Source organism: Gastrolobium bilobum, unplaced genomic scaffold (genome assembly GCF_033153095.1).
Source record: "Gastrolobium bilobum isolate Gb01-03AN ecotype WA unplaced genomic scaffold, APGP_CSIRO_Gbil_v1 utg19336, whole genome shotgun sequence".
Lineage (NCBI taxonomy): Eukaryota > Viridiplantae > Streptophyta > Magnoliopsida > Fabales > Fabaceae > Gastrolobium > Gastrolobium bilobum.
In genome coordinates this window covers 95731-167819 of record NW_026896246.1, presented here as the reverse complement: position 1 = coordinate 167819, position 72089 = coordinate 95731, and the positions used below count along the sequence as shown (strand labels likewise).

Below are 72089 nucleotides of genomic sequence, written 5' to 3'. Positions count from 1 at the left end.
AAGAAAAAGGAACTAGAGTGGGTTCATAATTTACTTTTTGCAAGCAGAGATTTCTGCATCGGATTCTAGCATTGAGTCTCTTTGTTCTCTGAGCTTTGGTTTCATACTTATAGTGACTGCAAACCACATGACATACATAAAAGTGCAAGAAAGTGTTCCCCACCTCATAGTTCTTTGCAAGTCATGTGGTTTCTAGTCACTACAAGCATTTAACCTAAGCTCGAAGAAGAAAGAGACTCAATGCTAGAATCCCTCACAGAAATCTTTGCTTGCAAAATATAAATAATGAACTCACTATAGTTCCTATTCCTTTTGAATTTGCAGGAAACAACTTTAGAGTAAAGTTTGGTAAGGTCAATATTAAAGCTGAGGCTGACCATCAGGGCCATGATCATGTTCCTCCTCCTGCAAAGAAAGTAGCTGATGGCAATGGTTTCACTCGTGTCAACATCAAGTTCGAGCCTGATGCATAACATATCAAATATATTGTTTTATTAGGGCCAATTCACCGGGTTTTCTTATCCATGGTTTTGTTATATACATGTATGCTACATCAAGAAAATCAAGCAGTAAAACATCTAATCTTGTGTTATAAAGTTTTCCATCTCGAATCATGGGCACAGATACTAACATTTTCCTAGGAATAGATTCATTCGCAGCCACCAGAATGTAGTGTCTTGATCCATTATAGTATTCTTCTTTTGAAGTCCTTGATATACCTAGTTAGAGCGAGAGTTCACATGTTTATTTTCTTTTGTTATGCTTTCATGCACATCTTAATAATGTTATAAGAAGCATAAGGAATACGTGTTCACATACCACCAATACCTTTGCTAGACTGCCTGCCATGGCATATTGATTTAGAGTATCCACTTTGAGAGCTAAACATGATATGGTGCCTATAAAATAATCAGCATCACTTGTCCAATATTAGACTTTGTAACCTGTATCAATTGCAAAAGAAACAATCAAGTGTTATGTTGAGGTTGGACTTTCTTGAAAAGAAATTAACTAATATATAATGTGTGCTTCCCAAAGAAACGATGGTTTAATAAAATAATCTGCATCACTTGTCCAATATTAGGTTTCGTAGCCTGCATAAATTGCAAAAGAAACATTTTAAAGTGTTATGTTAAGGTTGGACTTTCTTGAAAAGAAATTAACTAATATATAATGTGTGCTTCCAAAAGGAACTATGGTTTAATAATGACATTATGTATCATAAAGTTAATGCATGTAATAATGAGTACACAACTGATATATATATATATATATATATATATATATATATATATATATATATATATAGTGCATTCGATAAAAAGGCATATCATGAACCAAAAGAAACAAATTATAATTATAAAAGGGTCAGAATTGGCGTTATACATCACTAACCAAGTTGGTAAGTTGGAAAATTTTCTCCTTGTACACAATGGATGATGTTTTGTGACTCATGCAGGTTTACTCGTTGAAAGATCATAGAATTGAAAATTCATACATAGAATTTTTTTGGTTCAAGTTTGAAAATTACATGTTCTTGGGAGTTGCCACAAAAGCAATTGCATAATTGTTGCTTGCTAATGATTATGCAAGACTTTCTCAAGGATACACATCAACAAGTAGTATAAGGCATATTTTAAGACCCAAATATCTTCCCAAAGAGACCGTGGCGTTTGTTTTGAGTTGTTTTAACTTTATAATTGCTAAATAGATTAAAGAAAATAAAATTGAAAACTGCAACAAAATTACCTATACTACTAAAGTCAAACAAGTTTTGTTTTTGAATTTTTGGAATTAAAAATATTGATAATGAGAATAGTGTGGGTAATGGATAAATAAGAAACTCATACCACAATATAATCCACAAACCTCAAATTTCTCATTGAACCTTAAGTCATAGAGATTTCCAACAAACTCTTAAGAAACTCAAAAGAGATCATGAATTCTCACCTTAACCACCCTAAAAGTTTGAAGCTAGGAAGACTCCAAGTCCCAATGGAGGAAAGATCTTCCTCCCCCTTCTACAAAAGTAGCACCCCAAGCACAAGGAACGAGAGGGTGGTTTTTCTTTTGGTTTTTCCTTAGTTTCTAGAGGATGCAATAGGGAGGGAAAGTGGAAAGGATGAAGGTGATGACCCTCCTTCAATCACTCTTGGTCGTCCAAATGTAAAAGGAAAGGAGGAGAAAACTTTGCCTTTGGAGAAGGAGAGGGAGAGACAACCGTGGAATGAGGGAATGAGAGGAAGAAAGAGAAACCTTGGTATTAAAAAATATCATCAATGAGAAAGGACTATTTTTCCCCTTTCATTTCATTTTGTCCTATTTCATGATCTAAACCACATACTTTTAGTTTCTTGGGCTATTTAGGTCTAATTAAAGTGTATCATACTTAATTTATTTTAGGTGTCACCCACTTTGCATAATTGCACTTTAACCCCCAACACTTTTATTATTTGCATTTTTACCCCAAAAAGTGACTGAGATCTAAATTAGACTTTTCAGGCCTGTTTAGAGCACCTAATAAAGAAGATAGGATAGGATAACTTATCATATCCTACTTTTATCTCTTATTTGGTGGGTCAATAGGATATGATTAGCTTATCCTATTGTCTCATTTTATCCTATCCAATACATGATTTCTTATCCTATGGGGGGAGCTGGGTTAGGATTCAACAGGATAGGATACCAATATTGGATACCCAATATATCCCTACGCTACCCAATATATTCTCACGCTACTCAATATATTTATATTTATTGCATTATATTTTGTTTTTTCTTTCTCCTTTCTCCTTCTACATAATCTTATCAGATTGCTAATCAGGTGTTCATCAAACACAGAACATGATATCGGCTTATCAACCCCATATCATATCCTACCCTTATCAGCCCCATATCATATCCTACATTTATCCTATCCTATCCACCAAACGAGCCCTTCATCTAATTAACTCCTAATTACACACTAATCTCATATTAATGTAATTAATTATTCGGGCTATTATAGATTATATGCACTTATTATCTAATTACATAAACTTATCAAGAGGATATTTCATACAAATTTCATTTTGTTTATTTCACATATACCAGTAATCGTATAATTTCACTCCTAAAATATCAAGTTATTGATTGTCAATATATTGGACCTTACTCGTTAGTAAATCAAATAATGAAAACTATTCAATTAATTATTTATAATAAACTCGAGATTGAGAGCAATAAAATAACTATTGTCAACTGGAGCTTCGGTACCTTATAACAAAATTCAACCTTAATTAAATCTCTATTTGATCATTTGAATGCAAATATTAATTCAAATCAATATTTTAAAATTTACCAGACAAATCATTTCTTAAAATATTGCATACTAAACAAAGCGTGCAACTTTATTAAACCATCGCAAACATATTCACTAATAAAGAGATCTTACTATCATGTCCTCCATGAATAAATCAAAATGAATATTTAGTCCATAATTATTCTGGACCTTTGTATTTGCAAATAGTTTGCATATTAGCAACGAATAATACCTCATTAATATATATTAGTCATAAAAATAATACATTATCATAATGTCTTGCTCAAAAATCACAAAATAATAAAAAGCTCCAACTTGCTTAAAGATAAAGTAAGTATGGGATCCTTATAAGAACCAAAAATATAACATACCTCTCGAACACCCATTTAGGAAATTTTTGGCTGAAATGGTTTGCAAGGTTTTCTTCCAATGCTATCTTAGTTACCATTGTGTCTCTTCTCTTTATGATATGACAGAACAAGTGATACTTCCTCTCTAGGTGTTTTTACTTTTTGCGACACCTGGGTTTCTTGGATTGTTCTTTAGTTCCACTATTAAAGTACAGAGTAATGAGTTGATCAGTACCTAGTATCACCTGAAGATCCTTATGGAACTTCTTAAGCTATGTGACTTTCTTTACAGCTTCAAATACATCTATAGATTCAGCAATTTGGTAGAATCAGCCACCTATGATTGTTTGACACTCCTAAAACAAATGGCCCCGCCATTAAGAGTAAACACATAGCTTGATGTTGATTTTCCTGAGTCAATATCCCCTTGAAAATATTTACCTAATGTTTCAAGACTCCCGCTAGAATAAACTAGCATATAATCTCTCATTTTTCGAAGAATCTCGAGTATATGCTTAACAAATATCCAATGTTCTTCTCTAGGGTCGGATTGGTAACAACTCACCACTCTCACTACATAAAAGATATTTGTCTTTAGCGTTAAATGGCATTCATAAGACTACTTACGACCGAAGCATAAGATATTCTATTCATATGTTCTCTCTGCTCATTAGTCTTTGGAGATTGCTCTTAAGAGAGATGAATTTCATATCTGAAAGGCATGGTTCCCCTCTTAGAATTTTCCATGCTAAATTCGGCAAAGATTTTGTCCATATAAAAAACTTGAGATAATCTCAATAACTTTTTATTATTAACTAGTTTTTAGTGTTGCTCGTTAAGTTTCTAAGAGGGGTGAAAAATTCCAACGCATTTCCCTTGAAGTTCATAAATATGGTCGGGAAGGAAATTAATGAAACATGTAATGATTTATACTCTAATGGTCAAAAAGCCTATAGGAATGTCTTATCAAAGTCATTTTGAAATAGGTATGGCCTACTAACAAAAAGGAAGTAAAGGTCTCCATGCCCGATTGAAATTCGACTAGATAATTGGTATGTAATTAGGGTGTTCGGCCATGAACCTTTTGTTGGATCGAGCGCTTACCACTAGAAAAAAAGTTATAGTTGTTAGTTAGGGCGCAACTTTTTATACTTATGCTTATCAGTCCAAGCGCCATAGTTTGATCTGATCCCAACCCACACAATGGCGGACCCAAGATTTTTTCCTGGGTGGGGTGAAAAATCAAGTTGAATGACATCAAGTCACATAAAATATCCAACAATACATACAACATAAGCTCTAAAAACAAATTGAATAATCTCTTCATAATTTCATATACTTTGTTGATATTTAACTGGGCAAAAAAGAGTAAAGCAATATCTAACAGATGCACGAAATTATATATCATTTGAAAGAACAAATTATATTAATGATCGATTACTTTTTTACTTAACATCTAACATATGCACCAAAAATCGTCGCACAATTAGTCCTTTTTTAATATATAGAAACAGTCGTTGCTTATTGCTTAGAGTATGTTTGGTACCTCTTTAAGCTAAAAACCGATTTTAAGCTAAGGTTAAAAAAAACTGAGAAAATAAAACTACAAGTTGTTTGATAATTATACAAAAATTTTAGCTTAAAAGTTGTTTATTTAAAAAAAAAAAACACATTTCAAAAAAAACTGATACAACTTAAAAAAAACTCTTTCTATGAGCTTTTGGCTTCTGGCTTTATTTATTATTATAAAAAATACTTTTTTTTAATACAAAAAAATACTCTTTTTATTATAAGAGTTTTTGTAAAAACCTAATTGGCTTAGCTCAAAAAAAGACCTTCCAAAGAGACACTTAATAAATAATTCTAAGTTTCATTTTCTAGTAATGAAGATACACATAAAGTACTATGCAGGTAGGATGACAAAAACTCTAGAAAGAAAAAATGCAGGAAAATAATAATGCTCATTGTTTATTGCTCACTACATTATTATTATCCGATCCCATTTTATGTACTGAAGAAAAATCATTTATTTGTGTTGACAATGATAATGAGTAACCGCAGTTCTCTAGTTTTGGCCAATGATAGTATCCTGCATAGACATCAAAAGCCAGGGGCACATTTTATCAAGAGGTACTTCATTCAAGTTTCTATAACTTCGGTCTCAAGTTCATATAAACGACACATTTGAGGCTCACAAGTCGTAAAGCAGCACGTAGTAAATCTGCTCTCGACCTTAAGTTTAGTTTAGTGGCAATTCGTGACAATGAGAAGACACAGTGTTAATCAAATTGATCACGTATATACTTATTAACTCAGTCACAAGGAACATTTGGCCTTCAAGTGCCAGCTGAACCAAATTTAAGTTAACGATCAAATTTTAACCATTGATGTTGTGTACATTACCTTAATATATCTGCTCATCGTACCAGAATTCATGAAACAAATCACACAAAACATACACATCAAATGCACATTGGATCATCATTCTAATCACAGAAATGAATTTTACAACCTATGTTTTTCTGGTTAACTCCCATCAGCATCCCAAATTCCCCTCCATTAAAGAATAACTGTACAAATAAATAATTTTATCGTGTAAAATGGGAGACAAAGAACCATTGCTAAAACTTTTCCTTAAGGATACCTTGACTATCATCACATTTCAGACGAGCCATTCGCTGTGACCTTGAAAAACCTTGCCTGTTATTAAGCCTATCAATGTAATCCCGAAGCCTATAACGGTCTGAGTTTGTCAGTGAAAATGGAGGATTCAGAATCAAGGATGGTCCTTCCACTAGAAGGAAAAGTAACAGATGGACAGCTTTTGAATATAATGCAGTTGCACTTTCCATGTCACCCATGAGCTCTTCTACCTGCCAAAAACATAATACCAGAACACAACCTCAGCTTGGATTACCAATTAAATCTTCATGTGTGTTCAATTTTAACATACATAAAATGTCTTAAGACATCCCTCGTTTTGTATAATCTTAATTGTGGCATCCTTTCACCTACTTTTAGGCACATAGAAGCATAAGAGGAGGGGAGTTTGCCCCATTTTAAGGTTACAGCATCCCACAAGCCTCAACAATCGCTTACAGTGGTACTTGCATATAACCCTAGCAAAGAAAGTGCACTAGCAGGAATCAACCCCAGATGCTGATCGATCCTGTTAATCAAGCCACCCTCATTGGCAAATGACATGCTTTCAATGTGCAATGCCCGTGATATGCATACAGATATTGGCTTGACAAAAACTAAATTATCCCATAGGATCAGGATGGAGTTATTTTCTCTCAATCTTTACTTATAGCTAAATCACAGCGGCAAGGTAAGCACGGTGCAGATTGAAATGTTGGAGCTATTTTCTCCAATCCTCATTCACACGGATTATCGTTAGATTCTAATATTAGATACCAAACTCATGTAAGAAGTCAACCAAGTCCCAACTATTTATAACTACGACAAAATTAGTGCACAGAAGAAAATCAAACATTACCAATAATTCAGTGAATCTAAAATTGTAATTTTAAGATGGACTTTAAAACCCTGTCCAAAATGGAAGAAATGAAATGCGGAAAAAAATACTCACACCCCCATGTCTCCCAAAAGCAAGGGCAGATTGAAATATTGTCTCCATTGCATCTGGCATCTCTGTATTTCCTGCAGTCAGGACAAATAAATGCTTGTTATAAATCTAGTATATTATGAAACCTAACTACAAGAATCACCTCTCTCTCTCTCTCTCTCTCTCTCTCTCTCTCACACACACACACACACACATACACATACAGTTGGGAGACACTTTACATGTTGGAGATATATTGTATTATTGAATAAGACTATAAACTCCAAATATTGGCTGGCATATTTCAACATATCATTATCCATAGCTACCAATGACCTTCTTTCTCGGCCATATAAAAATGACTCTTGACAAAAGCATTACATCCAATGTAGTGAATGGCTGAATGCTACATCAGCGCATAAAATCTAAAAGTTTAAACATAGAGAATAATAAACTCTTTTTTACAAAGTAAGCATAGAAAAGCAAATACATTTCATATGAGAACTGAAACTTTTAACTCACTAAACATAAGTACATTGATGTTAAAGATGGATTATCTTAAGAAAGGAAGGCAAGTCAACTAGCCATTCTGCTTATAAATCAAAATAAAAAAGTCATACCAGGCTCAATGGTCTTGGCAAGTTCTTCAGCATACTCAAATTCCCTCAAAAATTCACTTTCAATTTGGGATAATATATCCTTTGGCCTTTGGATTTTTCCATCAAGGCATTCTTCTGAATCAAGACTACCTAGCTTCTTGCTGGTGCTCCTCCTATATCTTGAAGTTTCTAGATTTGGACTTCCTTCCATGGCTGAAGCAGCCTGTGTATGGCATATGTGCAGTGCTTGCTTACAAATTGCGAGAATTACAAGCTGAATAGAAAATGCTTCTAGCTGCTTCCCTGCTGCCATCTTTTAATTTTTTTAGGAGTGGACGAGAGAGATGGAGCCATCAGAAGGATGAGTATCATGAATTTTATGACACAAATAAAAACATCAAGATTTATAAAGTAAAACCAGAACATAACATGAAGTGCATTAAGGGAAATGTAAAAGGGAGACAGGGTTTCAATTATTCCCACCAAATGAAAAATTCCTCATAGGCATGTAGATAGTGCATAATGCATACTGAAGACACAACTCAACAGCTTCAGTCTAATGACAAAAATAATAACATCATGTTTCTAGATATTGGAGTATGACAGTTGTCGTGGTGTATATTAGCTTAATTGTAATTTTATCCTGTACAGCTGATGGTGCCAGGTATCCCATTAGTCTAGTCAGTTCCATTTGTTAGTGCGGTTACAGATTAATGTTATTGAACCAGTTGTAGAAGTCTTGTAATCATTTCCTATATATTCAGATCTGAGTATGATCAATAATATTCTTTAGTGCATCCTCTTTCTCTGATTCTTTCTCTCGTTTATCTTTCTGTTTCTGATTCTTTTACTAGAGGCTGTTTATTCATTTTATTAGACATAGAAGCCCAATAAAAATACCTAGGCTAACCTATAGTATTATTAGAACGTTGGTATCCATTATACGAACATGATGTATTACCCATAATACTGGACCACACAATGTCCCGACTAGTTTAAAAGGCAATGTAACTAATAAACTTCTAAAGGCCCCAGCAGAGACACAGTGAACAACTAGTATATGATTTTCCCATAAATGCACATTCCTGAACTTCAGTGCAAAAGTTTTACAGATAAAATTACAGTCACTGTATAAGATCACAGTAGTTAGCATATTTTCAAACATTTACCTTTTCATTAACTAATTCCGTGATGGTAGACGCACACTGTTGCAATGATTTTACCCTTGTCATGCAGTGAGCTGATGGTTGTTCATCACCTGTATCCATTGATCCATGTGAAGTCCCAGGAGCAGAGTCCTGACTTCCTGAACTTCCAATTTGGCATATGCTATTGGTAGGTACACCACCGATTGGCATTGGAGCACTTACTGTAGTGATTGTATTAGAAGACTCTTGGGGGAAACTACCTGACCTATATGGGGAATGGCTTGGCTTTGAAGCACTCACAGAAGAAGATGAAACATCCATAGGGGGCCCCGACACAAGAACATAATCTTGATCAATATTCTCTAGTGAATCCATAACTACCAAATTCATACAACAAATATAAGCAGCATCACACATAATTTCGCAAGATGTGTCATAAATCCAACCACATAAAACAGAAATGGGAAAAAAAAAATAGTTTGGTAATTGGTACCTTTTGGATGGTTTGTAAATATCTGTTCTGGAGATTCTAGAGGATCAATGAGATTTCTTCCCGAAATTCTATGGTTTTCCAATCTTTTAGTAGTGTTTTCAGGTCGCTGTATTACACTACCATATCGGGAAGTACAATTAATGTTATTAGCAATACGAGATGCTGACTCTGTTTTATCTAATTTTGTATTTAGATCAAATCCATAGGTAGACTTCATTGAGGACTTCTTCCTTGAAAAGGATGGACTCCCCTCAGGACCACTAGAATCATCATCTAGAATAAAAGGTAAACAATCCTCTTGATAATTTTCCTCAGTTCTTAAAGGGTCAGACACTGTTGAACAACACCGACCTACTAGCCTTGAAGAATTTCTACTCCTGCAAACCAAAAAATATTTGTCAGCAAACTGAAAAATCATAATAACCATACATTCATAGAGCCTTCATATTTACCTCAATGGTTCATCCTGTTCTGGTTGCTTATGGGAAAGGAATGGGTGGTTAAAGAATTCTTCAAAAGTTAGACGTTCCACTGAAAATTAAAAAAAGATTCGGAACAATGTATCAGAAAAAGATTTTACCGAAGCATATGAAGTATATAGAAAATCAAGAACATACTATGAACTTCTTATGCTATCGCCTTTTACTTGATTCTCTTGCACAAAATAACAGTTGAAAAAGTAGACCAGGAAGGGCTGTAGGTTGGAGCACAACGTGTAAATTTCCCTCAATTTACTAACTCAGGATTGTACAAGCATATTTTATCAACCAATCATCCCTCAATCAAGCTCCAACAAACCATCTATAATCAATCCCCAAATTAATCACCCTGGATTTTAAGGGCAACCCTTTCTTAATTCATAAGAGCAAGGTTGTCAAAATCGAAATCTTACCTAAGATCGGAAGCGAGTGATAAGATCGTAAATAATGAGAACGACACGAGTAGTGAGATGTTATAGTTTTATTTTAATTATAAAAATAATAATATTTATGAACATAAAATAACATTTAAATCGCAACTTTAAATATAAAAGATAGCAAATATAATAGACAACAAAAGAGTTTAAATACAGAAGACAACTTTAAATAATTATCAAATTCAAACAATTCAAGTTTTTAATAATAATTTATTTATCTAATAAAAATAAGTTACTTAAAATACAAAGTTATATTTAATATATATATATATATATAACAAAAAATAATATTTAAATCACTATTACATTTAATTAGAAACATCAAACTATAAAGGGTATTTTAACAATCAATTTTAATTACTATATAAAAACTTTAATATGCTAATTCAAATAAGAGAAAAAAAAAAAGATGAAAAAGAGAAGTCAAATAAGAGAAGTCAAATAAGATAAGAAACGTGTGGATAAGCTATTTCAAACAGAAAAGTCGATTGTCTTTCAGTCTTTCTCTTCATCCAAATGAAAATATGACTCTCCCTCTCCCTCTCCCTCTCCCTCTCCCTCTCCCTCTCTCCCTCTCTCTCTCTCTCTCTCTCTCTCTCTCACTCTCAATCTCACACAGAAGAATAGAAAGGTTGAGGTGTTTCCGTAGCAGTCGCAAGTCAGATATACGATGGAGAAGGTGGATTAGGGTTTTCAATTTAGGATTTAAAAGATTTCGAGTCATGGGTGAGTTTTTTGGGTCATGGGTTATTTTCTTGATCAAAAAACACGATATGATCATGCGATCCCACCAATCCAATGAGTTTAAGCGCCGATCCCACACAATCTTACTAGATTGCGATACCAGGCGATCTGGATCTATTTAAGGGGGAAAAAATCATAGGATTGTGAGGTCCTACGATTTAACACACGATTTTGATAACAATCCATAAGAGTTTCGTTAAAAGGCTCTTTACAATAGTAATATTTACCTTTCCAAGAGAATCATTATATTAAGTAATTATGTATCTAAATGTCATATAACAAACCAAAGTAAACATTCTCCTGTGTCAAATGTGATCTCCATTAGCCAAAAGAACAAAAAACAGTGTACCCCATGATTCTTATTAGTTTGCAGGAGGATGATCCAAGTTATTTAAAAGCTTCAAACATCAAGGTAGATTTGTTGGCCCAATTTTGTTGTGAAGGAGCCATCACACTGATGATTACCAAAGCAAAACTAATTTCACAAAGAGAGGTTGGAAACACAACATGCATTCTCCCACCCTCTCTCAAAATAAACTAGTTTTAGAGGAAATTACTTAAAAAAGACTCGATGAACTCTCGAACCAAATTAGGCAAGTTCCAATGGTTAAATAATTACCTAAGGATACCATTAAATTTCTAAAAGAGACCCACAGATTTCACAATTCATTGATGTCTTAGATTTAAATCTACAAAAGAATCAAAATATACCTGGATTACGGCGCAGCAATTTCTGACACAAATCTTTGCAGTCAGAACTCAGACTTTGGTTATCAGATAGAAACTGCAATTCTGTTGATTTCATAATGTTCTGTAGTAACTGCAGAGTTCATGATTATAACAGTAAGCTAACTAAGAAGGTTAAAAGAGTCATACCCAGTTGGAGGACTGCAATACAGATAATTGCACCAAATTATACAAATTATTGATCAGCAAAAAACTAATTTGTTTGCCATTAAGAAAATCCTCAGAAGACGACAAAAAAGGGACACTAACATCAATTATATACCTGTATTTGATTGTTTCCAGTAAAAGGTGTTCTTCCTGTAACAAGCTGAAATAAGATTGCACCAACACTCCAGAGATCTGCCTGCGTGTTTAATTGAAGATAAATACGAAGGAAACCAACCATGAACGCTTTGGTGCTCTGAAGATATTAAAATGTAAAATATCACCTTAGCATCGTATTTCTGAAGTTGCATGATTTCTGGAGCCATGTAAAGAGGTGATCCACACAAGGTTTCTGCAAGGCCCCTAGGTTGCAGAGATCTGCCCAGGAAGAAAATTGTACTTTAACAACTAAATTACAGAAAGGAGCATGGAGAACCTTTTCCACATACAATTCCCAGAAATTTTAAAGTCACATACATAAAAAAGTAATACTTTTGAAAACAATTGGGCTTTTATACGGCCTTAAATCATTTTTTCGGTCTTAAAGATGCATTAAGTATAAATAATTAGGCTACCTTGCAAATCCAAAGTCAGCAATCTTCAGCACCGACTTCTCATCATTTATGGAGAGAAGAAGATTCTGTTTCAAGGAGTATGGGCATTACAAATACTTAGATAAAATAACAACACAACCTTCATTCAAAGATTAAACTTTAAATACAAGGATTCTGAACTAACGAGACATAAACCAAATGATAGGCATTTCTATTGTAGAAATTAGGATCCGAAACAAAACCTGCGGTTTCAGATCTCTATGAATTAAGTTATTGTCCCGAAGAACTTGAAGGCCAGTAGCTGGAACAGAAAGAGTTCTTCATTACTATAACATTTACTGAAAACACAACTGAATACAGCAGATACATACCCAGCTGCTGCATAAAATGCTTTGCAGTAGCCTCCGGTACCCTTCCATGGCGTTGAATGTACAAAGAGAGATCTCCCCCTCTACAGTATTCTAACACAAGATGTATCTTTCCAGGAGCCTACATAAAATGAATGGCATTTCTAAGCAGGGACATTCTTGATGCACCAATGAATGCAAATTTCATTAGGTGCTACAATCATTTCATCCAGATCAATCTATTCATAGAATATTAAGTGCCAATATTCTTAGTCAAACCTCATACTTTTTGCTTTTGAATAAAGTAAGCCAAGCCCAATACCTAGAGCATAACTCATAGTGTAGGAGACAACCATATATCATTTGCCATCAGCGCAAAATAAATCCAGTCCAAATCAATTCTAGGCCACTTGACTTATCATTAAACTATGGCAAGCTACCATTTCTTAAAAGCAATATCCACAAGCACATTACAAGATATTAAACAACCAATGCGATCTCATAATCAAATAGTCATAATAGCTCCTTCATTTTCATAAAGAGCTCTTTACTCCTACACTAAACCAAGCATTAGCCTCTGCATGTTTTGCGATCATGAATTCTCCCAATTCAACTAAACAGCAAAATATCACATCAGAATTAATACAGAGAACTTGTGATTTTATCTATATTTTTACAAAAGAATCAAGAAGCGGCAGCAGACATAGGTGGTGGCACAATGCGGTTACACGATCCTTAATATAGTAACATACAAAACATCTTACGTAGGCACTCCCATAAAGGTAAAACCTGCCTCCCTCTCCTCAAATTCTACGGAATAACAGACCCACTTCAAATTTTCTAGTTCCGCCCCCAGAGAAAATTAAAGATATATCAAATCCACTGTGGATAATTTAAAAAATCCGTAAAGTCATCACACATTTTGAAGCTCTTAAAATAGCAGTGTTTCACTGGGGAAATAAATTATTAGCTCTTAGATTTCAACAACAGGTCAAACCTAGTCACTTACACTGAAAATCAAAACCGAAAAGTTTAATCAAAACAAAAGAATATATATAAAAAACAAATAATAATTTTCCGAAAATTCACCATTTTAGTTTCAGTCTCAATCACACAATAAACTTAGATTATGCTACACAACCAAATCATATATCAATATCAATATTAATTACACACAAAAAAAAAAAACTAGAATTCGAACCTCAATGATATCGTGCAAATGGATGATATTAGGATGGTTAATCCGCTTCAAGATGAAAATCTCAGACATGAGACTCTCCTGCAACTTCTTGTTGAGGCGAAGCGTGGCGATCTCCTTTATCGCTACTTCGGTTCCGTGCACCTTGTGCCTACCGTGCCACACCACCGAGAACGACCCTGCGCCGATTTGCTTCCCGACGAAGTAGTCTCCGATCACCCTGCTCCGCCCCGTCGGCATCGCCATCGTCGAATTCGAAACCCTAGAAGTTGAAAAGAGCAAGAAGAAGAAGAAGAAGAAGAAGAATCCGAGCCCGGAAAACCAGCTCCGAATACCCGACTCGTGAAAATGGATATTTAGGGAGATTCAGATGAAGGTCCCTTTTGATTTTGAGATCTCTTTCTGTTTTTGATTGTTAGTTTTTTGGTGAGGACTTATTATTATCCTAAAATGATGAATAAGATGACGATTTGATAAAACATTGAAAGTGATTAATGGCAGTTTTTTACATTTTGTTTTTTCAACTTTTTCCAAAGCGAGGGTACTTTTGAATTGAGACACTTTAGTGTTATCGTTATCCACGATTTTATTTTGTTTTTTTTCTTTCTTATTTAATGAAAAAATATTTATTATATTAAATATAGGGGAGATAAACTGGCAAAAAATTTAAAATATTATTATTTTAATAAATAATTACGAATACATAGCTGTTTCGAAACTATCTACGGATCTATTGCACTCATTCACGCTCGCCCAAATCAGGCGTAACTCCCAAGGCATTCACGCCTAATTTTTTTATTTTTTTATTTTTTTGGTACATTGCCAGGAGGTATCCCCATTCAACCTTCTCCGGGCACCATGCCCTCGGGGTACGGCCCGTTTGGGCTAGCCCCTCGTTGTAACAGTGAGTGCACTAAGCTTCGCAACCGGAGAAAGGACGAGACTAATACCCCAATCGAAGATTTTTTGGCTTATCCTCTGGCCCCCAAAGATTTTTCAAGAAACTGCTTGAGGCAGGGTTTGATCCCTGCACCAAGCAATCCCTTAGGAGCTCAGCTGCCAACTGAGCTATCCTTGGGGGTTTCACGCCTAATTTTAACATGAATCATCTGGTGTTAACACGTGGCAAAAAAAGTCAACTTACGAATTATAAAACTTTGAAAAGCCATAACTTTTGACTCGGGTATCTGAATGAGGTAATTCTTTTTTTGATTTCACATAACTTTTCGAGATCTACGCAATAGCATCTCATTTGATATATTTTATCTCTCACGAACATAATTCAAATTTGCAATAATTGTATTATATGGTGTATTACCAAAAAAATTTAAAAAATTTATTAATAAGAAAAATAAAATAAAGATTTAATTTGTGATTTAAACTCAAAAATCAATATGAAAAATATGTATTAATAAAGAAAATAATTAAATAAATATTCTAAACACTTGGTAGAATATTATATAAATTTGTATATATTTTAAGGGAAAAAAGTATCTAATGTTACTTTAGATAATTTTGTTTAATATTTATCGAAACGACGTCGTTTTGGGTTTGAAAAATTAGAATGAGAAAGACTATTATAGCCCTAAAATAAATTAAAATTACAAAAACACCATGATTTCCGCCCCAAAACGACGTCGTTTTGATGAACATTAGATAAAGTTATCTAAAGTAACTTTAGAAAAAACAAACCTATATTTTAATAATTAAATAAATAACCTTGTACACTATTTTTTTTCAAACACTTGGTACTATAACATTAAATTCAAAATTCAAATAACCTCCAATAAGTTGATTGCATTTTATATTTAATAGGAGTTGATTGTGTTTTGTATTTAATAAGAGCTGATTGCATTGTAATTTTATGAGTTGATTACAGATTGTCGCCAATTCAAATAAATTTGCTGGAGGTTATTTGAATTTTGAATTTAATGGTATAGGAGGTGATTGCGTTTTGTATTTAATAGGAGCTGATTGCGTTTTGTATTTAATAGGAAATTTGGTGTCATCTTATTTATAGATGAGTTAATCCACTTTGGTGCCATCATTATATTATTATTGTTGGCTTGTTGCAAATCTGAATTGTGTTTGTGAGAGATAAAATATATCAAATGAGAATTCATTGCGTAGATCTCGAAAAGTTACGTGGAATCAAAAAAAGAATTACCTCAATCGGATACCTTAGTCAAAAGTTATGGCCTTATAAAGTTTCACGGTTAAACTATTAATTTTTTATGGCACGTGTCAACACCAGACGAGTCACGCCTAATTTAGACGTGAATGCTTTGGGAGTCACGCGTAACTTAGGCGTGAATGAGTGCAATAGATCCGTAGATAGTTTCGAAACAACTATGTATTCGTAATTATTTATTAAAATAGTAATATTTTAATTTTTTTGCCGAGATAAAATTATCTAGTATAATCTCAAAATGGAGTCTAGGTTAAAAAATAAAAGGTTTTTTTTTTTGATATTTTATATAATAAATTGTATTAAAATATGGGTTCATTTTTTCTGCAATTACTGCAAATAAGTTATCTGCAGTAAGTCTAATACGACGTCATTTTGGGCGGAAATTATGGTGTTTTTGTAATTTTAATTTATTTCAGGATTATTATAGTATTTATAATTATAATTATTTAGTTTTTCAATCCCAAAACGATACCGTTTTGGAAGTAAATGCAGATAGTTTATCTGCAGAATAACTGCAGAAATATTATTCTTGTTAAAATATTCTTTAAATTTAATCTTTAAGTCCTAAAATGATATCGGTTTAAGGTTGCAGCAGATACTTTATTTTCTCTAATAAGAGAAATATTAATCACTTAAATAAAACTATTATGTTTTGGTGTATATTTGTTGATTTTTCACATTATTTTGTTTTTTTAAATACTCTCTTTTTACTTTCTCACTCATAATTTTGTATAACAAATATGGCTTTAATGTTTCTAAAGTGAACGTAGATAAGTTATTTACGTTCGCTCTCAAAACGATGTCATTTTGAGTTAAAAAATTAAAAAAATATAATGAAAAAGACTATTATAACTCTGAAATAAATTATAATTACAAAAATACATTGATTTCTGCATCAAAACGACGTCATTTTAAGTTCAATGTAGATAAGTTATCTACATTGACGGTAGAAAAAGTGAACCTAACCAATGTTGTTAAAATTGAGATCTTAAGTAAAATCGGAAGATGATTAAAAAGTCGTAGAACGTAAAATCGTAATGTAAAAAAATCGTAAAAACGTAAAAGCGTTTGGAATATTAGTAAAATCGTTTTGATGGAAAAAAAAATCGTAATAACGTAAAATCATAGTGATAAATTGAAATTTTAACAACAATGAACCCAACAAATATATACCAAAATATCGTTATTTTAATTAAAGTCGTACAAAACTATTAATAAGCGCTTTTACCTTATTAATATCGTCAAAAAAATGTAATTAGGACTAAATAATTATTTTATTCTGTATACGGAATTTATGAAATGAAATTCACAGGGATGAGTTAGCGTCCACGTGCGGAAAACGGGAGCTGAGAAGCAACAAGGGGAAGAAGCAATGGCCAAATAAAGAATAAAATTGCTCTGCGCGTGTTATGTTATATCATGTATTAATTAACGCTCGAAGCGTGATTAATTAAGGGACCAAGTTTTCATACATATAAATACGTAATTAATTAATGTACACGGTTGACATTATTTATTGCTGTATAACTTTATTTATTGTAGTTGTATAACTCGATGTTTGTGCATAGTTGAAATGTTATGGGAATTGATCATTAAATATTTGAAAATTGTGCCCGTAACTACAAGCACACTCGTTCAATGGGGATAATTCCTATGTTTACTAAAATATAAATAAAAAATTATGTTCATTAATTATTCAATAATTGCGTTGATCAATTGCATTTTATTAATTAAGGCATATCCATAAATGCATTTTAAGAGACAATGATCAATGTGCCACACTTTTCGTAAAAAATTACCTGAATGCCATGTTATGTAAAAAAAATTCAAAAATGTTTGATGCCACATAATCTCGTTGCACCGTGGCTTATGTGGCCATACACCTTCTGCACGTCTCCACACCTAACTCACCAGGTGTTATAGCGAGTTAGGTGATGTGGCACTTTGGGAAAAAATTGCATAGCGCGACATTCAGGTAATTTTTTGTGGAGTGTGGCACTTTAGTCATTGTCCCTGCATTTTATTGTGCTTATGAGAATTACAAGATTAGATTTAAGGAAAATATTTTTCTCATATGACATACTTTTCAATGTTATTAAGATCAAGATCTTACGTAAGATTAGGAGGGGTGATAAAAATCGTAAGTCGTTTAGATCGACACAAATAGTAAGATCGTTCCTATTACTTAATATATAAAATTGTAATTAATATATATATATATATATATATATATATATATATGGTATATATTTGATGGGTTCACTTTTAATTTAATTAATATATATCCAAATCAATATTTAATTTAATTAAAAACTTCAAATTATTAAGAGTAATTTATTTAACAATTTATTTTTATTAATTATATAAAAAAATTAACCTCTTAATTCAAAAAAAATAATACAAAAGAGTGAAAGTAAAATTACAAATTTAACTGAAAGTAAAATTACAAATTTAACTAAAAGCAAAATGTAACTTTAAATAATAATCACAATAATAAAGAAATAAGATTCCAAACTTGTGGAAAATGGATATATGAAACATCATTTTTTTTTTTTTTTTGATAACGTATGAAACATCATTTTACCTTCTCTATTTCTATCTTTATGGGGTTACTGAAAAAAATATTCTCTCTCTTACTCCCTTTCTTCCATGGACGAACAGTAGTTGCCCTTTTGTGGATTTTGTTTTCGAACACTTTTAAGTCAGTTTGCCTACTGTAATCTATTTTTAACTTTTTCCTTTTTCTCTTTCCTTCTCTTTTTTTCTGAGTATTTTTGCGAAACATCAGAAGCAGAAGGATGTGCAAGCAGCAGAGGAAGTTGTTTGCAGAATAGGGTTTTAGTTTTTTCAGATTTTTTCTTTTGGTTCAAAACTCGATGGATTGGTCAATTCCACAATCCCACGAGTTTGGGCGGTGATCCTAGCGATCCTGCATTTAATCCAATCTCGCTTGTGATTCAACTCGAAACCAATGAAATCATCGTAGGATCTTACGATCCTACGAGTAAAATCGCGAGTTTAACAACCTTGATACTTTTATTCCATGCAACACATAAAAAATAGATGAAATCTATTTTTTTCTCTATTTTTTTCTTAGTATGTCTCACTTATTTTTTACATATTATATGAGATAAATTATTTCATTTAATATAAAAAATATATTCCTCTAACTTTAATTAAGAAATATCAAAATGTCGCGATCAATCTCCCCATTGCATTCCACCAAAACAATATTAACACGTGTGTTTAAGAGAAATATGGTTACGTTATTATTTAGCTGCCACTTGAGGCTAACACATTGGTTCAGCCAATTGTTATCAATGAAAAGTGTAGCTGGAGAGTGTACTAAAAATTTCAATAAAAATATTCTTAAAATTTTACAATTAAAATCCTAATAAATTTTTTTTTACTGCATTTGAGGTTCTTCCGACTGCCAAATGTTCTCCAAGTATACAACAAATTTCATATTGTTGGGTATGGCTCATACTTTATATTCAGATAAGGACTTTTGTTGGCAGCGCCCCCAGCCTGTAGAAGCCTAGTATTATTGTGAATCTCTTACTTATTGTAAATTTTTTTCTTAATAGTTTGGATTTAGGCCATGAACAATTGTTGTTAGGGTTTTCTAAATCCTATTTATATTCTCTTGTAAACCGAATGACTTGTAACGAGTGGCGACGAAGTGAATATAGTACAGACAAGCTGGACGTAGCCTATATTAGGTGAACAAGGTAAATCTCTGTGTAATTTCTCTTCCCTTTCTTTTTTCTATTTTCTCAATTTGTGTGTGTCGATGTCCAACACACACTACTTAAATGACTATCATCTTTTTGAATCTTCAACTGATCAACGTTCCTCAAGTATTTCTTGTCATTTATCTTATACTTATTCATTCGATTTTTGTTCTTGTAACTATAAATGAGTTTGTTTGAACCTGAGCATACACGTGGAGCCAAAATCATATTCTGAAGCTTCAAATCTTTCTTGTTGGCATGATACCATGAAAACTGAGCTGGATGCACATGTATTTGCTTTAAACAATACATGGTCTCAGGTTGATCTTCCCAATAGTGTTAAACTCATCGGCGGTAAATGGGTCTCCTATTTTAAGTATCGTGTAGATGGATTCATCAAGCGTTACAAAACAGGTCTTGTAACAAAGAGTTATAATCAATTGGAAGGAATTGACTTCTTCGACACTTTCTCACCAGTGGCTAAACTTACTACCATGTGTGTCCTTTTTTCCTTGGCTTCAACTCGTGACTAGCTGCTTGAGTAGCTAGATGTGAATAATGTGTTTTTTCATGGGGACTTACATGAGGATGTCTAATGGGTTTACTTTCGAGATTCACTTTTTTTTCTCCCAACAAAGTTTGCAAGCTCCATAATTCCCTATACAAATTAAAACGGGCAATAATATCTTCTTCCTTAATCTTTATTTGCTACCAACAATCCCATGCAGATCACTCTCTGTTCATTCGAACCAATGTTTTTTCTTTCAATGCACTCTTGGTGTACATGGATGATATATTGCTTGTGAGTAATGATTCTGGAGAAACCGCTTACATTAAGCAGTTCTTAGACAATAAATTCAAGATTAAAGATTTTGGGCCAACTTGCTATTTTATGGGTTTAGAAGTTTCTCATTTGCGTCAAGGTAATGTTGTCAAACAACGAAAATATACTCTTGAATTGCTACATGATGGTGGACTCTTAGCAGCATAACATGTTGCCATGCCTGTAACATCCCATATGCACGCAGTCCGTATACTTTTTATTATATCTAAGTGCAGCATAATTCGTTAATAACCATTAAGAAAACTCCTTACTTTGTCACCTACACTTGTGACTTGGCCATTTGTCCATATTCAAAAGTGTAAGTTAACTTTTTCTTTTCCTTAATATGATATCATACTTAACATAACTCATTCATACCCCATATGGTTCATAGGTTCACGTAGCCAATTCACATCTTCATGATTTAAAATGTTATCAACCCTTATATAATGGGTAGTCATGTTAGAACTCAAAATTATGATGGGAGAAGTTTATCTAACTCCCTAAGGGTTTCATACCCTTAATTAAGGTACCATAACTCATTAGAAGTGGGTTTATGCTTTACATGACATGAGTAATCGATTACTGCTCGAAAAATAATCTATTACTTCACTGTCACCAACAAGTAATATAATACTTATTGTCACTAATAGATTACTTGTCAGTATTTAAATACTTTATGGAAACATTCAAATACTTTCAAGATAATAACTCAATTAGAGTTTCTTCTAGTGAAGTATTTGATTACAAGTTAAAAGTAATCGAGTAATTCTTTGACAGCAACCATAAAACCCTTGTTTTTCTACATAATGAGTCATTGGAACACCTACAAGGCTCAAGTTGCCATCTAATTAACCATTCATCATGTTATATACATATATATAACTATCCATTACCATAACATATCATTTCCACTCATGGTGTTGAGATATATAAAACCATTAACATAGTCTCACCCAATAGCTTAAGTTGTTGGGTTGAATTGGTTCTTTACATGGTATCAAAGCCTCGTGTCCCGGGTTCGATCCTCACCGCCCCCACTTTCTTTCAAGTGAAATTTCTTTCTTCGCACAGGTAGGTGGGCTGTGCATTGTCCACCCTTCAAGCCCAGCGAGCTTTCGTGTGAGGGGGCGTGTTGAGATATATAAAACCATTAATATAGCTTCATCCAATAGCTTAAGCTTTTGGGTTGAATTGGTTCTTTACACATAGTTTCATCAATTTTGGCATCAAGTCATCATGCATAATTACATAAGTCCTCATATTCATGTTCTAATGAAATTCGTCATTCATATCTTATACATAATATTCAAACACTTGAATTACAAACCATAGCTCTTGAATTTGAATCTAAATACGTAAGTTATATTTACAAGCCTTTAACCAAAATACAAATTCACTCAAAAGATGGTTCTACAAGTGCAAATAACTCTCAGAAAACATCATGCCACTCGAAATACTCCAAGAGAGCTAAATGTGCTCATTTCCCTTTGATTTGCGAACTCCTCCTCCTTGAGGACTTGAAACCACATAGCCCCAAATGGAGTGAGATAAAAAGCTCAATAAACTAAAGGTCTTTGGATATTCATCCACCATTAAGTTCAGTTTCCTTCATGAAAGGTTAGAATATACGTGGCATAACAAGCAACATATAAAGAGACAATCAAAAATTGATTTAACCTGTACCAGTACACTAAGACAACTCCAATGAGTCGTACTTCAAAGTGAGTGTCTGTGTGGAGCTTCCAAGAGCTGTACCTCTTAGGAAAAATCCTTAAAGAGAAGTCCACACCTATATTATGTTGGCCAATGAACTTATTCAATCAATTCATAAATATAATGGCTAAAATAACCAAGCATATCATAATAAAAATCCAATTGCATGTTAATCCGTACACTAATCATGACATCCTTTAACAACAAGTTTAGTAAAAATAATAACTAAACGTTTTCTTATATTAAAATTGTTTATATTTTAATTTTTATATTTGCGTACAAATATTATTTTATTAAAAAATTAAATTATAAAAATTTATAATTTGTATAAAACCTTTTAAGAAAGTGTTAAATATTGATTTGTGAAAATAATTTTTATTGTATTGAATATGATAAAAAAAACAATTTATCATATTTATAATTTTTGTTTGCTCGCGGGCTGACTTTAGCCCATAGGGCTTTTGGCCCATGCGAGCCTTTGTTATTGAAGATCATTTAGCCCTTCGAGCTTTTTGACCCTAACCTACACGAATTAAGGCTTAATGGGACTGCTCACTCATTTTGACAGCTCAAGCCTTCTTTACCTAACCACTACTCGACCTAATATATCTTTTGCTGTGCAACAACTCACCCAATATATTGTCAATCACATGACTCCTCATTTTATAGCAACAACCGAGATCCTATGTTACTTAAATGGTTCCACTAGTACGGGTTTGTTTCTCCCTTCCACCAATGACATTCATATTTCTGTATTTGCATAGGCAGACTGAGCATTTTGCTTGGACACTCGTCATTCCATTACTGGGTTCTGTATCTTCATTGGGCCTGTTCTTGTTTCATGGCGTATGAAGAAGCAAACTACAATCTCTCGTTCTTCTATGAAAGCATAATAGTGGTCACTGGCAAGCATAGCTCGTGAATTACAATGGCTTCACTTTCTTCTTCAGGATTTATGCCTTAATCCCACTAAACCTGCTCCTATCTTTTGCGACATCCAATCCGCAATCTACCTCGCACATAATCTCACATTTCATGAACACTCTTAAGTATATGAAATGTAGCTACAAGCACTTTAAGTTTTTTTGTTTTGTTATAACGTACCAAATATACCAGTTATTATTCTAACATCCACTTTTGTGTTTCAAGCCCAAGTCACTTAAGCTCCTTGCAATATAAATATTGTACTCAAGCACCATTTGCAATACAATTAGAATATTCAATTCTCATATCTGCAAGTTAATTTCAAAAGCATCTTTACATTAATTCATTAAAAATAACTTAACATGAAAAGATAAGGTGAAATGCATCACGATTAAGAAAGCACCAGCTAGTTGGGAAAAAAAAGTTTTGTTCTGCCCAGAGTTTCAATGTGTTTTGCGTGCATGCCTAGTACCTACACATAACTCGATACGTAATAAGTGCAAATGAAAAAAATTACTTTGCGTGCAAATATCGTATATATCTTGTATATTGAAGAATTCTTCACCTAAGTATAAACATAAAACAACTTATACCATTTCCTGTTTTGGGGTGAAATGTTCTAATTCGACAGTTTTTTCCTTTTACGATCCTCAATGTGTCAAAGAGGTCCTACCAGCACTGCCCATTTCACAAATGGCAACAGGAAGATAGAAAACATGATGTCCTCACAAGACAGGAGGTTCAAGAGAAAGGAGAAAAACAATTTTTAAGACTAGAACTGGTTCAAGTGACTTCAAGACACATTCAACTAATAAGGAATAATCTAGTCACAGCTGAGAGTAGAGATAAAAGCTATTATGATAATAGGCACAAACCTTTAACTTTTGAAAAAGCAGAACGTGTATTTCTAAAAGTAACCACTACCACATGAGTAGGTAGAACACTAAAAGTCAAGAAGTTGAATCCTAGATACATTGGTCCTTTTCAAATACTTCGTAAAATTGGATCAATTGCTTATCAACTTGTTCTTCCCCCGAATCTCTCCAACCTTCACAATATCTTTCGTGTCTCTCAACTCGGGAAATATGTTCTTGATCCTTCACATGTCCTTAATCAGGAGTCACTAAGGTAAAAAGAACTTGAATATTAGAACTAAATTAGTACAGATTCTGGATAGAAGTCTCAAACAATTGAGAAATAAGATTATTCCATTAGTTAAAGTTTGTTGGGAAGGACTCACACCAGAAGAACTCATTTAGGAAAAAGAAGGAGAGTTTCGTCAAAAATACCGAGAATTATTTTAACACGTATTATTCTAAATTTTGATGACAAAATTATTCTAAAGGGGTAAATAATATAATATCCCAAATAAACATTGACAATATATATATATATATATATATATATATATATATATATATATATATATATAAATATTTTTTTCATTATTTGCTTTATTTTACTAATAATAATAATAATAAATAAAATAACTATGTAGTATTTAATATTTAAATAATAAATAATTTAATATTAGAATAAATGATAATTAAGAAGGAAAAAAAAGAGATTAAATAATAAACTTTTATAATGGCAAATGGATGTAATAATAAAATGAGTAAATAATCTTTCAAGTTCTATATATATTAACGAATTACAAATCTGAATGATGATGAGATTATGGTGAATAGTAATTAAGGAAGAGTTGATATCACATTATTGTGAAAAAACATAATAGCTCATAAGGAATATTTTTTAAAAAAGTAATGATGAAAGCTACACGTGTTGAAAATTTGATGGAGGAAACATATAATAGGATAAACACAAATCAGCTATATAAAGAAGGAAAAAATGTTTATCTTTTAAAATGACACAACTTATATCATTTTACTCTCACAAAGAGGTGGGACTCACACCTTTATTTATTTTTTGTCAACTCACTCTTCCTTTATCTATTTTTTTTTCTCTCTTAAAATAACACAACTTTACCTTCTTTAAAATGACACGTACTTTCTCGTATAAAGAATGTCCTTGTTAACTAGATTGTAAGGAGAAATCAGATTAAGGACAAGGATGGTGGAAGCGGAGAAAAGGAAATAACTACAGCAAGGTAACTTAGGAGCATAAATCCCTTCTCATACTCTATTTTTTTTTCTTTGTCTCTTTCTATTATTTTGTTATGTTGTTATCATATGGAAGCAGATATTAAAAAAAAAAAAAAAAAAAAAAAGCAGTCCTAGCGAAATACCTTGGTGAGAATAGGCTTGCATTAAAGAAAGTCGAGGCACTAGTGTTGAAGTTTGGAAGCTGGGTGTAATTCTGTTATAGATTTTTATTTTATTATTTAAATTAGGTGCTGAAATTGGTTTTGATATTTTCGAAGTGGGTCCAAGTGATAAACGAATCTTGAGGAAGGTTTTGTAACTGATAACTTTTTTCTGGGATGATGCAGGTTCCTTGTTGAGATTATCATATTTTTGGTATGTGCTTAAGTTGATTTTTATCGAAACTTTAAATAACATACATTGGAGTGGTGTGTATAGCGTAGGATTATTGGGTTGTACTATTTTTAGCTTTGAATGTAAAGGGTTTTATCATATGAAAGCGGCAAGGAGCTCTGAATTAGTTGATGAACTCGAAACTATTATAAAGCCAAAAAGATTAGAGCGTGATTATGCCAAAGAAATTGGACCGATGGCACTACAAATTTGGAGACTTAATTTGAGGATCTGACGCAACCTTGTCATTTGTAGATTATATGCATCAAGCTGTGGCTTAAAGAAGACAACAATGTGGTTGGGCTCAAATTTTTATTGAACTTTTACAGAACTTTTTTGATGTTTTTCTTAGGCTTTTGAAGTTTTCAAAAGCAAGCTATTGAACCTACCCTCAATCTCTCTGTAACTCTCTCATCAGTGCTACGCCTGGGCTTCCCAGGTTACTCGTGGGGATGTTCCCTTATAAGAAAGCCATGGAGACGACTGAGGAGAAGGACAGTAAGCCCCCAGACGAGACGGTTCAATTGGAGACCTCTGGAGAGAAAACACGAAGAGCTTTAGAGAGAGGTCCTACGTCGGAAGAAGAAGACGCATCTGTAAGAAGCGTGAAGAAACCTAAAGGTTCAGGTGTACTGAATGATGAAACCATGGATGATGAGATGGCTGACCACACTCTGTCTAATGAAGATGAAGGATAATGGATAATGGATGTTCCTTTATTTTGTTATGTCCACTTATCATCAAGTTGATGGGGAAAAAAATGGCATCACGTTTCCTGCTGGCCAGATTGCAAAGACTATGGAACCTGATGGGAGAATACAAAGCGATAGATATGGATAATGGATATTCACTGATCACGTTTAGTGATGACAGAGACTACTCTCATGTCCTCCATGAAGGATCGTGGATCGTAGCTGACCATTATATCATTGTTCAACGTTGGAGACCCTTTTTAATCCTTATGATGAGGAAGTGAAGAAATTAGCAATCTGGATTAGGATCCCTGGCCTGCCCGCTGAATTCTATACCATGCAACATCTATGGAGGATCGGGAACATCTTTGGAAGAACACTTAAAGTAGACAAAGCTTCCTTCAACCGGGAGGAGAATGGAGAGGAAGGCACGACCAAAGCTAGATTTGCTAGGATATGCGTGGAGGTGGATCTTAGAAAGAGCTTTGTATCCAGATTCAGATTCTGGAATTACACGTTTAATGAGGAAGTTGTCCTAAACGTTGGATATGAGGGTTTGCACCTCATATGTTTCTCCTATGGAAAATATGGGCACCGAAAGGAAGCATGCAATGGAGGCCTGGATTACAAGCAGGAGAAGAAAGTGACTTCAACGACTGAGAATGGGGAAACAAGCCAAATAAGGGCTGAGGAGAGGGTTCCAGGAAACCCTTTAAACAACGATGTCAGTATGGGGGAAATGGAGGAAGCTAAGGAAGACGCTTTCAGTGCTTGGATGGTGGTCAAAAGGAAAAACTATCAACGAAGAACAAAAGTCGTGCCGGAAACCATGGCGGGTGGGAGGAAGGCACGTCAGCAAAATCCAGGGATCAACTCCAAGGGAACGCACCAAAAGAATACGGTACACAGTATAGCTCCAGGTGCAGGCAAAGCGGCAGGGTCACAGGCTGCCAGAGTAAAGGGAACTGAACCCAGGATGGATGCTAGTACTAGAACGGGGGCATTACAGATAGGGCAGAATAACCCTGGAAAATCCAATCATAGAAAAGGTAAGTTACCTTCGACTGCTACGAAATCTGACAACCTCGAACAGATCAAAAAAGCTGGGGACCAACGAAGTCAACGAATGTGTAGGGAGGGAAACATTGTAGAGGTTGACTTGGGAAAGGCTTTAGTTAAGGTGGCTAACACGACAGATAAGGAGGCTAACACGACAGATAAGGAGGCCCCTCAGACTGCATGGACAGCAGATATTACTAATGTAGCAAGTATTTCTTCTACCAAGAATCAACCGGATGCCCTAGAACTGATGCGCAGATACTACTAAGAGAATCCTCATTTGGCTAAGGAGATTGATGAAAGGATACTTCAGGGGGCATGCAGGCCCCACAGCCTCCAATGAAGGGACCCTGGTCCTTATACCCCATAGTTCTCCAATTTTTGTTATTTATGAATACATGCGCATGGAATTGTCGTGGGGCCAGCAAAAAGGGGTTTGTCTCTCTTATCAGAGATATGATTAAAAATTTTGATATTAAAGTTTTAACTTTAACTGAGGTGCGCATCAGTGGGACCCTTGTTGCTAAGAAAATAAAGCAAATAGGGTTAACTGGTCACCATGTGAACGAGGCTATGGGGTTCGCTGGGGGAATATGGGTTCTTTGGGATGCTAACTTGGTTGATGTCTCAGTCTTGGCCCATAACCGCCAATTTACTCGTGTGTCCCTTAAATGGTTACACTCTAGGTCAGCCGAACTTGCAATCTTTGTCTACGGCTGTCCTAGACGCATGGAAAGGAAAACTCTTTGGGATGACCTAACCTCTATCACTACTGATGTAGAGGGAGCTTGGATCGTTCTTGGTGATTTTAACGCGATTCTTAATGAGAATGAGAAAAATGGAGGAAACACTGCTTGCCCTGGCAGCATCTCAGGATTTCGCAGATGTATAAACGAGTGTGCCCTTATTGATTTGGGTTTCAAAGGACCCCATTTCACCTGGAGACGTAACAATTTGCGTGAAAGGTTGGATAGGGCCCTTGCCAACCAAGACTGGGTGAACTCCTTCCCAAACAGATATGTCCTCCACCTCCCTTAACACCAACAGGAAATCGTTTTGATTCCTGATTTCTTGGCTTACTTGCAACGGCTTTGACAATCTTATCTGCAACTGCTGGGCGGAGAATACGTTGTGGGGTGTAGCTCAGGAGAACTTCCAAAAGCAAGCAACGTGGTGGCACAATAACTGTTTCAAAGATCATCTGAATCAGAAAAACCGCCTCCATGCTTGCATAGCTGGCTTAGATATGGAACTGCAAGACCATGCAAGCAATGCTTTGGAGGTCCTTCAAAGAAATCTGTGGGGGGAACTAAATGCAATCTACCTTCAAGAAGAATTTATCTGGTTCCAACGATCCAGATGTGAGTGGATGGTTAACGGAGACAGAAATACTAAGTTTTATCATGCAACAATTGTGTCCAGGGGAAGGAGAAATAAGATTTTGGCCTTGAAAGATGAAGAGGACAATTGGATAGGAGAACCACAAGCACTGAAGGAGATGGTAGTAGGTTTCTTCGAAAAGGTCTACATAAATGAGGGTACTAACATTGCTCCCTTTCCTTTTTTTGGTTGCTTTCCTAAGATCACCAGCCCCTCCTTTCATCAGCTACATGCAGTCCCTTCAGAATTGGAGATCAAAGACGTGTTCTTTAGTATGAGCCCCTTTAAAGCCCCAGGGCCCGACTGGCTGCATGCAATCTTTTTCCAGTCTCAGTGGAATACCATTGGCCCTTCCGTTTGCAACCTTATAAAGATTGACTTTATTGACCCTAAGCAGCTTCGTCCTTTCAATAAAGCCCTACTTTGTCTTATCCCCAAAGTGGATGACCCAGATTCAGTCAAGAAACTTCGTCCCATAAGTCTGTGTAACGTCATCTTCAAGGCTGTCTCCAAGTTGCTGGCCAACCGCCTTAGACCTTGTAACACCCCGTATATATCCGGTAATGTTATCATACTATCGTATTAAGCTGCGCTTAATTAAAAATGCGGAATATCTTTTTCTTTTCAATTATGAAGTCATTATCATTACCAACTTGCTTATTAATCAATTAATAAAATATCGCATGTATGCAATTGCAATAAAACAACTAACTAAAATACCTCATTAAATAAAATAACATAAGTATGTTTCTAGTCACGGAGCTACAACACGTAGACCGGACCAACTAGCAGTTTATACAAATCAACTCAAAAGTACTAATAACATGGCGACATGGACAACTCCCATGCTCACCCCAAATAAGGCAACAAAGCCCAACATAAGTCTCAACTCAACAGCAACATAACGATAAGGGCGGAAAACATAAACAACATCCAATCCAGCCATGCCAACATAATATGAACAGCACAAAACATCAACTAAGCTCTGGCCTCCTGCCACCAGAGACATCAGTCCCCATACTACCTGAACCTGAAATAAGCATTCCCCAAACGTGGGGTGAGATCTCTAAACAAGAAATCTCAGTAAGGCAAAGGGTCCTCTAGGATCTTCCACCCCACTCTCACTTACATGTGCAATATAAGTTCAAAAGCAGTTTATCATCATCAGTTCTAAAATAGTGCAATGCAGCAAATAATCATGTCATGTGTGTCAATTCTATTCTACTGCCCAGATAAATGCAAGATTTATATACGTCTAATACCCACACATAGTGCAAGACGCCACTTGCATCCACCCCGGATCACCGTCTTGTATGACGCCACATACTCAGGCTTACCGTCAAGATGGAACAACACATACATATTAAAAGCCATTACACATAAAGCTCAACAACATTTCAAATATTCAAAGCATGTAACACAACATGCATATAACCATACCCCCATGAGACATTGTGGAACCACAACATGGCTAAACCGAGGACACGAAAGCTTACCTTGCAAGCTAACTATCCAAGCCAAGAGTCCGTACAAGCTCAGGACCCACAAACAGCACAACCACAATCTGTTTATATGAGAAATATCATCAATAACCATACTTTAAAGGTTCGTTTCATTATGACAACATTTCCTTATTCGATTACGTCTTTTCTAGATCATAATTATCAAGCACTAAGTCCCTTAATTATAGGTATCACTGTTTCCCAATAGTAACACCAACTTCCTAGGTCATCAAGCCCACATGGGAACTGTCCCACGCACAACAAACTGATTTCTGGTCATTTTCACAGGTGGTAATCGATTACCAAGGGCTGGTAATCAATCACTGCACATGGTAATCGATTACCACCAGCAAGGTAATCGATTACCACACATGGTAACCAATTACCAATCAAAAGTATTCGATTACCACGTGGGCAGAACAGCATTATGCAGATTTTTTCTGCATAATCCGAAGCCAAATTGCCACCCCATGACCCAAGGTCCAGTTTTGACCCAAAACAGAAGTTCAATACCACATTTTAGACTTAGATTAACAACCTTAAGCTTGAATGATTAAAGTTAACTCATTTCATAACCAAAAACAAGTCATTAATAAGGAAATTCAAAGGAAAGTTCAAGGTATACCAATGGAGGTTCAAACTCAGCAAAAAGAAGGCTCTTGGAGCTCTCCAACAAGGCTCAAAGATTCTGACTTTGCAAGAGCACGAAAATACAACACAAGGTTGGACCTTTCTCTTCAAAGATCACACTTTGAAGCACCAAATGCCATGACAATGGCCTCAACCAACCCAACTCTTAAACTCAGCCATAAAACCCCACAAACCAGAAGCCACACTCAACAACAAGGCTCATCACCCTTCTCACAACCAACTACTAGGTGTTTACAAGGTTTAGTGTGAAGGAATCAAAGGTAAAAGATGAGTTCTAGGCTCACAAAGGTTCATGGAGATCAAGTTCAAGAAGGAAGAGCAATGGCTGAAGGTGGTCAGCCCTCAAGTCTCACGCAGCAGCCAAAAAATGAGGCCTAGGGTTGTGTGCCACTTAGCTTAAAAAGGCCCACTTAAGTTAAAACACACAGATATAACATTAATTGCTACGCTTAGCATTTTAATCCCAAACTCAGGATTCTTAGGCTGCGCATGACAATCATTCTGATTCCTGGCACTGTTTCTGAAAAGAAATGATTCTTTTCTATTTCTGTGTCTTGGAACAATTCTGAGAATCAGAAGTACGTTTGTTAACATATTTTATTTTTATTCTGAGAATCAGAATTACGTTTGATAACACAATAAAAATCTATTTTTTTACTTTTGTTTATAGATTTCATAAACTGTATAAAATAGCAAATGACAATAGATTTTAACCGAAATGCCAAATTTTATATTTAAAAAAATTCTATAAAAATTTATAATATTTTATTATATAGTTTTTTTTACGACAAATGCTAATATATAGTTTTAACTATTATTTTTTAATCATCTTCACAATTCATATTTTTTTGTTTCTCATTCCCTTGACCATTTTATTTTTTAATATCATATTATTACCTTAATATTAGTGTCGTGTGTGTCCCATATGCTATACATTAGTCATCTTCCGCTGATGAATGAACCCTGGCTTTATTTCTACAAGCTAATGAGGCTATTAATTAATAATGCACACAACAATAAACTGTGGTGTCCACAATAAAATCAATAATTCACCAAATGAAACTTCGCCAAAAGCCATCTCTTTGCGTCCTAGCTCCACATAACCGTACCCGTGGACATCAACAACATAACGATCCAATGGAACCTTCCTGGAAATATCGAGCTTGCTGGGGGGGAAAATACCAAAACAAACACACCTTCAGAATTCTGATTTCTTGAAACTTCTATGTTTTTTCTTTTATTCTTTTTTTCATTTTTAAATGTTAATAATAATTTTTCTTAAAACTTAAAACATACCAAAACATTCACTGTAACAAGGAAAGACGGAGATGATGAGAAGATTAAAATAATTGGTAGATCCAAGATTAAAAATATTTGGTTATGTTGCAGTGGGATGGGGAGGTTTCCATCTGGGGTTCTCGAACAACACCGATCCTGAGCCAGGTTCGCTTTGGAAATGTCAGGGCACACCAAAAAGGCGAAAGAGAGAGGGAAGATTCCGCGGTGAAGGAGGGTGGTGGTCTGGTGATATGTTGAAGGCCGGTGATGGTTTGGTGTTGGTGTACGAGGGGTATGAAAGAGAGATAGAGAGAGAAAACTGATTATATTTTTGTGCCAGGAATGAGAAAAGCATAAATTTTTTGATTTTTTTTTGTTTCCCGGCACAAAAATTAAACCGGTTCATCTGGGGAACAAAAAAATAAACCGATTTTAACAAACGAGTTTCTCATCCATTTTTATTCCTAGGAACAGAAATTAAAAAAAAAAACTCATTCCGGGAAGGTTGTCATGCACACCCTTGACGTACTCAATTTTACAAGAATTATCATATTTTTCTTATTTTTTTGGAGCACCTTTTTGGTACGCACTTTTCATAGCCATTACCAATTTCTGGCACCAGTTCTCATTATTTTAACTTGAAACTCGTTTTACAAGTCCTACATGTTATTCTAGTAATTATCATGCACTTATTATAATTTTCTGGGATACTTTTTCGGTACGCATTTATACCGACTAGCAGAACCGGTATCTGCACTTTTCGTAAGAAAAGCGACTTTCAGCATTATTACCCACTTACTATAATTATTAGAGCCTTATAATAATTATTAGGGTCAATTATGGAATTATCTCATTAAACTCATAATTAACTGATTAATTTTCTTAATTAACGGTGCGAGTTCTTACAGACCTCATCTTACCTCTTTGATCCTTCCCAATCAATGTAGCTTCATTAGAGGGAGGTATAGCACAGATAATATTATTATCGCGCAAGAAATCATCCACTCCATGAACAACAAGAAGAGGCCAAAAGGATGGATGGGCAATCAAGGTTGATTTTGAAATCATCTTACCTCTTTGATCCTTCCCAATCAATGTAGCTTCCTTTACATTACGCTCCTTGAAGTTGGGATTCCAACCGATGCAGTGAAGATCATCATGGAGAGTGTCTCCAACTCCTCTCTGAACGTGTTATGGGAAGGATCTACCACCAGAGAGTTCTATCCAACGCAAGGGATCAGACAGGGCGACCCGTTGTCCCCATATCTGTTTGTTTTGTGTATTGAGAAGCTTGCACACCTTATTTTCCATGCTCTCATTAACAAAACCTGGAAACCTGTGGTTCTCAAAAAGCGTGGCCCTCCAATCAGTCACTTATTCTTCGCTGATGACCTCCTGTTATTTTCTGAAGCTTCTTTAGAGCAAGCTAGACTGATCGAGCGTATCCTCCACTGTTTTTGTACTGCTTTGGGTCAAAGAGTGAGTAAGGAGAAGTCTAAAGTGTTCTTTTCGAAGAATGTTCATCACTCCAGATCGATGGAGATAGCCCAAACTATGGGTTTTTCTATAACCAACAATCTAAGGAAATATCTTGGCATACCCCTCTTGCATGGGCGTTCGAGTGCAAGCAATTTCAATCATATCCTTAACACTATGAATTCCAAGCTTACAAACTGGAAGAGAGGATCTCTCTCTATGGTCGGAAGGACAACCTTGGTCCAGTCAGTTTTATCCTCATTGCCAACTTACATCATGCAGTCGTGCCTACTGCCAGCCAGAACATGTGATGAGATTGAAAAAAGGTCTCGTGATTTTCTTTGGGGCTCCAGTAATGAGAAAGAAAGATACATTTGGTAGCATGGAATCGGGTGTGCCAACACAGAACAAATGGTGGTCTTGGTATCCGTAGCATGAGAAATATGAATCAAGCTCTTATGATGAAAATTGGGTTTAGTATCCTCACTCAAAAGCAAAGCCTATGGGCTCAAGTGCTCAAGAATAAATATGGAGTTGAGGAAGGCCCAATCCCAGCTCTAAACAAAAAGAGACAAGCCTCGAACCTTTGGAGAGGAGTGGTTAAGGTGCGGCCTCAGGTGACTGCGGGATCCAGAATTCAACTTGGGAACGGGTCTAATACTTGTTTCTGGAGAGACCGATGGCTTACTAGTAATGGAGTGGTTAGCCTGCATGATTTGGCAGTTATTCCCATGGAGATTAAAGACTGGACGGTGGACAAGTTTGTACTAAATAATGGTAACTGGAACTGGAATCTGATCAACCAATTTGCATCAACACAAGCTTGTGAAGCCATAACTAACATCATGCCACCAAGTCCACAAGACGGTCACGATTCGGTTATTTGGGTATGACTGGAGATGGAGTTTTCTCTGTAAGGTAAGCTTATGAACTTCTTCAAGGCCATCCCCAACTTCATGATGGCTTGATTGTTAATCCTTGGAAGTGGAAGGGCCCATTTCAGATTCAGATGTTCCTGTGGAAAGTGTTAGGAGGGCACCTTGTAACTAACGTGGCAAGAGCACAAAGGAACATGACAACCTGCACCCTCTGTCCTAGGTGCAACCAGGAACCCAAGGATCTAATCCATGTTCTTAGAAATTGCGTGTGGAGCAAAAGAATCTGGCAACGTCTACTACAACACCACCCCTGTCCTAATTTTTACCAATCAATCCTTAAGCACTGGATGCAGTATAACCTGAAGATGAGGACTGTCCGGAATTCTTGTTGGGACTGGAGTCAGCTGTTTGGAACTACAGCTTGGTTTATATGGAAGGCTCAGAACGATTTGGTTTTCAACCAAAAAGACTCGAACCAAGATGCTCTTATAAGGGGAGTGAAAATTTACATCTCTAATTTGAATGATGCTTACACTAAGATGGGAAAAGTAGGGACTTTCAGAATGGAGAAAGAAGAGAATTTCATTTGTTGGACCTTCCCACCCGACGACTGGATGAAACTCAACGTTGACGATTCCAGTAGAAGGGGAGGAGCTCAATCGAGCTGTGGAGGAGTCATCAGAGATGACACTGGCAGGTGGATCGCAGGTTTTAGCAGGAACTTAGGCAAAGGATCCTCTCTAAGGGTTGAAGTCTGGGGTCTTCTCAGTGGATTACAAACGGCCTGGGACCTGGGTTGCAGAAAACTGTGGATTGAGGGGGATTCACAAGTGGCCCTTAATCTCATAACCGAGGGATGTGACCCATGTCACCCTGCGGCTCCGTTGATTCAACGCATTAGTTCCTACCTGAAGAGACCATGGATCACAAAGGTTAGCCATACCTACAGGGAAGGTAATTTGGTGGCAGACTTGTTAGCCTCATATGGCAACCGTTGGAATGATTGGAAATTACACGTGTTATATGAACCCCCCACAGAATGTTCCAGTCTGTTAAATAGGGATTGCATGGGCATAGCTAGCCCAAGATTTTGTAATCGTATTTAGTTTTTCCTTTTATTTCAAAAAGAAAAAGAAACTTTAACAGCATCAAGGGATGCACTACAGCCATAGATTTTCCTTAGCACTACTTATGAAATTTATTTCAGTTATTAATGTTAAATTACTGACATTTATTTCAGTTATGAATTATGTTACATTACTGTCATGTATAATTTATTATGTATTAAGGGCCTGTTTGGTGTGACGTATAAGGCATGATAATATAAGCTTATATTATACGCTATGACATTTGCAGTTGTTTGGTGTGACCATCGTATAGTATAAGCTTATACAGCAGAATCTCTTAATACATCAAAACGATGTATAACTTAATCCGGCCTAAGGGGGAGGGATAAGGCCTGATAAGATATTGATGTATTAACATCGTTGACCAATGTAATTCTCAAAAATTAATATATTATTTTAATATTAATTTATTAAAATAAAAATTAATTTTTCAATATATTAACTTTTAAAATACTGATTATTTTTATTTGAGTAAAGACCCAAATTGGTCCCTGACAAAAAATGCGGTGGCCAAATTAGTCCCTAAGAAAAATAAACTCAAAAAATAGTCCCCAACAATGTGAAACAAGACCCACGTTAGTCCTTCTGTCAAAACAAAACTGACGGTGTGAGTGACGGTGCTGATGTGTCACGTTAAGTGACATGCTGGATATGAAGGACAACTTCGTTTTGAAATATCCATCCACGTTGCACAGACTATTTTTTGTTAAATCCAAAATTGCCCCTCACCTGGATACGTTACATTTTCCTTCTCTTCTAACTTTGACGCTGTAACATCCTCGTCTCGAGCCGGTTCAATTAACATACATATGATACAAACAGAAACAGCGGAAGACTTAACTTACAAAAATATGAGCTAACTTTTTCTTTTTCTAACTTAATTCTTACTCGGCGTAAACGAAAATCGGGCAGAGTTTCCTCTATAAATCGGACAACTGGGGATTTTCCAATCCCACTCAGAAGCATTTCCTGATAAACAGTTTATACAACATATCAATTCAGAAATACCAGATATCCAAATATAATCAAATACCCATACATGGGCGCATGCATAACATGGCTCCGTGCCACTAAATCTAACAGCATGCCATCAAAACATAAACCTATCTGAATACTACATCATCATATAACGTTCCTGAATACTCAAATGTACATGCATCAAACTGATAGACATGTACAAAACATATACAGGCCATATACAAAATAAAGGATCAACATCATGATCCATCAAATGCGAAAATACTAGAATACATCAAACACTCCAAAAAGGTAGTAGCCTACAGCCACTCAAAATCCGGTCTGTCAACTGCCTCAGCCACGTGTCGTGTCCCTGCCTAGTGAGGACTCACCGGAAATCTGGGCCCCTGAAAATGTGTCCCCAAAGAGGGGTGAGATTACAAATCTCAATAAGCTCCAGGTTTATAGAGAATTCTCCATACCCCTGGCTCACTCCTGCATGAAATTCAGATACAGAGTATACAAATACAACATATAACAGATATCATAACAGAACAGAGCATATATCCATATCATATCAGAGATGTGCGCCGTCATTCCCAAGGGAGGACCCCAAGCGGAAATCAACGCACGTGTTCCCGAGGGAGGACCCCAAAGCGGAACCAGACATATCAGAGGAGTACACCATCAGTCCCGAGGGAGGACCCCAAAGCGGACGTCCGGGTACTATACAATCAATGGCCAGAGATTGTTACAGAAATCAAATTACAGAAGTCACATCAGAGCAAAACATATCATGTTATCAAATAACTCTATATGAATGCATCTATACAAAGCATCTAAATCACAGTCATACAGTCCAACCATAGTTCACTAACCATGGTGGAGCACTCAAGCAGGAAAAGACTCCTTAAACATAGAGCTTACCTCTTGAAGCTTTACCAATACGCTTACTTGTGGAACAAGTTACTTTTATCGCTTCAAGAGATTTCCGATCCTTCTCAATCCCTAGGCACACCTAGAGAATAATTTACAATGCATCAATAAAATGATGCAATACCATAATTATTTCATAAGCATACATTTTATCGCTTATTTTCCTTTCTTTGCATTTTTGCCAATCCTATGCCAATACACAAGTCTAGACCTCTTTATAACCGTTGGTGTTCTTTAATTTAATCAACCATTCCCTTAGGAATTTTCAACATAAATCATGCTATTTTTCTTCAAAACTCATCACCTTTATACAATTTATTACAACACATTTTATTTAAAATAAAATGTACAAAATATGTCCCTAAATACCCTATAGGTCGAATCCTACAAGGGGAATTTCCAAAGATCCTTCTCTTTTACAATGCATTTTCGTTACTTCATTACAACTTGCAAACACCTAGGAATGCTTCCACTAAATTCCTATTTTGAGTTTAGACACCAAGTCCTTTTTACTTAGGCATTCTTACTAACTCATCCATTTTCACTCATTTCCAACACACTATACCTTCACAATTCTTAAGATAAAATTTTTTTTGCACAACAACCTACTCTTCATCTATGATGGCCGAACATGTAGAGGAAATCATAGAATTTTTTTCTAATTTTTTTACATACATACAAATGCTTATTTTCATTTTATACATCAAAATATCAATTATTCCTCATCAATACATATTTTAACACATCATGCTTTTCCACCCAAGGCATATACACAATTTTATAACTTAAATAATCAAAACAACATCATGGAAATAGAGGTTTGTTACCTCAAATCAACTACCCAAAGCCTAGAAGACCTACACCAAGAGAATCTCCATCAAAAACTTCATTTTGCCCTCTTGATGAATAGTACACGAATTTGGGGAAGGAAATATCTCCTCACACAACCAATGATAGCTCAAATAAATGGGTGGGATGGACTCATTGGGTGGTTTCCCATCGATTTCAAGTAGTGGGACTTGTGATTTGGTTAACTTTGGAGTGAGAATCAAAGAAATGAAGAACCAAACCCTACCCCCCCTTTTCACCAAGTGCAGCTCGGCTTCTTTGAGGAAGAGAGGAGAGAGAGCTGATTTTGAATAGTGCTCATTTGAGTCACTTAAGCTTTTAAGCACATGTGGCCCTTTTACCCGGTTGTTTTTCTATCGCGTATTTTTACTTAATTGACCCGGAACTTAACTTAAAGCTACAGATATATTTTTATTTTTCTAAAGTCATTTAAATTAATTTTTATTTCCTAAGTAACAATATTCATAATTCACAGTATGGTTTTTGCACCGTTTTTGACGAAATGCACTGTGCATCACTAATTGTACTTCCTTTACTTACGAAACTTAAAACTTATAAACTTATCATTTTCTTGGGCCTATATTGACTTGCTTGGCATATATTGGACTTTCTTATTCTTATTTCATCAATTATTTATTTCTGGACTCTACCGGTTGCTTAAACAGCAGTACAAAATACCCGGTAGAAACACTATTCACGAGATTTTCACGGAAAGTGCCAGACTATACAATTTTTCGTTCTGAACTCATATTTGTCATCAGAATTTTCAAATTATGTTCCTAAAATTATTTTGCTCATTTTAAGCTCTACCGGTTAATTCACAAAACTGTAAATTCTCCGGCAGAACGCACTGTTCATAACATAGTCATGATTACAGTCAAAATACTCGAAATCGCTCACTGAATCTAATTATGGCATTTAAATCCTTAAATTAAATCTCTAACTAAGATTTACCAGTTAGGGTCATTATAGACGCTCCATTGTTGAGAAAGAAGAGGACTGTGGAGTAAAAACTAGGAACAAGGCGGTGCAGAATACTACGAACTTCTTCAACAATCGAAGGGAAGCGTCCTATCTCAAGAATGAATATAACATGAGAGTACGTACCAACATCAAAGTTGTGTTCACTTGTCTGGTATATTATTGCCACTCTTTAAAAAGAAAATGACTGCAGTGCAAACTAATATACCAGCACCCTGAGTATCTGTAGCTCCCCAAGAGTGATATTATAAGCACAATATGTTCTGTTAAAGCATTGATATATTATAGCAATCCCCGTCTTTGGATAATTAATGCTGGGATGAATTCAACAAATACCCCAAATTAGCAGCTAAATTCAAAAATCTTCATATCTTCAATTAATACGTACAAACACCAAAAGATGCATATAAGATTTTTAGAAAAAAAAATCTAATTATTATATCAGTTACACGCTTACACCTGAAAAACTTTGAATTAGTTCATGTTGGTACCAAAATCATGTCATGGTCATCATGTCCACTATAACTTCTTTCCAAGCTCATACAAATTGCAATAATAAAATTTCCGTAGCTATTTAAAACTGGGAAACTATTTAAAATTTTCGTAGCTGTAGTAGCATTAGTTGATGATGCTTTATATCGAGTAGCCATAACAGATTGCTGCTGTAACATACCATGTTGCTGCTGAAGATGAAGCAGCTGTGGTGACTGTTGAGAATTTGAAGCATTACTAGAAAGAGACATACTTGTGATTGTTGCAGTTGAAAGTTATGGAACGACTAGGCCAGCTTCCATTCATAGGAGATGATACAAAGTTAAGATCCTTTGATGAATTATCAAAAACAAGAGTCGTTGGGCCATTGGTTGACGGCTTCCCTGGTGGCCTTTTAACGTACGAAATGGAATGTTTTATTGAAATTGTCAAAAAGCTCGCCTTGAGTTAAAAATGGGTATTTGAATAGAAGATTTTTCATGCAAGTGCCATAGGAATAAAGAGATCACTTTTCATACCGAAAGCAGACAGACAGAAAAAGAGCATTTCAAAATACTTGTCCAATTCTGCCTTGTGGCCCCCTTTGCATCATCCCAACGACCCTGTCTCTCTCTGTATGTCTAAAACTTGTTTTTTCTCTTGGTCCATTCCATTTCTATGTTACCATCGCACTGTTGAAAAATTGAACAAGCAACTAAACACTAAGACAACATTCTTTGACCAAAGCATGTACCTTAAACCTATTCATTTGCTGCTTTAAGAGAATATTTAGTGCTTCTATAAGCACTTAATCAAAGGGATATCTGCCGTCAAATAAACTATCTTTTTGTCCATAAGATGCAGCAGCTATGGTTAGCCAATAATATGATGCAGGTATATATGTTTAAAACTTCTATTTCTTCACCACTTAGCTTAAAGTAAGACGGGTTCTTCCAATTTTTAACTATTTTGTTTTCCTAGGTTCACTCCCAAGTGGAAGTTACTATTGATGTTCACCTGGGTTCAGTAGCCACAAAAGCCAAAGAATTAAAGCCTCATGGGTGATACTTGATAGGTACTCTGTCACTTGCTTTTATCTTTTAGTATTTGCAGAATAGTTATAACTATTTGCTGAATTAGCACTTGAAGGCATTAATTTGAATAACAACATGCCAACACTAACCCATTTTTTAAATTACAGATTATTGAAGAAGGAAGTTGATCACTGCATTAAACAACTGAACTGCAATGTTGTAGTCATAGATCATGTTATTCCTAGAATCCTCAAAGCAGTAAATCCATTAGCAGGAGAAAACTTCAGTGAGAGTAGGACCCAAAGTAAACAAACAGAAAGAGACATAAGAGATGGTTGTTGCAGTTGAAGTTTTGGAACCTTACTTGCAGCAGCCGATGGGCTCTCCTCCTCCTTTGTTGGTGGCAGTGGAGATGTGATCTCCACCAGAGTTACACCTTGGACGACTAAAAACATTAGAGCACAGTCACTCGGAATAGTGTACACGTCACACTCTTTGTCCAACCCATCCATCATTGAAACAAGTTCAACATGCGTCCTCCAAGGCCATAACATCGCTGTTGGCCACTCCATAAGTAGATGAAACAAAAGAAGAAAAAAGAGGTGTCAATCAGGAAAAATCTCATCATCGCTTGTGATAGAAGAAGGAGAGAACTGTGAAGGAAAAATGAGTGGTCTCAAAGAATTTAAGATTTGAAGGAACACTGGTCCCATTAAATGCAGCAAATGATATTGCAAATGCTTGAGATGGTATTCGTTCAACTCCCCCCTTTAAAGCCTCTTGTTGTTGCTGCCTATCACTAAAATTTCCACTGTTGCTGCCAACACTATCCGATTTTGCAGATTGCCTAAAAGAAAGGTTCGGTGGCTGAACTGGAATCGGGAAGTTCTGCCCAAACACATTCTTTTGGGAGTAAGCCATTCCACTAGCAACAGATGAGACATTCTGTCCGGCCATCCCAGTCTCGGGATTGTGAGAATGAGACAGTGATGTATGCTGCTTTGCTGGCTGTTGTAGTGGCATTAGGATAACTTGGTTGAACCAGTGCTTTGGGATGAGGATGTTGTTGTGGATGCTGAAGAGGATAGAACATTTGAGAAGAGTACAAAGGCCCATTGAGTATGCGAGTTGCTTGCGCAGGGCTTGCACCTTTGATTGCTGCAGATGTTCCAAGATGAGTTGAAAAGGGGAATGGATACCCGTTATTCTGAACTACTGTCATATATGAAACATCATTGGCTGCCAAATTTAGGTAGCTAAAGCTCATTGCAGCACCAATTGCTAGTAGTGATGAGGTACCAAGAGATCCAGCACCTGAACGACGGTGTTCCTTGGATGAAAGAGAAATGGTCTGTCCACGTGGATGGGTATTTCAAAATGAAGTCGTCATTCATATCCAGCATGTCACTTAACGTGACACATCAGCACCGTCACTCACACCGTCAGATTTGTTTTGACAGAAGGACTAACGTGGGTCCTGTTTCACATTGTTGGGGACTATTTTTTGAGTTTATTTTTCTTAGGACTAATTTGGCCACCGCATTTTTTGTCAGGGACCAATTTGGGTCTTTACTCTTTTTATTTTTATAAAAATTAATTTATATTTTGGACACACTGATCAATAAATTTTTAAAAAAATTAATATCATATGATATATTTTGAAGAATTATATAAATTCTTTATTAAAAGATATTTTTATTAAAAATATTTATTTTTATCGTATATAGTATTATATAGTGCATTACCAAATACTAGATGATATTATCTTATACAATGTATTATTTTATACAATACCGTGCCAAACGCTGGATAGTATTAAAATTCAATCAGATCTTATACAATCAGGCCTTATACTATCAGGTCTTATACTATCAGGCCTTATCATATGGCTTTTTGACCCTTATGCCCCTTAATTAATAATTAATTACCAAATTGCCCTTCATTCAAAACTATTTCGAAAATTTACCCTCCCCAACAAACATAACACCAATCTGCCCCTGTTTGACCGTTGACCACGAAGCCTACCTGGGTACACCATTACCTACCCGGGTAAATTTTGAAACTTTTTATCTACCCGAGTATGTAGGGGTGTACCCGGGTAGAGTTCTTGAATCTGGGAAAATGTTTGAATTATTTACCCGGGTAAGGATCAGTGTACCCGGGTAAATCGCGTCCAGAAACCCCAATATGTATGGGTTTCGGCCATTGTTGCGAGGTATAGGGTTTTTGAAACCCCAAATCTTTCTCTCTTACCCTCTCTAATTCGAAACATCACACATATTTCATCTCATCATTTCAGAAAGCTGAATCTTGGTGGGACATTGAGATTACATCTCCACACTCCCATTTTGTGCTAAAAAATCCGAACCAACCTCCAAACCCAAAACCTAGATCTAATTTTTGTGTGAAAGATGAGTTCAAGTCCAAACATGGTTCCTATAATTATTTACTACAATGGGAGGCATTTTGAAGGTCCGAACGGTGTCCGATTTGAAGGAAAAACAAAAACGATGAAAATCAAAGTGGGCACTACATGCAATGAACTGAAGGAGAGAATTCTTCAAAAAATGGGGTCATAAGGCATACATTCCATCCACCGCATGATAGCCAGGTTAGAGACTGTAGTGGATATGGATACAATATACTACATTGGAAACGATATAAATGATGATGAAGATGTGGAGTTCGTAACAGATGCGTTTGTTGAATGGAAAGTATTAAAATATATTGAGATATATGTTGAAGTTGATGTTGGACAATCTTCATCTTTACCGGTGCATACAACCACTACTGCACACTGTACCGGTCAAGAAGATACAGTTGTACGATCTTCTGCACCTCCTCAGGTAGCATTGGATGAGGATGAAGAGGATGAAGACGAGGACTATGTGGACAGCGAAGATGAGGGAGAACCTGAAAGTGCTATTCCAGAAGGTGATTCGTCAGACACTGACGTGGACGGTAATTTTGAGGCTGACATGAGCGCCGTAAGTCTCGGTACCCCAGCCTTGTCACCACTTCATGTCGACCCAGTCAGTAGTGGTAAGTTATTAAATTTGAACATTTGCTTTAGACAATTTATTATTTGTGGTGGTATTCATTCAGACAAATGAGAGTTGATCTTTAGATGCAGGGTCTGAGGAGCCATTCTGGAATGAAAGCCAATATTATTCATTCATTAACTGGGCGCACCCTAATGACGAGTTGGAGATCCTATATGGCGATGATGACTTGCACGGAGGTTGGAAGTTAGGAGATCCGTTATTTGTGCAACAAGAATTTGGGTCCAAACCAGAATTGCAACATGCTGTGAAGATACATTGTATGAAGGGGCGCAGGACAGCCATAGTTGAAAAAAGCGACGAGTCAAGATTTGTTATGAAGTGTAAAAACCATGCTGACGAATGTCTACCATACCCATTTACCCCTTCCCCGAGTCAGTTAAGGTTATTGTATTACACATCAATTACCAAGATGCAAACAAAATGGATTGAACAGCACCTGCTGCTGCATCTGCAACTGGTCTACCCGGGTAACTCGTAATGATATACCCGAGTACATCCTACCCGGGTAGACCAGTTCGTGGTACCCGGGTAGACCAGTTGCAGATGCTGTTGCAGAAGCTGTTTTGGCAATTTTTGTTGCATTTTGGTAATTGTTGTGCAATACCTACATACGGTATGACTTGGGGTGGATTGATTTCGTAGAAATAGGATGCAGTAATCAAGATGTGCGCCAATGAAAGTTGAACATGAATATTAAAGTACTTTGGGTTGAATTGATTTCCAAATTAATTATGACAATATTAATGCAAGGTCCCATACTAATGCATAGAACCAACAAGTCTGAACGTGCGCAAAACGAAAATTTCATTCATTCAAATTTTGAACATCCAGTACAAAAACATCCATGCAATGTAGGTAAAGTTCCTAAATGTACCAAAATGACTACATTACATCAAACTAAATCAATGATATGAAACCCTATGGACACACTAATCCGATGGCGTGTCCTCCCCATTCTCTTCATCCGATTGTGTGTCATCCCCATTGTCATCATCCTCCTCCTCCTCCTCCTGAGTATGGGCACCCTCGCCAATTAAACCCTCCAAGCGTGAAACCCTTGTGTCCAACCGTGCAACCCTTGTGTCCATCTGGTTTCGCCACTTGCTCGTGCTCTGTCTATATCCTCTAAAGTCAGTAGTCAGATCATATAAGGATGCCATGACATGATCAAGTGTCCATCCACCCTCAGGAGGAGCTGGTGGTCGCCGACTGCCGGTGGGACGTGTCGGTCTGACATCAACCTCAGCAACGCCATCATCATCGTCATCATCATCAAGGCCTACATCATAAACCATGAAAAACAAACTTCAATACCACATTAAAAATTAAACAACACAAAATTGCATAAACTCATAAAGACCAACACATCACCTGCAGGTGCATCCTCCATCTCAGCATCGTGGTGGAATGGGATCTCAGGTGGTTCTGGTGCCTTCTTCCACGTCCAGATACCCGCTCTGTTCGGTAGGATCCCACACTGCTTCAGGAGCCTCTCACCAAATATAGCATTCCAGCCTCTGGCGGTCTTCAAGGTCTCTGTTGCCGTAGGCACTCCAAATCTATGCAGAATCTTCTGCACCAGAAATGCAAAAGGCAATTCAGCCTTCTTTGACTTGGCTGCCTTCCACATCAGTATGCATATGTAATGCCTCCAGTTCACCTGCTGACTGTGAAGGAGGGCCCACAGGATGACAAAGTCCCCTTCCAGCACCTTTGAGTGATTATGCGGGCGCTGGAAAATAATATGTGTCACCACATAATGAAGAATGCGAGCAGAAACTGACAAGTTGCTAACAGGATAATGAGCAAAATGACCGGGCTCAGCGTCTGCCCTCCTAGTCTCTGTAACAATGGTCTCCCGGTTATAATCACCAAATATATGATGGCTGTCTCCATCATATAGTGCTGCTCCTGTGACACCATCAAAATCGAACCCCAGTAGCTCCGTCCAGATAGGAGCAGTCATGATGATATCAATCCCGCAGACACGGGAAGTCAGCTCGCCTTGCGAGTAGCCAAGGTTCTGGTAGAAGGCTCTTACCATAACCTCCGAGTATGGGCACCGCATCTCCGCCAGGTGAAGTAAATGTGTCTGCTCAAGAAGCGGCACAATGTCAAAACGCTCTAGGTTGAAGAATGCCGAATCCAGTGATTTCGGTTCGCAGATCTTCCGGGTCATGAAAAACTTCACGAACTTCTCGTGTGAAGGAATGTCATCCTCAAACAAATATCCGAACGTCAAGTCCGGAGCCTGACTCGAAGCAGCCTGGGGCTGAGAGGATGACGACCCATCGTGACGACTCTTGGTTCTTCTCTCGGAATGGGTCACTTGCAGCTTTGAAACGCGTCGAGAGGTCATTGTGTCACACTATTAAACTGAAAAAATAACCAAAATCAGAAATTAGATACATGTTAGGGTTAGGGTTAGATTCAGGGTTAGGGTTAGGGTAAGCGTATGACATACAAATTGATAAAATAATTCGGACATAATCAAATGATATAAACGAAAATACAATGAATCAGAACAGAAATCATAACATAATTGAAAAAACTGAAAAAAAAAAATCACCTTTGATCGATTTCAATCGGTAGAAGGCAGAGAGGTTGCAAGGTCCGCGAATGATGATCACAAACAAGACGAATTAGTGCAAGATTATGCCTGAAATCGCTCAAGATGACACTCCTCCAGCAGCTCTACTCGGGTACCTCTTTTGTGGGTTTTCGAAATGGGGCTGCTGGGGTATTTTAAAACCCTACCGTCGCGATTTACCCGGGTACACTGATCCTTACCCGGGTAAATAATTCAAACATTTTTCCAGATTCAAGAACTCTACCCGGGTACACCCCTACATACTCGGGTAGATAAAAAGTTTCAAAATTTACCCGGGTAGGTAATGGTGTACCCGGGTAGGCTTCGTGATCAACGGTCAAACAGGGGCAGATTGGTGTTATGTTTGTTGGGGAGGGTAAATTTTCGAAATAGTTTTGAATGAAGGGCAATTTGGTAATTAATTATTAATTAAGGGGCATAAGGGTCAAAAAGCCCTTATCATATACTATTCACCGAACATGCCCTAACTAAAGGTAATTGGAAGATGTAATATTTAGGGATTAATTGTATTTCATAGACAATTGGTTGTTATATGCTGTTACTCTTACCATTTTTTTTTTTTTTGTATCTTTATGATTAATATCTTAGTACAGTGTTTTGTATACTAACTTAATCTTCAAGAATTTTAGAATATATAATGACTAAAGATATAAAATCAAGAATTACAATGCTTTGTAATTCTATGTAAAATATCTAAAAGAAATAAAGATAAAAGTGATACAGACTCTCTTAGAATAAGTACAATAGACTATATAGTAGAGGACGCCCTAATTTTGTTTTGAGCACGGCCAAGTATATGCCTCTCAGGTTAGATTCCTTAAAGATTGGGTATAGTTAAACCTTATTATTTAAGTAATTAATTATTTTTGTTTCTTTTGTAAATAAATAAATTTAGTGCATAACATTATTTTGCATGAGAAGGTATTTTTCACATAAATGTGACTGGAAATGTTATTGTTCAAAAACTCTTAATGTTATTGGGAATATTTCTCACATGCGTATTTTATTTGTTGTCTAATATATCCAAATTAGTATAGATGGATTGGGTTTACTTGTGTGAAACCGGCTGGGAAATGTTGATATTGATATACGAGTACCATACTGAGGCTCACCTACACCTCTATATTTTCTTAGACATGCATATGAAGATTTTTGTAGGATTTTTGCTCCTATCTTTTGAATGTTGAATGTAAATATTGACGTAGGAGTATGAAAAACCCTCATATTTTGTGGTGCTTATTTACCTTAGACTTGCGAGCCACTTTTGTTAACCGTAGAGGACGAGGAGTAGATAGTCCTTTGGCACATGGGTTGACTGTACTACCAGTTGAAAATCCTAGTGCCTGAAGTCCAGACCCGCTAAGGTAGGAGGGCTATGATTATAATAGTAGGCCCCTAGCAAGCTTCCAGCAGCAGAAATACATGAATAAATCAAATCAACACCCGAATGAAAGAAATTCAGAGGCTATGCTCGTATGGGACTGTACAGTTGAGGATGGGAATTAAATGTACTACATATACTAATAAAATGCATCTACTTTTTGATAGCACATAACTTAAGAACTCCATGGCTAAATATGCTTGACTTGGAACAATTCTGAAATTGATGACTTCCTAAGAAGTTTCACACCAAGTGTTGAGCGCAGACAAAACAAACTAAGAAGTCTTATATTAATTTGTGGGGACGGTCACTGATCCTACAGAGTAAAAGTTAATTATACCCAACTTTACCCTTATATTTTTTGCAAAAGGACGATTGCAGAGAAGCTGGTAAATGCACACAGAAAAAAGGGATAAAGATGGGTATAACCCAACTTTACTCTCATATTTTTGCAAAAGAACGATTGCTCAGAAGCTGGTAAATGCAAACAGAAAAAAGGGATAAAGACGCAGCATGCGCCATATGATCACTAGCTTCTAGAACAGAATATTTGCGATTTAAGAACCGAAATCAGACCCACAATGTACTAAAAACAGAAGATCATGGTTAGAGAAAAAAGGGCATCATTTTTGTAATCTTTTCCACACTATGGATCGTACTATGTGGACATTGTACCATATAAATGAATTGACACCTGCTAATAAGAAACATAGGTATCTTTTGTTGCAAAATTCTCCAGGCAATTAAGGATTGTGACACTATGGATGGTACTATGGTGACATTTCAAGCTTACAACAATTATCAATGTTGCAATGCTTCCTTCTAAACATAGTCAATAATGACAAAGTATACTTTACAAAAAGAAAGAAAAAAGATTCCTGACAATTTACAATCGGTAGGTAATCTTCGATGATTGGCACTGGCAGCTTTCAGTAGCGAGTTCCAGTCCAGCTAAAGGAAATTACTTTGACTGAAAAGCAGCAACACCTAAATCATCATTTATAACAGCAAAGCGTATCAGTTTTTTTTGTCACCATCAACGTTACAAGGCCAGATCAAGTTGGAAATCACAAGGAAGAATGTTACTACTTTCAAGAATCACATATATAAGCGATAGTGTGACATAATGTCACAGAATTGCACTAAAAAATCATCCTACAACCAATGGAGCACATAACAACCGAAACTGAGAAGTACAGAGGGACCCTCATGCACACAAATCATAAGTAGTTAAATGAAATTTCTCTTCCAAGTTATCCCAATCTAAAACCAAGCCTGCAGCGTACTAATTGATTTTTTTAGTTTTCACCTACATCAGGCATTCAATTTTAGATTCATCACAGTTCACATAACTTTCCAACGCTATTGATATCATGACATGAATAAGCCTAAAGTGAATTATAAATCTAACTGCACTTTCATTCACCAAGTTGTTGGAAAATCAATAATCCACTAGTGACTTTGCGTTTTGCAAAAGGTAAACGGAAATAAAGAATCAATAAGATGAGGGCATTACACACTGAACTCTATTTAACTATACATATCACACATAGATCACATGGTAGTTTGCCACTAAATTCATTCCAGCCCAAGTAAACTATTAGCATACTAATAAAACTCATTTATATACCCAATAGTGAAGGGAGAACCATGACCAATCTAAATAAAATGTAAACGATGGTTTTCCATTATGTCTCATTTCACGTTAGTGAGAACTAAGTTTTCAATAGTACTTACTAATGCTATTGGGCCCTACCAAACACCAAACTCCAGTAAAACCATTTTAGAGGAAGGTCTTTTTTAACGGTTTTTTCTTAATGTTTCTTAGATCTTTCTCTAACCCATTTAGTTTGAATGGGCTTTTAAAAAAAAAGACTTTTCATGGCTTGCTTTTTTTTAGAATGACTTTTTTTAAAAGTTAAAGTTATTTTACATATAGATAGAATATATAAAAAGTACTTTTAAATAAATAAATAAAAGTTATTTGGATAGTAAGCAGTTTTTATATATAAAATTACTAAAAAGAATACGTGAGTGATGGTAGTGGGGTGGAATAATTGGAGTAGAGTTGGAATAAAATTGAATTTTCAAAAAACTATTTGACTTTTGATTTTTGTCTTTTTCAAAAGCAAGAAATCCTCCTGACTTCTAAAAGAAACACTATTTAAAATCTTTTTTTTTTTAAATTCTGCTTATTTTAAAAGTCCGCAAATGGGCTTTTTTTCTCTCCAAAAGCTAATTTTTCCAGAAAAAGAAAAGCACTTCTGAGAAGAAGTCTATTTGGATACCAGCTTTTTAAAAAATAACCAGTCATAAAAAAAAGCCAAAAACCTGCTTTTTTTTAAAGCCAAAAATTTTAACTTCTAAAAAAATAAAAGTCAAAAGTCAAATTTTTTTTTTTCAAAAACCAAATAATTTTTTAAAAATCTAAATAGCTCTAACTTTTGTAAGAATCACTTCTAAAACAAGACATAAAAAGTGCTTTTTTTGGAAGGCAATCCAAATGGGCTAGTGCCGGAAGGTCAAGGAAGTTGGTGACCTGATGACAGGGGAGCCGGCGACCGAAGCCCCGGTGAACGGCGGCTAGAATGACCCAAAAGGACATTTAAAAAAAAAACTTTAAAAAAGAAAAAGGTCATCCAAACGCACTCTTAATTGCACTATCTTCCATTTGGTCAGCATTTCTCACCGGAATTCGTCTTATTGTGACATGATCAAATCACATTAGATGAGTTTCCATCATGTCATCAATAGGAGCTAGCTACACTGCGGAGCCAACTTTTTAGAGGCTACATTTTCAACCATAAGCTAAATATTTCTCAACCATTTCAAGGAGTTGCACTTTGGTAAATAAACCAGAATTCCATGCAAGTGTAAAGGCAAAAATCACTTACATCCAGAAAATTCCCTGTAAGCTACAGCTCACTATAATTGCGCCACACTGCACGAAATTCTTCACGGAATGTGTTTAGCCGTGCTTTCAAGTTAGGTGTTCTAAAGCTCGCATGCAGGATGGTAGCTGAAAGGAGCAAGAGAGTAATTGACTTAAAAGCATGAACATGATTGCTAATACATTAAATAGTACAATGTCTCAGTATGAGATGTACCAAGAAGACCAATAGCAAATGCCCATAAAACAGTTAGGAGACCAGCAGAAACAAACCAAAGGAAGAAACATGCTGCAAAAGAGAGGGTAGAAATGTTTGAGATGCTCACATAAGAAAAGTGAAAGAGCAAGGATGGACAGAATTCCCCTGCATATTATTAATTAAAGAAAAATGATCCCTATTTCAAAGACTTCAATTACCTGAAGAAGATATCAAGACAAACACCCAACGAGGCTGACCACATATATAAATTGCTCTCTTGGCTGATGGACGCCCACGAATAACAGGCCTGGAATTTGAATAATTATTAAAGATACAGTAAGATCTTAAGCCTTACAAAAACTATAACAACCAAACATACTCACGTAAGAGGAGGTCTCATCTTCGCTGCTAAATGTGGTGAGAATTTCCTAACTGTTCGTGTCACCTTTTCACTAAACGTACCTGCAAAGCTGCCAAAAAAATTATGAATCAAGAAATATCAAAGGGTAGCCACTTTCACTATTGTAGCAGAACTGGGGCAGACTACACTTAAACTGTACAAATGGGGAACCAAATGAAGAATGTCAGGTAGCAACATTATTTTTGGAAAAAAATGCATAAATGGTTCAAGCAAGCAAAAACCATGGTACCAAACATTTTGAGAAGAGAAATCATGAAAAATTATTAATACTTCTTTTTGGATGAAAACATGATTCAACTTCTTTAGATATTATAACTCAATAATAACTTCGTATATGGTGAAAACTTAAATATGATTTATGTAGTCAAGCATAAAACTTAGTGATGAAGCTCGATACTTGTCAAGAGAACCAGATTGCCAAGTCCTCATTTAACAAAGATTTGTCTACCATGATACAACCCTATATATAAATTGTTTGAGCAAAGCAATATGGACAAAATCCAAATCCAAAAAATTACAATTTACAAATAAAAAGAAAAAAATCAGCATTATGACTTAAAGAATGATCTAATGCTTCACGTTAACATCCAAATATAATCGAATATTGAATATGAGATCCAAGATCCAATCCTCAACGACATAAAGTCATAACTCATTAGGTATGTTTACCTGTTTTTTTCCCTTAACACCCTGGTAAGGACTCCCTTCCAAACACAATTAAAAGAACAAGAACAAGATTTCAATGAATCAAATTGTATTTCTGATAATACTCCAAACAGTACAATTGGTTACAAAAGTACTACAATACAGAGAAAATAGCTTGGTACAATGAGTTGACACATAGAAATATGGAGGAAAGATTACAAGGATACAGAGAAACGAACAAAGAAAGAATTGTATAGAAAACACGGAGGGGCTCAACTCCATCCCAAGTCCCTGGTCTGACTAAGGTTTCCCATATGCCTCCCCTCAGCCTTTCGCATTCCTATTTAACCCATTCCCCCTCACCACCCATTGTGTTATAGTTAGTTACAGCAGTTGTAACTGGTTGTCTAAGTCAGCATTGGGGATCCACCTTCTCCTATATTTTTCCCTCTTATAAACCTTCAAGGGCTGAACCACATCAAAACTCCCCCCTTTTAAGCATCTTCTCCTCAAGGTGCAGTTCAGTCAACAAAGATCCTCCTCCTGGATCCCACTATTTGAATTGTAGGACTGCACATACACACCAATCCTGACAACTTCCACCTGAATCCCACTGTTCTATTTCAACTGCTGCCCCAGACACATTAGGCACATTAGGCTTAACCTCTGCTGTAACAATTTGCATGCTATTGATGGACTGGTATAGAACTCCTCTTGAAATACCTTCCTCCATTATGTATGAGGCAATGCATTCAACAGTTATTTTTTGTATTTAATCACCATTTTCCAGCACAAGAAGAAACTTTAACGCACCAAATCTATTTGCATTTTTCTCTACCCACTCAATGACCTTTAAAGTAGCTTCTGTGCTAGATAAGCCATTAATGTCAATCCCCACCACTGTATTTGATGAACTAACAATAATACCTTCGTCAGAAACAACCTTTCTAGACTCGTGGATACTTTTATCATCCCATATCACAACCCAGCGAACAAAAGCATCATATTTCAAGGCAGATTCAAAATGACGAGAATCATATGCAGTCACAACCATGAATGCTTCCATTCCATATTTGTGTGGCACATCATTGTGCACCCTATATTGTTCGTGGTTTATTTTGAAGTTACGTCTTGAAAGAAGTCAACAACACCATCTATTTCAAAAAGATTTAAAACCCATAAATTCACAAAAACCAAAAACATTTTCACAAGATCTTTGATTGATAGTTTCTTCATCGGTGATAAGAATAATGTCACTTAAAAATTCACCTGGCTCCAAAGCTGTCTGAAATAGAGAATTCTCTACGACCAGACTTGCCTCTTGGCCAACAATTGCAATTATCTTGAAGTAGATATCAATCTTCGCATGTCTCTTTTCTAGACAACACAGATAGCAAACCACATATCGTTGAAAAATAAAAATTTCCTTTCGAAGAGGCTGGTTTAACTTGTCTATACTAGACGTACACCGTTTCTTTGCATCGTGGCAGACTAGTTGCTCCTTGGTGAAGTAGACGGGTCGATTTGCAAAGCCGCATATTGAAACATTAACAAGCAGATCCTCCCCGTCTTTAACAGTGGCTAGTACGTCAAAGTTTGGTCACGCAAAGGTTGGCGCGATTGAGATTGCAGGTGCAAAGATCGACCATTGTTAAGACCTACGCCCATTATGTTGATATTGCTTAGGGTCTTTCAATCCTCCTAGTCCAAATGCACCATTGGACTCACAAGCCCAATACTTCAGGAAGGTAGAATATGAGGCATTATTATTTCCAAATTGGTCTAGGGATGGTTTAGGGTTAATCAATGTTGTTAAGATTGAGATCCTACATAGGATTGAAAGGGGTGGTAGGGATCGTAAATCGTTGGATCGACACAGATCGTAAGATCGTACTACTTAAGATGTACAATTATAAATAATATAAATATATATATATATATATAATAACAAAAAAAATAATATTTAACTGGAAAAAAATGTAAATTTAAATAATAATAAAGAATAGCAAGGATAAGATTCCAAACTTGTGAACAATGGACATCTGAAACGTTGGTTTCCTCTCTCTGTTTCTATCTTATGTCTCTATCCTTATGGGCTCATTGAAAAGATGATTCTCTCTCTTTCTTCCGTGGTTTGCCCTTTTCTGGAGTTGGTCTTCTCTTTCTCCCTCTCTTCTATTTTTTGGGTAATTTTGCAAAACATTTTAGGCAGAAAGATCGCACGCAAGCAGCAGAGAAGGTTGTTGGCAGAAAAGGATTTAGGTTTTTTTGGGTTTTTCTTCCTGTTCAAAACTTGATGGAATGATTGATTCCACGATGTTTGTCATGGCCCTGACCGGTAAACCAGATCTTAACGGAGGTAGACCAGGTCTTGTAAGTGGCAGATCCGGTCAATTTCAGAGTTGTGATAGATGGAATAGCACTTGAAATGATGCCGGAAGGATGTTTACTGGTTCCTTCCATCAGAAACAGCAATCAGACGACAAAAAAAAAAGGTAAAAGTCACGCGAAAAGGAAACAAAGTAGCAACTTTTGCACTGGAAACCCCCGAACGGAAGAGACCCACAACGAACGGACACCGGATCTGGAAGGAGGAGGCAGAGGCGAGCCTGTCTGCCTTGGTTTGGCCGGAAAAGGTAGCCGGAACAGTGCACACGCGCCGGAGAGAGGTGGCGCGTGAGGCCCACGCGCAGACGGCTGTGGTGGCGCGTGCCGCGGCCGTTTGAGACGGGTCTTGGACAGAAACGGTCGCCGGCGTGAGGGGAGCCTAATCGCGTGGTTTCTCGCCGGAAAGGTGGCCGGAACAGTGATGAACAGTGTTTCTGGCGATGTGAACAGTGTTTTCCGGTCAAATAATGAAGGAGGATGACGATCCGAGATCGAAAAAGGGTCTAACAATGTTCGGAGGGTTGAAAAAGGTTGCCGGTATGATGCACGGCCGTAACAGGGTTTCCCGGTATGATGCACGGCGGTAAAAGGGTTTGCCGGTATGATGCACGGCAGTAAATAAGAAAGGAAAATATATATATGCGGAAGCAGAGCCCTCGGATCGAGAGCTCTGATACCAAGTTGAATCTGAATATTATTGTATATTCAAGTGTGTATAACTGTACAAGAAGGCTCTCTATTTATAGAGACTAAAAGACCTAATGGGCTAAGCCCACAATCTAGACTAATCTAATAATAATAGACTAATATTATTTCTAACACAACCAATGTGGGACTATATATCTCAACACGCCCCCTTACACGAGAGCCCATTGGGCTTAAAGAGTGGACAATGCAACAGGCCCAGCCTACCTGTGCTAAGAAACGCCACAAGAGAAAGTGGGGGGCGGCGAGGCTCTGATACCATGTAATGAACCTTGGGATACACCACCCCAAAAGCTAGCTCAAAGAGTGGGAGTGGCCAAGATCTTATAAACTCCACATTAGTTGCACATTATGTGCAACTAATGTGGGACTATATATCTCAACACACGATCCCACGAGTTACGCGGCGATCCTAGAGATCTTGTGTTCAATCCGATCTCACTTGCGATTCAGCTCGAAACCTGTTGAAAAATCTTAGGATCTTGCGATCCTACGAGGAAAATCGAGAGTTTAACAATCATGGGGTTAATAATAAGTTGGACCAGGTCTAGAGGCTGACCCAACCCCATCTTGGACCCAATTAGATCCCACAATGCCTCTAGGGTTCTACCCTCTTGATCCACCTTCCTATTCCATGGCTACAACGCGACGACTTCTCCTCCCTCACATGGAGCTTCGAGTCTGGTGGTTCCAGTAAAGGTGGTGGGTTGATCACCATCAATAGTGACTGTGGTGATGCCAATTCACGGACCATTTTTCTGGGTTTCTAATTCCTTCTTTGCAACCATATGCTTCATCCCTTACATTAAAATTTTTCCCGCGATCTTTGTTCCTTTGTTTTCTTCCATAGCTTCCATCTCATCACTCTCTTTTACATCAATCGCAGCCTTCTCCTTTTGCTTTTCCTGCACACGTGGCATCTCCTCTTTCACAGTCTGTACTTCTAGTTTCAAAAATTCCAATGCCTCTTCCTACTAAGATGTGTTCGAGCCAATAACTTAGTGATTTGTGTATTGTATGTATGATTAATCACATTGTCACATTTTGCCACAGGTTGCTTGTGGTGGTTTCATTGTGATTAAGGCTTTTAAAGCATAAGAGAAAGCAAGTGGAAGTGTACAATAGAGATAAACTTCCAGACCTTGGGCATTAGTCCCTTGTGTGTTCCACCATGCTCTCTTAGAGAGGAATGGTTTATATTGTGCACTGAGTGTTAAACTTGTATGATGCATGATGAGAAAGAATTGAAAGTAGTTAGAGCACTTCCTTGGGTATTTATCCTTTGGGACAACCCTTGATAAGGTATTATGCATCTTCTTCAGAAATGCAATGGTTGGCCATACCAGAGAAAGAATAGAAAGAATAAAAGGAACTTCCCTTGGAAAGCCTTCAGGACTTCTTGGGGTATAGACACCTAAGAGCCACAGAGCAGAGCGGACATCTCTTGGAAGTTCCCTCAAAGAATATTATGTATGCATACTTGTTTTAATACTTTTGATGCAATAAAAGTGAACTATAAGGTAAAGTGATCCTCTAAGGACCTTTAGTTTACTGAAATTTTTTCTCACCTCGCGTTTTGGGGATATCATCTCAGGTACCTCTACTGATGGAGTAGGAGCATCACATGGCAAGAGGCCAGATATCGCATGACTGTAGCATATAATTTCTTATTACTATTTTGATATATGTATGTAATCAGATTTTATCAAAGTTTCCATGAGATGTATATTTTGAGGCCTATATGTTGGCCATGCACATTGAATAGCCCTTTATGCACATTTGACATAGAAGGATGTATAGGGTTATGTATTTTGAAGCTTCATCATGTATTTATGCAAGAGACTTTGTTAGGCATATGGACTATGTAGTTTCAATGAACAATTATGTATATGGAACTTATTTCATTCTTTATTGAGAATCATGTATGAAACTCTATTATGATGTTAAATGTAGCTTGAAGCCTTAACCAAGGAATCAATGAATGAATAATATGTTTAAGCTTGGCAATAGCTGAGTATACGCATGTACTATGAGAAAATGTCAATTAGGTTCAAGTTAGAGAGTTTATATGAAAAAAGGGTGGCCTTTAGACCCCAAACCGAAGTTGGCCAATGTATTTTTTGCCACTTTCATGAAATATCCTGATATTTCATGACCAATATCCAGATATCCCATATCCGGATATTCCCCAGATGAATATCCGCATATCTGGGCGAGACAACGAACATAGTGTAGTAAAACGACCATAGCTTGAGCTATAGAGCTCCAAATTGAATGAGGTTTGGACCTATATGAAGCTAACACATAAAGCTATAAATAACCCTGTAAAATTTTAGGGGCCATTGGTTAACTAGATTAATCCCAGTTTAATTTTGAAGTTGCTCCCATGTTTTCTGGAAGTTCGGTTGAAGCAGTTGGCTTGCAACGGACGTAGCTTGAGTTATACAGATCCAAACAAGGCTTATAATATGTCGTTGAATAGCCTAAGATGTCTAATTTAACATACTAAAGACAGGAATTAATGGTTACGTGGATTATTCCCAGTTTTATAAAACGTGAAGACTGTTCAGTGTTGAACATGAATAAAATGAGATTTAACTTTTTAGCCTTGTTGGTTTATGGGGACCACTTGTCATTTATGTAGAAACAATGTATGGCATATTTGAGTAAAGTTTAAATATCCGCACATTGTTTAAGTTATTATTACAGTTTTTGAATTGTTTTAATTACGGAAAGAGTTTTAATCAGAAAAGAAATTATTAACAGAAAAGAAAAGTTTATTTGTATTTTAATTCAATTGCTACAATTGTAACTGCTCTTAATGTCATACATAACGATAACAAACCGGTCATAAACGGGGTGTTACACCTTACCTTACATATATAAGCTAAGGGCAAAAGTGTTTGTCATTTTAAATGACACAAAGTTATGTCATTTTTAACGAAACTACGTCGTTTGAGTGTGTTTTTACATTCTCTCTCCTCCACTTTTTTTCTTCCTAATTTTATAAAAAATAGAAAATGACAAAACACACCAAAACGACGTAGTTTCATTAAAAATGACACAAAATCAAAGTTTTCAAGTGCGGTTTGCGGCATGTCGCGGCCAACCCTGAAAAATGCTATAGCGTTATAGCGGGTTGCGGTTGCGGAAATAGCGGGATAGATATATGACAGAAATAATGAAAAAAAGAAACATTTTTTAAAGGCAGAGATAACAAAAATGACAGAGAGAGACACAGATAGACTAAAAAACCTTTAAAAATTTTCTGTTACACATTTAAATTTGGGACAAAATTGACAGAAATATGGCCATGGTTTGGTCGCAAATGCGATCGCAATGGCCTCTATTGCATTCCGATGCGGAGCGACTCGGTTTCTTCTGACGAGGCATCGCAACGCCGATACAGCACGGCTCGCGGCGCAATTAACTACTGTACACAAAATTGTGTCATTTAAAATGACAAACACTTTCTCCATAAGCTAATCACATGGTTTGAGCCTATGACCTCCAAGTCATATGGCAAAGACTCTATTAACTATGATAAAGGGCAAATTCTGTTGCACAAAACTCTCAGACTTGCAAGGGTAGGGATGAGGGTTGATTATATATGGCTTTACTCTTACATTTTTGCAAAAAGGTTGCTCCCATGACAAATTTTGGTTGCACAAGCACAAATATGAGAATGAGACTGCCGGTTACTAGAAAAAGCAAACCCTAACTGATACAAAACCAGTCCACCTAAACAGTACAAAACCGTTAGACTAAGATGCTTGTGAAATGAAATCAAGTTAACTCCAACGCAATATTATAATAGTGATAATAATAAATAAAAAAGGGTTTAAGTTTTCTTATGTTGTAGGATTGTAGGAGAGAAAAAAAGTAGAGAGAAGTTAAATGTGGGTCCCATATTTTATATTAAAAAAGAAAGAAAAATTAATTGGCACGGAAAACGAATTTGTGTAGGAAAATAATGTAATCTCATGTGGCATGAGAGTATTATTTCTCAATAAAAAATAACAAAATTGCTTACCTGTCGTTTAGAAAAGCGATGCTAAGCGCAGTAAGAAAGGCAGCAACTATAGCAAGCGGCCTCCGAAGAAAACCCAAAACTACATCATACAACTCAAAATATGAGAATGTTGAGACAAGAAACCATATTTCAATAAGGAAAAATAAAAATTATATTCATAATGTTCACTTACTGAGAACAGAAACAATCAAAATGAAGTAGTTGGTACGATAGCTGCACATACAAAACATAATCAACATTACTTATTAAACCAAAAAAATAAAATTAGAAATTCTAATAACCAAATATTAATTACAAGCATTTAATGAAAATATTTGATAGAAAAAAAATGGAATGGTACTAGTAGAGGTTGCATTTGAGGCGGCCATTCCATTTGGAAGATGATCGAGGAAAGGTGAATCTGGAGAAGAATTCCGATAGAGGACGCGGCGGCGATGACCAATCCACTTCGCGGAGTGCGTCGATCAGATCCTCCGCTGTCACGTTTCCCCAATCCATTTCTGCGATTTTCTTTCCTCTCCTCGGTGATGGAAAACCCTAGCGAGAAAATTTGTTGCGGGAAAAAGGAAAATCGGAGAGAGATTGAAATTGTTTTTTTTTTTTTTTTTTTTTTTTACTAGGGTAGCTTGCTTTAGGGTGAGGGTGATTGAAATTTGAAGATGAAACTGAACACGATTTCTTTTTAGTAACGAAGAGATCGATTGTTGTGATCAGTAACGAATGAAAGTGAAAGCTGTGTGTTTTTATTGCAATACACTTTGGACAACAGACACAAGTTTTAGTTGTCACTTGTCACCCCAAAAATAAAAAATAAAAAGGAAGAAAGAAAAAGTCACACCCACACTTAATTAATGGATTTTTTTTATTGGCATTGAATTTCAACTCATGATCTTACATAAATTTTTGAATAATTCATCGTTAAATCAATTCTAATAGTACAATTTGTTATGATCCTACTTTAAGACATGGGATTTAGAGTCCTACATCCAAGGTTTGATATGAGGTTTATTTGGATTTTGAACTCTCTTATCGGCTAGCTTTTGAGGTGATATTCTTCCAATATTCAATTCATAATTTTTATAGATTTTTTAAACTTTTATAAGTGAGACTACTCATTAATAGAGGAGGGTTGTAACTTGTGAGTCTACTAGATCATATTGGTAACTTATAATGAGATGTTTGATTAGAGGGATATGTTAATATACTTACTTTTTTTTATGTTTATATTGTCTATCACTTTCCAATGTCATTAAATCATAATCTCAAGAAATAATAAAGATTAGTTGAGATTTTGATCTAACAGCATTGGAAAGAGATAGACAATATAGACATGAAAAAATGTTAAGTAGAATAATATATCCCTTGATTAGCAATATCTATATTATTGTGGGATTGAAAAGTTGTGCTTTTATTAAGGTAATAGATTTTTTTTTACTCCTTAGTTATTGCAATTTCAAATAGTAAATTAATGGTGACAATTTTAATAAATTTAAAAAATAAAATTTTGTTTGTATGTTTGAATGGGGTAGTAGGAAAGTTTAGGCTAATGTATAATATATTTTGAAGGAATTGAAAATGTGTAGTAACAATATTATATATATGGAAAAAAATATTTCTACAGTCACTTTAGATAAGATTATCTACATCTATCCCAAAAACTACGTCGTTTTGATTAATGTAGAGTGTTTCTGTAATTTTAGGTGAATTAATGAAGGGTGTTTCAGTAAAATGTATATGATAAAAAAATAAACAAAATTACGGAAACACCCTTCATTAATTCACCTAAAATTACAAAAACACCCTTCATTAATCAAAACGACATAGTTTTTGGGGTAGCTGTAGATAACCTTATCTAAAGTGGTCGTAGAAATGTTTACCCTTATATATATATATATATATATATATATATATATATATATATATATATATATATATTATTAGGGATAGAATTCTTTGACATCTCATCTAAATTGTTGATTTTCTCCAATCCAGCGATAGTAATTTATTGAGAATTAATAATTAATTAATGTATGTAACCCAACGAATTATAGCCGTCAAATTGAAAAAAAAATTAATATAAGAAATTATAATGTTTAGAGAGCATGTATAGGTTTCTATCACCTATGTAGGTAATCGATTATCCATTAGGTGGTAATCAATTACTGCACTAGGTAATCGATTACTACCATAATGGTAATCGATTACCATGCCACGAGAATCACTTGACAATAGCTTCTACATCTCCCATGTTCTAAGGTAATCGATTACCTTCAGGGTGTGTTTGGTACAGGAGAAATTTTTTGGTGACCGGGAATCATGATTAATGGGAATTCAGTAGAAATTGAGTTTACTTGGAATCTTACGAAAGATGTGTTTGGTTCGCCAAAATATTACCGGGAATACTGGGTAAAAATTACTGATTCCATATTTGGTTTAGAACGAAATATGACTTGGAATATGAGGTTATTTTACAAAAATAACCCCAAACTATTTTTACTTTTGTAATTGATAGATTGGGTCTAGATTTTTATGTGTATTGGGGTATTTTTGTCTCAAAATTTATTGTTGTGCTTTCCCTTTACTTGGTATTCTGATTGGTATTCCGAATTACCATATTATTTTTGGTAATCTGAATAGTGACTTTTCTTTATAAATCAAATTACCGGTAATTCTTGGATATCCGGGAATCGTAATTTATTCCTTCTACCAAACGTGGTAATTACATTTACCAAAGAAGGATTACCGGTAATCCTCTCCAAAAACTTGAACCAAACACCCCCTCATGGTAGTAATTGATTACCACCCTTGAGGTAATGATTACCAGCTCAAATAGAAGCTGGAAATTGCTTTCCGTGTTTCAGGTAATCGATTATCTCACTGCAGAAATTAAGAAACACATGTTTTACAACCATGGGTGCATGGTATTACCTGTTAGGCTTTGTAAATTAATGTAAACGGTTCCGAATAGAGTATGATTAACAGTTAAAGTATTTGAAAATAGGTTACAAAAATTTATTATTGGTTATAATAAAAGAAAAAGTTTATCCGTAATTCTAAATTTAATTACTGTAATTGTAACTGCGCACTAATATCATATGTGATATTAATAAATCAATCTAATAACGGGGTGTCACATTAAGAAGTTATGTGCTCTATGTGCTAAGCGATAGTAGCCTTAACTGGAGGCCATATGTGCCATATATGCTCCACTTGTAAAAACCTATCCAAATATTTCAAATCAAATTTTTGAATTACATCAAGACTTCTCCTTGAAAAATATGGTTTCTACATTGTTGTTGAGTGGGAAAAAAAGGAAAAAAAATAACTGTTTAGAGAGTTAGTGGGAAAAATTTTTAACCAATGGCTTGAGAGCTTGAATCCTTAAAGGAGCATTTGGTAGAGAAGAATTTTTTTGGTGCCTGGGAATTATGATTATCAAGAATATGATAGAAAAGTGAATTACTCGGGAATGTTATAAAAAAGTTGTTTGGCATACGAAAATATTACTGGGATTTTTTGGTTAAGTTTATTGAGTCTTTGTTTGGTTGATTGTGAAATATTAGTGGGAATGTGGGGTTATTTTAAAAATATCCCCACCTTTACTTTAAAGGGAAAGCCCTTATTTGCCCTGAACCTCTTTAAACAAGTGCAATTATCACCATGTATGTCGTTGCATCTATAGAAGAAAAAAGACACGAAAAGTCAGAAATTCTGCATCAATTCAAGGTGAAAAATGAGGTAGCTCCCCTGGACCGGGATTTGAAACGTTAATCATGATATAAGTTATTTCAAAGCTCGGGATTTTAGTCAGTGATAGACAGCTTGGCTAGCTATCCTCTCCTTGATTATTTGATTAAACCCTGTTGATCTTCAATCTATCGCTTGTTCTCCTTGCGAGGTGGAACCACACTATACTTTACTTCCAATGGGCTATTTACATATAAGACGAAAGGTTTGTAGAAGGGGCTTCTTCTAATATCCCAACAAAAGAAAGTAGGGGCTTCAAAGCTAGCTTGTAGTTTACGGCTGCGCGCGGATTGGACATGGACGAGCCTCGACTGGGCCAGCATTGATGAAAAAAGTATATTTTCATCATCCGTCCTGTGGGAGCGAGAAGTTTGGGATATGTTTGGTGGTTCTTCCATCAATCATCCAGATCTACGTCGTATATCAACAGATTATGGTTTCGAGGGTCTTTGCCCCGGCTCTTCGGCATCTACCATCTGCAGTCAGATCGTCTTCTCCCAGACGCCTTTCAACTTCCTTCCGTCAAAGAGAAAGCAATTTTACTTATGAAGAAATTGTTGGAATTTATATTTATAAATTGTGTAGACAATATATTGGTTATGAATAAGAAGTTTGGTAGTGAAAATGTGTGTCTTTTCGTCGACAAACAGATGTATCTTTTCATCCTGAAGGATGTGTTGTTTCATCCTAACGGACGTGTTGTTTCATCCTTGAATGGGTGTCTTTTCGTGTTGAACGAATGTGTCTTTTCGTGTCCAACAGATGTGTTGTTTCGTCGTCGAATAGGTGCCTTTTGAAACGTGACATTACGTTTTCTATAAATAGACACTGACCCCTTCAGAAAATGATTTCAGTTTTTTGCACTGTTACTCTGCCAGATTTTTTCCTTCATCCGGTTTTGCATACTTCCTTCTATTTTTTCTGGTTTAATTCCTCAGGCATATTGTTGTGTTCGTTTGGGTTGTTGACTGGTAGTGCCACCATTCTTCAGACGAAATTCGTTCTATCCTGGGAGACAAGTGTCCATCAACCTTTGGCTTCAGTGAGGGGACAAATTGTCTTAAGGAGACACGTTCTGTGGGCTCGAATTTTTATTCCTCTGATATCATCATCTGTCTGTTTCATCATTCTGTCTCAATTATCTGACAAGTAAGTCTGTTCTTTAATACTTTATAATTGCACAGTGATAATTCTGATTATCTATCTCTTCTGGTTGATACATGGATTCAAGTCTCTTAGTGATTTAATATCACCCACTGTCTTCAATAACAGAAATAAGTCAGAAGGATGTCGATGATATTCTCTGATGAAGAAATGAAGACAACATTCTGAAGAGGAAGGACACATTTGTCCGAAAAATTGTGTCCAAATTCCTACATTCGGTAAACGAAAAATACCACCCCTTTGTTGGTATTTTGAGAAGGAAAAATGGCTCACAATTTGTACATATCATAAAATCCAGGGCAAATTAAATGGTCGGACAAATATTGTGAAAACTCCTATCAAATATAGATATATATGAATCCCACATTCACTTTCCTCTCATTGTAAAAAAAATTACTCCTACTAAATAGCCCCATGAGAAAGTTCATTAATATTAGTGGTCTTGGTTCGTTCGAAGCAAGAGCTCTTCAGTCTTGTCTCATTTAATTTTACAGTATAATATTAATATAGGCCACCATTCGACTAGTTTTGACCAACAAAATTATCCACCAATAATAATCTAAATATAGAAAAATTCTTAAACCTATTACAAATCACCTTATGTGATCATTTTAGTCAAAGATTTTTTTTTTTCAAAATAAATAAATAATCTTTTTTTTCTTCTGACAAACTAGTATATACCTTTGGCTGGTAGCATCCAATTAAGCCATTTATTAACATAATTAACACTTTTCAAAATGTAAAACAGTTTATATTTGTTGTAGATTGAATCCGGTTTGAACTTTCTTTTATTTGACGGGATGACCAGAAGCACCTTTACATTTTATTTCTTTAGAAATGCGTTGATTGGCATGTATAGCCTTACCTCTGCTCTACGATAAACTACAAAAGAAGCAGTGCGCGATGGAATAAAATCAATTGGCAACTTTTTCTGAATGTGTATCTTCAATATCATTCCTTTTATTCAAAATACCTACCTTGACCATTGTCGGTTATAAGTCATGTGGCGCACACAGAATGGATTGATAGTCTCAGCCTAATGAAGCCAAAAATGAATAAAGAGATCACAAAAGTTACCAATTTTGATAAGTTAAACATTCATGTATATTCCCTAGTAGTTATCATTACTGATCACTTTAAGATAAACCACAGTAATGCCTTTTGTAAAGCTTGGAAGGTTAATCATCTCAGGCATTACTGAAAAACATTTTTGATTAATAGGGTAAGTATATCAACTTACACTTATGGTTCTAAAATTCTTGTATAAATTATCACGGTTACACGCAAGTAAAATCAACAATTCATAAAAGACATAAGAATTTGTAAATTTACATTTTTGTAAATCATATATAAGGGCTAAATGTAATTTTTTTAATTCTTATACCCGATATAAGATCACCTTATATATATATATATGTGTGTGTGTGTGGGGGTTATATGAGTGTCAAGTCACTAGGTATAAACTTTTGTCTAGTCACTAAATCCTAACCGTACAAAAGTGGATTAATGATATTAAAAAAAAATCATAATCATACAAAAGTAAATCAATTAATATAAAAAATAAATAAATAAAATGACATAATTTAATCATAATTGATCATCCAGTAACAAACAATAACTCCTATATATATATGGGGAATGATCTTTTGACTCCGATATAAGAATAAGAAGTCTTATTCTTCATCTCAATTGTTTAATTTCAATGTATCTAACAATTATAATTTATTAAATTATAGGAAAAAGTTCATCAATGCCCCTGTGGTTTGCTTCAGAATCACGTATGTCTCTGTGGTTTTTTTTATCACATATGCCCCTGTGCTTTGTAAAAAATAAAAAACCACAGGGGCATATGTGATAAAAATCATACCCTTTTGCAAACCATAGGGAAATATGTGATAGAAAAAAAACCACATGAACATAGGTAATTATGAAGCAAACCACAGGAGCATTGCTAAACTTTTCTCTAAATTATATATATATTAATTATTAATCCCTGATAAATTATAATTATTAAATATATAGAAATTAACGGTTGAGATAAGAAGTTAGATTTTTTGTTTTTACAACTGAGTCAAAAGATTATCCCCCCCCACATATATGGTCAGATCAAAAGATTTTAATTTATTAAATATGTGAGTCATTGGATTTTAATTTATTAAATATGTGAGTAATTGGATGCAAGCAAATTAATGGTAAAAATATGATGTAAGACGATTTATTCTTACTTTTGTCAATAATTAAGATTCAGCATATATATATATATATATATATATATATATATATATATATATATATATATATATATAGAGAGAGAGAGATCCGTTTACAAACTTACAAACTACACTATGTCTGACCGATACTACTTTACTCAATAGTGTATTACCGGTCAGACATAGTGTAGTTTGTAAGAATTTGTAAACAAAAGTTTGTAAATATAACATTCATATATATATATATATATATATATATATATATATATATATATATATATACCACACAAGTTGACATGTGGCTTTAAAAGATAACGAGAGGCGGAGACTACTGTTAGGTGGCCATCAAATACACAGGCTGGCCCATGTTATTTAGGCCTCTTTCCAACACTCAAAATCTCTGTTCACCATCCCAAATGATACCATTATTCTCTTTCTCTAAAAGGTAGATACCACCCTGAAGTGGCATCAAACGATGGCACTTACGAGGCTTAGAAAGCTTACGGTTGAGGATCTGAGACAATGAAAGAAGCTGAACATCAAAGAAAGATAGGTGGAGGGATCATATATAGAAGAAAAATGAACCATTACTTGAGTTGGGCACAAGCTTTGGCTTCTGCATGGGGCTTCATGTTGTTGGTGGGTCTAATGTGTTGTTGCCTCAGCACCAAACCTACACAAGATGGTGATACTATCTCCAGCAATGATGGTTGCGGTTGTGATGGTGATGGCCATGGTTGTGTATGATTTTTTTTGTTTTTAATCATGTCAAGCTTCTTTTAGGTGAAGAGGTTTTTCTTTTTTATCTTTTTTGGGTGGAAAATATTTGGTGAAGTATTTTTTCTGTATAGAGTATACAATTTTGCTAATTTGTGATTTTTTTTTTCTATTACTCTTGCCCATTCCTCAATGTCTTTGTAATTAAGTAAAGGATTGCAGCAAATGTCAGGCTGCAGATATATATGTTCTGTATTTGAACTTTCAATTTAGGTATTAGTAGTGTTGTTATGGACTCTGAGGTCCACTTAATATAAGGTTTAACCAATGTGATATAATCCAAGGAGGATATCTATAAAAAATATTAATACTGTTACGACAACATTAAACATGGGCTTGCGCTATTAGAAGAGGCACAGAAGGTTCAGAATCTAATATCCATAGATAAACTCTATAAATAGGAATTAAAGCCTACAAGTATGATTATTTTTTCTTACTGTTATGCTGTCATTGTGCACACATGTCACCTCTTTGACGAAAGCTGCCTTTTATTTCTTGTGCACAGTGATCTGCTAAACTCAAGGGTATTTAATTCATAAATACCTTAGAGAGTACATAGATCCAAAAGTAATTCACTAGCTTATTAGAGTAGACATCTATGTCTCCAGGACACAACAAGTTGTCAATCTATCTTTATCCTACCATTTTTCTTCCTCCTTTTCTTCTTTAATTAACTCCATACTTTTGCTTATAAAATTATTTGTATTTCTTTCTCTTAATTTACATTTAATGCAACTAAGAAGATGCTGGAAATTGACTCATTTTCCTTCCTAATCGTACTCGATTTCTTGAATCCTCATTGCTTGACACATTTTTTTTTAATTCAGTGGGAATTGCTTGACCCATTCAAGTACGCAAGTATCAAACTAGAGCACTTTCCTTGCTCAGGCATGTGTTTTGACCCATTTAATGTGAAAAGGAAAATGTTTTTTCTCATTTATTTTAAAGCCAAATATTTTATTAAAATAATGCAGTGAAACGCGATTAAGTTACAAATAAAGTGTGCGCGTTTAAGTCAAACATAAGATGATGTGTGACTTGTGTAAAAGCCAGCACATGCATGTCACATGTCGTGTGTTGCAAGTCATACCCTATGCACGATTTTAATGCACACACCCCATGTGTGACTTGTAGTGCATGACACATGATAGACACACTTTGAATTTTGCACAAGTCGTGTATCACTTCACACGCAACTTAAATACACATAGGCTTGTAATTGTATTATTTTAATCAAATTATTTACTTTTTGAATCAAGTAAAATTTTTAACATTATTACCTTCTAAGCACCACAATACTTTTTCACCAAAAAGATAGTAGGGTAGCTTGAGATGCTAGAGTGTTATTAACTTTGCCTTTCCTTCCACCAAGGCACCAAATGCATTATTTTTTGTTGTTAAAAGAGGATAAAAGAGGAAAGGAACGAAGGAAAACTTCAGTTTATTATTCAGATGCATCACAAAGTACAGATTATCTCCCCTTTATACACTTCTTGAGGATGACTCTTACATAACAACTCTACAACTATATCACAACTACCTAACTACTCGTATAACAGACTAACAGCTAAAAGCTTATGCACGATCTCTTCACGTAACACTTGTGCTTGAGAGGTAGCAAAAATCACACTTTAAAATCGGACAAGGCACCAACTAATCATTTACCAACCTGATCTCAAGAAAGTTACTCACAACTTCCCGGGTAATTAGTACAATTAATGTTGGAAAAACAGAAAGGTTATAAGTAGCTAAAATCTTTTCCTAGAGAAACTTAAAAGTATAAAAAAAAAATAGCATTGGTCACACAATCTGATTAGCACCTGATTATATTTTGAAAAATCTAGGGAAAAGTTCACCAATGCCTATGTGGTTTGCTTCAAAATCATCTACGTTCCTGTGATTTTTTTTCCATCACATATGACCCTGTGCTTTATAAAAAATAAAAAATCACATGGACATATGTGATTAAAAAACATATTCTTTTGCAAACTACAGGGCATATATGATAAATAAATAAAATCACATGTACATAAGTGATTTTGAAATAAACAACATGATACCGTCCATTTGAAGGTCCAATTCAAGTAATAAAGATTTTCTCCTAGATTGATTCATAGCTCCTCATATATAACCATAGCTCCTCACATTATGTTCCATATTTCCCTGAGCGAATCTCAGCCAACCAAGCTAGCAAGGGGAGACATTGAAAAGATAGAAAAAGACGGATAGAACAAGGCCACTCAAAATGGATGCAAACTATCTAGAATGCCTGTACAAAGCCCTAAGCATTCAGATGAAGTTAAGATAAAGCAACTAAGAGCCCGTTTGGATGAGCTTTTTTTTTCTTCAAAAGCTGCTTTTTTTAAGAAAAAAAAGCCCTTCTCGAAAAAAGTCTGTTTGGATGCCTGCTTTTAAAAAAAACAGAAGTAATAAAAAAAGCCAAAAACTTACTTTTTTCGGAAGCTAAAAATTTTAGCTTCTCAAAAAAGCAGAAGTCAAAAGTCAAATATTTTTTTCAAAAATCAAATATTTTTTTAAAAATCTAAATAGCTGTAACTTTTATAAAAAGTACTTTTAAAATAAGGAAGTGATAAAAAGAACTTTTAAAAAAAATGAATACAAACGGGCCCTAAGAGGTGACACAAAATCTCCACCTCAAATTTGAGGAAAAGAAACCTGACTCTTGTTGGGCTTCCTCCTTCAATGCTAAGCCCAAGCCCATTTGAGGGGTTTCCTAAAAATCCTAACCCTAATTTCCACCTCCTCTATATATACTCATTAGTTGTGGGTGGAGGCTAAGTCAGATTTGAGAGAACAAATTTGAGTCAAAGAAATCAGAGAGAGAGAAGAGATGAAGAGGGAGAGAGAATGAATAGTATTTCTCAGAATGAATGGGTGTTACACGATAGACTATATAGACACAGCAACTATTGCCACGTCATCCAGTTCAGTTACAACTATAATCAGTTTTCTAAAACTGAGAAGATTGCTAATTACAATAATGACCTTTGTGTACAGCTGTACAGCTGTACACCTTTATCTATTCTAATAGGCCCCCTCAAACTCAGGGTGGATGAAGATAGGAAGAAGAATCAACCACCATGAGTTTGTCCCTCAATACAGCAAACCGTGTGGCAGAAAGACTCTTGGTGAGAGTATCAGCAACTTGATCCAAAGCTGGAATATGACAGACCTTGATATCTTTGGAAAGAACACGTTCTCTAACAAAAAAGATGTCCAATTCCATATGCTTTGTCCGTGCATGCAGAACAGAATTATGGGAGAGAGAGACAGTACTCAGGTTATCACAAAGAATTAGAGGAGTAGTAAATGGAATGTGAAGTTCAGTGAGAAGAGACTTGAGCCATAAAACCTCTGCTGTAGCTAGAGTAAGGCTGCGATATTCAGCTTCGGTGCTTGAGCGAGCAACCAGATTTTGCTTCTTGGACCACCAGGACACCAAGTTAGAACCAAAGAAAACACATGCACCTGAAGTAGACCTCCTGTCATCAGGGTCACTGGCCCAATCTGCACCACAAAAGGCAGTGATGGAGAACAAGTGACTGGGATTGCATGGCTGTAACATCATACCATGATGTAAAGTGCCATTTAAGTAACGTAGAATTCTTTTGACAGCAGCCCAATGGTCTTCAAGAGGTTGAGCCATAAACTGACATGCTTTGTTGACTGAGTAGCTGATTTCAGGCCTAGTGAGTGTAGCATACTGGAGAGCCCCAACAATGGAACGATAGAAGGAAGGATCAGAGTAGTAGTTAGACCCATATTTAGAAAGTTTGCATCCAGATTGAAGAGGAGTGGAAATTCCCTTAGCCTCTGCCATTTGAGCTCGATGAAGAAGATCTTTAATATACTTGGTCTGAGTGAGAAGTAATTTACCAGAGGAAGCTCTCTGTACTTCAATACCAAGAAAGAAATCTAGATTCCCAAGATCCTTAAGGGCGAACTCAGAATGCAGCTTATGTATAAGGGACTGAATGAATGCTGAATCACTACCAGTGAGGATGATATCATCAACATAAACTAGGAGAAAAACACAATGAGCTGACTTCCTGTAAATAAACAAGGAGGAATCACATTTGCTGGCAACGAAACCAAGATTCAGCAGAGAAGTTTTGAGCTTATCAAACCAAGCTCTTGGTGCCTGTTTGAGCCCATAAAGGGCCTTGTGAAGTCTGCATACGAGTGATTTATTGGAGGACTGAAACCCAGGTGGTTGTTGCATGTAGACCACCTCTTCAAGAGTGCCATTGAGAAAGGCATTGTTGACATCAAGTTGTCTCAGTGTCCAGCCAAAAGAGATGGCAATTGAGAGAATGGTCTGAATTGTAATGGGCTTTACAACAGGGGAGAAGGTCTCTGTGTAATCAAAACCAGCCTGCTGATGAAAACCCTTTGCTACCAACCGAGCCTTATATCTGTTTAGAGAACCATATGGGTTTTCTTTAACTCTGAAAACCCATTTGCAACCAATAGCTGTGCGGTTGGGAGGAAGAGGAACCAAGGACCAAGTGGAATTAGCATGCAGTGCATTCATCTCAGATTGCATAGCAGACAGCCAGTTAGGATTAG

General features: G+C 35.8%; 3 protein-coding genes across 5 annotated transcripts; 1 reads left to right on the top strand and 2 right to left on the bottom strand.

The window, feature by feature from the left end:
- Positions 1-6060: 6060 nt before the first annotated feature.
- LOC133298438 (serine/threonine-protein kinase ATG1c-like) lies at positions 6061-14542 on the bottom strand. Of its 3 annotated transcripts, none has more exons than XM_061497727.1 (13): positions 14113-14542; positions 12936-13053; positions 12807-12865; positions 12586-12650; positions 12295-12388; positions 12129-12209; positions 11831-11939; positions 9912-9990; positions 9460-9836; positions 8988-9343; positions 7840-8131; positions 7244-7314; positions 6061-6524 (listed from the first exon to the last, which is right to left on the bottom strand). In XM_061497727.1, exons 1-13 carry the CDS (start codon positions 14353-14355, stop codon positions 6273-6275), a joined length of 2196 nt encoding a protein of 731 aa, XP_061353711.1. In that variant the 5' UTR covers positions 14356-14542; the 3' UTR covers positions 6061-6272. The 3 variants fall into 3 exon arrangements, with proteins under 3 accessions (XP_061353711.1, XP_061353713.1, XP_061353712.1); XM_061497729.1 differs by having other exon boundaries at positions 6061-6520; positions 7240-7314; positions 9460-9833; XM_061497728.1 differs by having other exon boundaries at positions 9460-9833.
- Positions 14543-28316: 13774 nt separating this feature from the next.
- Positions 28317-32877, top strand: LOC133298441 (uncharacterized). The gene is made up of 3 exons (XM_061497731.1): positions 28317-28739; positions 28954-29602; positions 32666-32877. Exons 1-3 carry the CDS (start codon positions 28317-28319, stop codon positions 32875-32877), a joined length of 1284 nt encoding a protein of 427 aa, XP_061353715.1.
- A 16099-nt stretch (positions 32878-48976) lies between these two features.
- Positions 48977-60302, bottom strand: LOC133298445 (PRA1 family protein A1-like). Its single transcript, XM_061497737.1, has 8 exons — positions 59942-60302; positions 59774-59814; positions 59602-59680; positions 51793-51879; positions 51628-51716; positions 51428-51499; positions 51215-51339; positions 48977-49307 (listed from the first exon to the last, which is right to left on the bottom strand). The coding sequence occupies exons 1-7, from the start codon at positions 60097-60099 to the stop codon at positions 51236-51238; spliced, it is 630 nt and encodes a 209-aa protein (XP_061353721.1). The 5' UTR covers positions 60100-60302; the 3' UTR covers positions 48977-49307; positions 51215-51235.
- Positions 60303-72089: the final 11787 nt, after the last annotated feature.

Bases quoted from the DNA above. Each gene is read 5' to 3' on its own strand.
- LOC133298438 (XM_061497727.1), bottom strand. From the start codon at position 14,355: ATGGCGATGCCGACGGGGCGGAGCAGGGTGATCGGAGACTACTTCGTC. The intron at 11,940-12,128 runs GTATATAATTGA...TGAACTCTGCAG, and splicing joins CTGGAAACAATCAAATACAG to TTACTACAGAACATTATGAA. The intron at 8,132-8,987 runs GTAAATGTTTGA...AAAAATTAAAAG, and splicing joins CGGAATTAGTTAATGAAAAG to ATGGCAGCAGGGAAGCAGCT.
- LOC133298445 (XM_061497737.1), bottom strand. From the start codon at position 60,099: ATGGATTGGGGAAACGTGACAGCGGAGGATCTGATCGACGCACTCCGC. The intron at 51,717-51,792 runs GTGAGTATGTTT...TTCAAATTCCAG, and splicing joins AAGATGAGACCTCCTCTTAC to GCCTGTTATTCGTGGGCGTC. The intron at 51,340-51,427 runs GTACATCTCATA...TGCTCCTTTCAG, and splicing joins ATTTGCTATTGGTCTTCTTG to CTACCATCCTGCATGCGAGC.
- LOC133298441 (XM_061497731.1), top strand. From the start codon at position 28,317: ATGGGGTTCGCTGGGGGAATATGGGTTCTTTGGGATGCTAACTTGGTT. The intron at 28,740-28,953 runs GTGAACTCCTTC...CATCTGAATCAG, and splicing joins CCCTTGCCAACCAAGACTGG to AAAAACCGCCTCCATGCTTG. The intron at 29,603-32,665 runs GTCTGTGTAACG...GTTATGTTGCAG, and splicing joins CAAGAAACTTCGTCCCATAA to TGGGATGGGGAGGTTTCCAT.